At 43.3% G+C, this 72,089-nt stretch overlaps 1 protein-coding gene across 1 annotated transcript; it reads right to left on the reverse strand.

The window, feature by feature from the left end:
- Positions 1–5,192: 5,192 nt before the first annotated feature.
- Positions 5,193–32,859, reverse strand: LOC121543424 (decorin). Its single transcript, XM_041853282.2, has 8 exons — positions 32,430–32,859; positions 21,911–22,149; positions 16,133–16,245; positions 13,598–13,811; positions 12,363–12,476; positions 8,744–8,837; positions 7,531–7,669; positions 5,193–7,249 (listed from the first exon to the last, which is right to left on the reverse strand). The coding sequence occupies exons 2-8, from the start codon at positions 22,128–22,130 to the stop codon at positions 7,049–7,051; spliced, it is 1,095 nt and encodes a 364-aa protein (XP_041709216.1). The 5' UTR covers positions 22,131–22,149; positions 32,430–32,859; the 3' UTR covers positions 5,193–7,048.
- Positions 32,860–72,089: the final 39,230 nt, after the last annotated feature.

Genomic DNA, 72,089 nt, shown 5'->3' on the forward strand with positions numbered 1-72,089 from the left:
ATTCCTAGTCAGATGTACAACAATGCATTCAACCAATATGTGTCTTCTGCATTTAACCCAACCCCTCTGAATCAGAGAGGTGTGGGGAGGGTTAACTGCCTTGCTCAAGGGCAAAATGGCAACATTTTCCACTTTGCAGACTCGAGGATTCGAACCAGTGACCTTTCAGTTACTGACCCAACGCTCTTAACCACTAGGCTACCTGCCGCCCACAATAAAGAAACAATGAGGGCATTAACGGACATATCAAGAATATTTCAAGGACAGCTTTTTTCCATCTTCGTTACATTGCAAAAATCTTACTGTAGTCTCACTGACACACATACTGTAGTCTCACATACACACACTTACTGTAGTCTCACATACACACACTTACTGTAGTCTCACTGACACACATACTGTAGTCTCACTCACATACTGTAGTCTCATTGATACACATATTGTAGTCTCACTGAGTCACTTACTGTAGTCTCACTGACACACATACTGTAGTCTCACTGACTCACTTACTGTAGTCTCACTGACACACATACTGTAGTCTCACTCACACACATACTGTAGTCTCACTCACACACATACTGTAGTCTCACTCACATACTGTAGTCTCATTGATACACATATTGTAGTCTCACTGACACACATACTGTAGTCTCACTCACACACATACTGTAGTCTCACTCACACACATACTGTAGTCTCACTCACACACATACTGTAGTCTCACTCACATACTGTAGTCTCACTGACACACATACTGTAGTCTCACTCACACACATACTGTAGCCTCACTCACACACATATTGTAGTCTCACTCACATACTGTAGTCTCATTGATACACATACTGTAGTCTCACTGACACACTTACTGTAGTCTCACTGACACACATACTGTAGTCTCACTGACACACATACTGTAGTCTCACTGACACACATACTGTAGTCTCACTCACACACATACTGTAGCCTCACTCACACACATATTGTAGTCTCACTCACATATTGTAGTCTCATTGATACACATACTGTAGTCTCACTGACACACATACTGTAGTCTCACTGACACACATACTGTAGTCTCACTGACACACATACTGTAGTCTCACTCACACACATACTGTAGCCTCACTCACACACATATTGTAGTCTCACTCACATACTGTAGTCTCACTGACACACATACTGTAGTCTCACTGACACATTTACTGTAGTCTCACTGACACACATACTGTAGTCTCACTCACATATTGTAGTCTCACTCACATACTGTAGTCTCACTGACACACATACTGTAGTCTCACTGACACACATACTGTAGTCTCACTGTCACACATACTGTAGTCTCACTCACACACATACTGTAGCCTCACTCACACACATATTGTAGTCTCACTCACATACTGTAGTCTCATTGATACACATACTGTAGTCTCACTGACACACTTACTGTAGTCTCACTGACACACATACTGTAGTCTCACTGACACACATACTGTAGTCTCACTGACACACATACTGTAGTCTCACTAACATACTGTAGTCTCACTAACATACTGTAGTCTCACTGACACACGGTTTCACTCTGGCACATGGGCACATGGATAGAGACATTCACACTGGCATGCATGCACCTTCTCCTGTCTGTCTCTCCCTCACACACTCACATATGCACATGACGCAAGCCATAACATACACACATGCATGTACCCGCCAACCTGTGTGTGCATGTATGTATAGACACGCACGCACGCACACACACACACACACACACACACACACACACACACACACACACACACACACACACACACACACACACACACACACACACACACACACACACACACACACACACACACACACACACACACACACACACACACACACACACACACACACACACACCATCCCCTGGCACTGACTACTCCAGAGGATAGACTGTGTGTTTGTGTGTATGTGTGTGTGTGTATGTGTGTGTGTGTGCAGAGGGGGTCAACAGAGAGAGCGATTGAGAAGAGCTCTACCAATACGCACCACGTGGGGGCGACATAGGGGATGTGTGTGTGCCACTGCCAGAGGCTCCAACACTGATGCATTGCTGTCATGGATCTACATGCTCCACTTTCCTTATAACGTCCACCAATCACCTTACTGGTTGGGACTCCAGACCAGTCAAATAGGTCTCTGGTAATCCTTATGTTATGAGCAGTTATTTAAATGAAGACCTTGTTTGCTTATACAGTAAGCCATACAAAAATCTCTCTAGAAATGACAGTTTTTAGATGGACAGTAGATACAACTTTTGATACAGTGATCAATTAAAGTGCAATTTGTGTTCAGGTAGAATAGGCTTATTTATGCACCTACCTTTTCTTCTGTTACAGCTCCAGATATTGCTTTGGAAATCCACCTTTTGTAGAGCATTTAGTGTTACTGTGTATTACTCACTACATAACAGGCCCCATTGTGACAAGAAGTACATAACACCAGAATACTGTACCATTCACTCATTTGATATATTCCAGTACTAGAACACCAACCTGGTCTCAGGGCAATTTGTAGGATTTGGTACATAAATATATAATCTCCATTTGTATGATTATTGCGTTACGTTAGGTTACATTATGAATGGAATGGCGATCTTACAATATCATATGACTTAGAGGACGTATAGTATCACACATCTTATCTGGTCGTACAATGAAATACGAATTGGATGACTTCACTTATCATTCATCTTGACAAGGGGTACTGTATTATACGTCGTTCTCTGAGACCAGGTTGCTTGTTGCGTTTTAACAACAAAGGAGAATTACGGGGAGAATTTACGTTGGTGGTTAGGAGAACTGACGACAAAGGTTAGGATAATTTACGTAAAAGGTTAGGTGAATTGGGTTAAGGTTAGAATAAGGGTTAGGGGAAGGGTTAAATTAAAATGCAACATTTGGGAGTAACTGATTACGTATTCAGTTACATGTAATTTGATTACAAACAAACTGTAATCAGTTACGTTACCAGCAAAAATATTCTAATCAGTAATAGGATTTCAGATACTTTGAAAGTAAGAAACCACTATGGTGACAGAGACCACTATGATGACAGAGACCACTATGATGACACACCAAAAGCGTTTGATGGATCATTTTTGTCTTCTTCTAATGCTTCTTAAGGGGAAAGTAATCCAAAAGTAACTGAAATTAGTCTGATTATTTGACTGAGTTTGGGTAATCCAAAAGTTACATTACTGTTCACAATTTTGGACTGGTAACTAGTAACTTAACTGATTACATTTAGAAAGTAACCTACCCAATCCTGCTAAAATGCAACAGTTGTCCCCGACGTGACTTGAACGCGCAACCTTTTGCTAGATGGTCGCGGTTTAAGCCCACCTTTCCTCCCCGACCAACCTCCATACTTTCTGTATAAAGTAACTAGACCATTAGTACATATCATATGTCTTGGAGGTGCTCAGAAATAGACGGGTTGGCTGACAATGTCACGAAAATGCTGGGCGCACATCGATGTGGTCGGAAGCCGTGCTTTGTTATGATTCTGAACAATCAGAAAGCTAGCAACAATGACAAGAAGCTGTCATGTGGGGAATCGTAGGTGGCTCGTTTCACCTAGTTTAATCTTGTTCTTGATACCATGTCTTGTTTTGACGTGTTTTGACTGATTTCATGTCTATGCTAATATGGCTAAAATTCACTAGCTAGCTAAACCAACAACTGTAACAACGTATTTAAGAGACAACAAGTGCTCATTATGCAAATGTATTTGTTTTCAATAAACATTTGGAGACTAAATATAGTTGACATGTTGTCAACAATCTAACCCAACCCCGTCTGTTATGCCCCAAAGTTGCGCACGCATCGGTTTTGTTGCTAAACAACCAACTCGTCTATATGTATAGTATGTTTCGCATGGCTCTGAGGCCAGGCTGAGCACACTTGATTTTAATCTAGGTTTGAATATAAATTGACCAGTTGAACCAGTAATGGAATAGTAATGGAATAGGTCAAATAAGTGGAACAGCTGGGAGTACTCACAGAGAGGTTTGGGAAACACTGCTGTATAAATATCTCCCTGTCAATATGCGAGATGTGTATTATCTGGTATCTCAGTGTGTGTAGATGACCCAAATCTGCAAGGAATCATGGAGTCTTTACAGAAAAAGACTGAAGATGTCCCCTATAGAGCAGACATGTTTTTGGGGAGAAATCTTTTTTTTCCCACCACAGTTATCTGGGTGTCACTGGCCTTGTATCAAATCTGTCTGCTATTAGATGATATACCGTATTTATGATGTATCTTGATACCCAAGACTATTCAACCACAACCATAGACAATTGACATTTTACCTGATTGGTTGTAACTTTTAAATATTTAACATCAAATCCAGAAATGTAGCTCATATCCACTGAAGTGATGTGAGTTTTAACAAATCTATTGCCGTCAGCTGTTTGTTGATATAATATTATTCTGGAGCATCCACATTCCCTCTCTTACTGTTTACTTTGGATCTTGTTTTGTTTCAGACCACCATTCCTCTCCCTGAACTTCTCTGAAAACCCCACAACAGAGAGCCAGCACAACAATAGTTCTGGCAACTACAGAAAACATTGCCCCTTATAAATACACCATTCAATTCAGACCTGATAGCCCATTAATCCTCTATAGCCATTGCCTTGATCGTTTACCTTATGGATACAGCTGTTGTTTGCACAACAACACTGATGCTTACTTGTTATGAGTGCCTTTGAACTTTTAAGAGAGGTATAAGAGTCTCTCCAGCACTCATGGCGTTTGGTGTGTGAGTGTAGAATATTACAGTGTGAATACTTTCTCACCTGCTTTCTCCTCATGACCTTGTTCACCTGGAAACTCCGTCCATCACTGTGAAGTCTATACTGTACCATAGATATTACAGCGCCATCTAGTGACAGGGCAAGTAGCGCCCGCCACACACCTACCATAGAGTTGGTTAGAGGGCGCACTTGTCACAAAACCAATGCTATCACAGAAGCAATAATGGCAAAGATAGGGGGTGGGCCCTCTTTCCAACTCTATGACAATGACACACACAATGTGGACATACCAAGGGTTATGACCTCTGATGGTGACACCCCCAGAAAAATGCTGCTTTTTAATTGGTATTTTTATTTGGTTCAGGACACCTTAGGCGGAGCCCCTGCTCGGAAAAAAGAGAGGAACATCTTTATTGTTGATATATTAAGTCTGAACTACTGTAAGTGATTGTGCTTTTAAGCAATGATTTTTTTTATACAGCATTTATATACAGCGTCTATACATACAAACATTCACACTAACATGGGCACTGAAGGCATGACAGTCCGCCTGTATCCTCCAATACTCTTCAGACTTAAAAAAAAGAAAGAAAAAGAAAAAAAAGAAAAATAGAAGAGAAGCAAAACGGGCATTAGCATGGCATTAGCATGGCATTCCAGAAACCACAACCTCGCTTCAAGTCAAAAGAAGAAAAGCATGCGTATAGATCTTTGGGCATGGCTTCTGTTTCGGAATGTACATATTGTTTATTCTACATCTTTAAGAGCTATTTTCATCTTGGTTGTATGAGCTGACATTACATAACAGAGGGGGAATGGAATGTGATGAAGAAAAAAAATGCTTTAACGAAAATCTTAAATCTTAAAACTGTCATGACATTTAGTAAAAACAGCAACTTTAAACCATCACTGAAGCAAGCAGGCAATCGACTACAATGTGAAAGAAAGAAAATCAGAATTATTTCAAAGAGTACGACATATTGTAATGGTACACTTTGAACGCTAACTACTACACAGGTAATATACTCTAGTACGTTCTAGTATCCTAGCTGGTGTTAATGGTATTAAGACACACGTTAACCCTTCGCTGCCCGCTCCGCAGGTCAGCTTATCTACTGTAATTGTCACAGAGTTATGCACGTAAAGGTTTGTGGCCCAATTCAGATTTTTCGGATGTTTTTAAGGCCAATCTCAACAAGTTGACATGTGTGAGTTATTGAAGGGTTAATCGTGTACATATTTTCAAAGTGGTCATAGATCTTTTTTGTGTTGCACAAAATATTTTGTTGTCTTTCATAATGTTTCTTTCACACACAAAATAACATTCCAGTCATGTAATCTGAGGGTACACACTCCGAAACCATTGCACAGACTTCTGTTAAAGGACAATTCTGCCACTTTTCAACCCCATATTCATTATCTGCAGCACCATACCAGTATCTACATGTGTGGAAACGGCACGTTGTTTTGTCTATGATCTGTGGTTAAAAAGATAAGAAGAAAGGTCTTCAAAAATGCTTCTCTGTGACATCACAGGGTAAGATTAGAAGTAAAAACAAAAAAGTGATTTTCAAAACCAGCAACGAGTTTCTAGCCAGAGGGATGTTATTTTCTTGATGATGTCATTGGGCATAACTTTTTAACTTCATATATTTTTTTCTACAAAACGGAGAAATGTGCCGTTTTCACATATGTAGACAATGATATTGTGCTGGAGATAATGAACATGAGGTTGACAAGTGGTGGAGAGCCCCTTTAAGTTGAGCTTTTTGACAGATAACTACTGTACCATGATGTAGTGTAACATTATTTAATGAGTTGACAGTTTACTTTGTATGGGAGACCTGCTACAGGATAATGCCAGTGATTACTGTTTTAGAATATGAAATGTATGTACGGTACATGGACTATTATAAATCAAATGTTTGCATACAGAGCTGGTTTGAGTTATTACTAAGCCTTCTATGGAAGGTTTGGTGCTGAGTATTGTAACTGTTCTGTCTTTGCTCATGAAAACATTAAGTTAAAACTGTATTGGATGTTCGTTATGGTTTTTAGACAACGACTCCAAATGACTCGGTTTGGGTGAATTTTTGTATAAAATGGGGATAAAGTTGCCGATCAGTGTTGTGGGGTGGGTGGGGGGCTGCAGTTCACATACACACACACACACACACACACACACACACACTTACACTCTCTCTCTCTCTCTCTCTCTCTCTCTGGGGGGGGAGTACTTTTTTCTACTTCTTCCTGTAGTTGCCCAGCTGGATGGCGGAGCGGTCGAACACACAGCGGAAGGTGATGGGCTGCACCTCCCAGTAAGGGACGGGGTTGGAGAACAGACTGATACCAGAGTACATGGCCTTCTTGGTATTGTAGCCTGGTGGGCAGAAGTCCTCAGTGCCCACCACTCCTATCTTGTTGCTGTGGAGGTAGATCACCTGGGAAGATATCAATCACAATGGGTGGTTAGGGGGAGGGATGTGTGGGAATGAACATTGCATATAAAGAAATGTAATGTATAAAGCTAACACATTTCCTTTTGTTGAATGGATTCTGTGTTAATCAACTTATTTATATTTTATTTCATCATCATCAGATTGGTCTGGAATGGTGACACCCTCCTGAGAAAACCCTGTGTGAGGTGGAACATTCATGGACATGACGCCTCTACCCATTCTCCCAGGTGTGATGGGACACCTGTGTGTCTGGTGGAACACACCTGGATGTACTTGTGGTCAGGCAGGCCTGCGGGCACGGTGGTCAGGGCATTGTTGTCCAGGTGAAGCTCTCTGAGGTGAGGAACCATGGCCAGAGAACCGTTCTCCACCTGGCTGATCTCATTGTAGCTTAGACCCAGCCTAGGAGACAAATCAGCCAATGGGGAGAGACACAGAATGTGTCAGAGCTAATGGGAAAGAGACACGGTGTGTAAAAGAGCCAATGAGACAGAGGTACAGAAGAGGAGGGATAGAAGAGGGCACGAAGCCCTGAGCTGTCCCGACAAGTCCCAAAGTTTGTGCGGTACAGAATGTATAAAAACAAATGAGAGAAAAAGGAAAGAAAACATCCAATGGGAAAGACACAAACTGGTTTTCAGCCAATGAAAACCATGGGCAGAATGAGGCTTTACTTGTACCAAGGGACCACTGCCCAACTTCGTCGACAAAATGAAATACTCGCTAGTGAACGTGTTGCCGATCCAGCAAATGGAAAATAATATTATTAGTGAATCCTGTAGCTCTTCCAAAATAAACTGCCTTGTACTGCATGAAAGTATTTTTCTGTTGTTTAGTCTCCGTACTTTGGCATGAATCTTTTCCTACCCTCAAAGCGGTGATCTTATAAACCCAGTTGTTTCATTTTCAGAAACATTACTTTCATATGCATTTTGTTAAAACTCTCATCACGTAATGCCTTGATAAATCAACGTCCCCAACGTTTCAGAGAGAGAGAGAGAGAGAGAGAGAGAGAGAGAGAGAGAGAGAGAGAGAGAGAGAGAGAGAGAGAGAGAGAGAGAGAGAGAGAGAGAGAGAGAGAGAGAGAGAGAGAGAGAGAGAGAGAGAGAGAGAGAGAGAGAGAGAGAGAGAAGAGAGAGAGAGAGAGAGAGAGAGAGAGGAGAGAGAGAGAGAGAGAGAGAGAGAGAGAGAGAGAGAGAGAGAGAGAGAGAGAGAGAGAGAGAGAGAGAGAGAGAGAGAGAGAGAGAGAGAGAGAGAGAGAGAGAGAGACTAGGGGTTTGTTTGACACTGGCACTGTTGTCTAGAGATGACCCAATATCCCACTACAGGAGGATGTTAATCAGGTATTTTGACACACTCGTAACAAAGAGTGAAATATAATACTGTAAGCATGCTTTGTCCTCGTCAAGAGCACTTATGAAACTGTTTTTTAAAACGTTTTTGAAACATTGAGTAGAAGTATGGAAACATCATTACTTAGCCAGGTTCTTGAGGCCCTTCAGGTTGCCCGCCTGCACCTTGGTGATCTTGTTGCTGTCCAGGTGGAGCTCAGAGAGGGAGGGGGGAAGACCTGGAAACCCACAGGAGAGAGACAATGACGAGGGGACAAACAACATGGCAACCCACAGGAGAGAGACAATGACGAGGGGACAAACAACCTGGCAACCCACAGGAGAGAGACAATGACGAGGGGACAAACAACCTGGCAACCCACAGGAGAGAGACAATGACGAGAGGACAAACAACCTGGCAACCCACAGGAGAGAGACAATGACGAGAGGACAAACAACCTGGCAACCCACAGGAGAGAGACAATGACGAGAGGACAAACAACCTGGCAACCCACAGCAGTTATGGTGAGGGGAAGGTAAGGGGTTCATTTCTATATACAGTATGCCAGTAGGATTGAATCGATACTAATTCTAATGCATCTGAAATGGCACCCTAATCCCTATAGAGTGCACTACTTTTGACCATGTAGTAGTACACTATAGGGATTAGGGTGCCATCTCAGATGCAGCCTCTAACATCCAGAGGTCTATCCTTCCTCCCTTCTATTAGTATTAGAGCATTAGATTAGAGGATCTCTCTCTGAGGACTATTCCATCTAAACTGGTTGCCAGATTCCCACAATAGGACAGACAACATTAGTCTTACATACCTTTGAATTAATATGCTGTTTGAGTTTTCCTCTCTTTAAGCCTTTTTGTTCCACACTGTAACCATTGTTCAGTGGAGCCAATTAATCTAAATGTGTATTCTTGCAGTGCAAGATGATTGATGATTTTGTCTGGGGTAGATTGTTTACTTGAATTCCTTTGTTTTAGCTGAAGCTATTGAGCTGTGAAGTATTCAAACCAGTCCTGGTTGAAAATAGAGATTCAGGCCCTGCACCGTAAAAAAAAAGATGTTGATTCAACGTACAATTGTAAGGCATGAAGCTGCAATTGTGAGTTTGCTCAAAACAATGTTCACACACCAACTTGTTGTTGGTGTGCAGCTGGTTGCCTTACAATTATACAGTATGTTGAATATACATTGAGGGAAAAAAGTATTTGATCCCCTGCTGATTTTGTACGTTTGCCCACTGACAAAGAAATGATCAGTCTATAATTTGAATGGTAGGTTTATTTGAACAGTGAGAGACAGAATAACATACACTACCCACCACTGTGACCTGTACGCTCTTGTTGGCTGGTCCTCACTACATGTTCGTCGTCAAACCCACTGGCTCCAGGCCATCTATAAATCACTGCTAGGCAAATCCCCGCCTTATCTTAGCTCATTGGTCACCATAGCAGCACCCACCCGTAGTCTGCGCTCCAGCAGGTATATCTCACTGGTCATTCCCAAAGCCATAACCTCCTTTGGCCGCCATTCCTTCCAGTTCTCTGCTGCCAATGACTGGAACGAATTGCAAAAATCTCTGAAGCTGGAGACTCTTATCTCCCTCAATAACTTTAAGCATCAGTTGTCAGAGCACCTTACCGATCACTGCACCTGTACACAGCCCATCTGAAATTAGCCCACCCAACTACCTCATCCCTATATTGTTATTTATTTTGCTCTTTTGCACCCCAGTATCTCTATTTGCACATAATCTCTTGCACATCTAGCATACCAGTGTTAATACTATTGTAATTATTTTGCACTATAGCCTATTTATTGCCTTACCTCCATAACTTGCTACATTTGCACACACTGTATATATATTTTCTGTTGTATTTTTGACTTTATGTTTTTTACCCCGTATGTAACTCTGTGTTGTTTTTATTGCACTGCTTTGCTTTATCTTGGCCAGGTCGCAGTTGTAAATGAGAACCTGTTCTCAACTGGCTTACCTGGTTAAATAAAGGTGAAAAAAATAAAATAAAAAATAACAACAAAAAAATCCAGAAAAACGCATGTCAAAAATGTTAGAAATTGATTTGCATTTTAATGAGGGAAATAAGTATTTGACCCCCTCTCAATCAGAAAGATTTCTGGCTCCCAGGTGTCTTTTATACAGGTAACGAACTGAGATTAGGAGCACACTCTTAAAGGGAGTGCTCCTAATCTCAGCTTGTTACCTGTATAAAAGACACCTGTCCACAGACGCAATCAATCAATCAGATTCCAAACTCTCCACCATGGCCAAGACCAAAGAGCTCTCCAAGGATGTCAGGGACAAGATTGTAGACCTACACAAGGCTGGAATGGGCTACAAGACCATCGCCAAGCAGCTTGGTGAGAAGGTGACAACAGTTGGTGCGATTATTCGCAAATGGAAGAAACACAAAATAACTGTCAATCTCCCTCGGCCTGGGGCTCCATGCAAGATCTCACCTCGTGGAGTTGCAATGATCATGAGAACGGTGAGGAATCAGCCCAGAACTACACGGGAGGATCTTGTCAATGATCTCAAGGCAGCTGGGACCATAGTCACCAAGAAAACAATTGGTAACATACTACGCCGTGAAACTCTGAAATCCTGCAGTGCCCGCAAGGTCCCCCTGCGCAAGAAAGCACATATACAGGCCCGTCTGAAGTTTGCCAATGAACATCTGAATGATTCAGAGGAGAACTGGGTAAAAGTGTTGTGGTCAGATGAGACCAAAATCGAGCTCTTTGGCAACAACTCAACTCGCTGTGTTTGGAGGAGGAGGAATGCTGCCTATGACCCCAAGAACACCATCCCCACCGTCCAACATGGAGGTGGAAACATTATGCTTTGGGGGTGTTTTTCTGCTAAGGGGACAGGACAACTTCACCACATCAAAGGGACGATGGACGGGGCCATGTACCGTGAAATCTTGGGTGAGAACCTCCTTCCCTCAGCCAGTGCATTGAAAATGGGTCGTGGATGGGTATTCCAGCATGACAATGACCCAAAACACACAGCCAAGGCAACAAAGGAGTGGCTCAAGAAGAAGCACATTAAGGTCCTGGAGTGGCCTAGCGAGTCTCCAGACCTTAATCCCATAGAAAATCTGTGGAGGGAGCTGAAGGTTCGAGTTGCCAAACGTCAGCCTCAAAACCTTAATGACTTGGAGAAGATCTGCAAAGAGGAGTATGACAAAATCCCTCCTGAGATGTGTGCAAACCTGGTGGCCAACTACAAGAAACGTCTGACCTCTGTGATTGCCAACAAGGGTTTGCCACCAAGTACTATGTCATGTTTTGCAGAGGGGTCAAATACTTATTTCCCTCATTAAAATGCAAATCAATTTATAACATTTTTGACATGCGTTTTTCTGGATTTTTTTGTTGTTATTCTGTCTCTCACTGTTCAAATAAACCTACCATTCAAATTATAGACTGATCATTTCTTTGTCAGTGGGCAAACGTACAAAATCAGCAGGGGATCAAATACTTTTTTCCCTCACTGTATATATTTTTTTGCAGTGTGGTCAAAATACTTACAGCCTTCCTTGACTAAAATTACATTTTATTTTCCATATTCTTTAGTTGGATCCTTAAAGTGAAATGATCTGAAATGACGGGATAGGTGAAAGCTATGTTATGGATCCCTGCTTATACCTAGCCTTGTGTTAGATTTACTATGATCCCTTCAAGGGACTGGAAGGAAGGAAGGATGATTTATGATGGGCAGTACCTTTGGGGATCTCTGTCAGGTTGGTGTCTGCAATGCGGATGTAAGAGACCTTCTTCAGGGCCCCGAACGCCCCAGCCTCAATCCCTGCACTCTTCAGGGGGTTGGAGCCGAGCTCTGTAAAGAGAAGGAGGGAAAGAGAGACAGAGAGACAGAGACAGAAAGAGAGAGAATTAAGAGACATAGAAAATTAAGAGACAGAGGGAGCAGAAATAAAGAGAGAGAGCAAGAGAGAGATAAACAGAGACAGAGAGGAAGAGAAATAGAGAGGTAGACAATCAGAGAGAAAAACAATGATTGACCAGATCCATTAACCACATTCCAGTCCTGGTGTGTTACGGGAATCTCAACCTGAGTCATATATAAACATGGTCTGCAGCCGGCGTGGGATATTGTCCGTAAGCCCTGTCTCCCTCCTCCTTTAGCCTCGCTGGATTGGCCGATATGTCACATTGGGAATATAATCTGAGGATCAGTGTGTTTTAGGGCATACGGCTCCAGTCCTTTAGCTACGCTGTAATGAGATACTTTACATTCTGTGGAACTTGGGGTCCGGAGAGGGAGAAGTTTATTGAGCTGAGGGCCAAGGGAAGCAGAGAGATGGATAGGCGAAAAATTGCTGGAGGGGAACTCCAGCAATAAAAAAAATTAAATGGAGAAAGTATAAATGCACGCGTACACACACACACACACACACACACACACACACACACACACACACACACACACACACACACACACACACACACACACACACACACACACACACACACACACTCTCTCACTCTCTCTGCTGCTGGCACCCTAAAAAGTCCACTCGCCACTCTGTAAGCAATGAACCATCCCTTCCTCTCTGTAGGTGATTGCTGGCACACTCTAAACACTGAAAAGTTGTAATTCATGGTTACACAACACTTTACATCATCAGTTTCTGACTCCAACTCTGCACTGATTTAGTGTACTAGTTAGCTGTGAACTTGTAAACTTGCTCCTGTCCTATTGCTACTAAACAGTCAATGAAGGAAACATGTTCAAGTAACAGGGTGTACGTGTGTGTTAAGGAGGAGACCAGTTCTATCGTACGTAATTTGAGTACCGAACAGGGGATGGGTTGAGGTCATTATGCACCCAACAGAAGAAAACAGACTGGTCATTAAGGCAATCCACTCAAGCTAAAGCAAGCGCTCAAAGTATCTGAAAGATTTCAAATTGTATTTGAACCCATGTCTGGTCCATACCCATGACGATGACCTGGGCCATGCCCTCGAAGGAGGCCTTCTTGATCTTAGTGATCTCGTTCTCATGGATGCGAAGCTCCTGCAGGCTCTTGGGCATGTTGGCGGGCAGTTCCTTGAGGTGGTTCTTGGAGAGGTAGAGGCGCTGCAGCTTGCCCAGGGGAATGAAGGCCTTGGGATGGATTGTGGTGATCTGGTTGTTCACCAGGATCAGGGTCTGGGGAGATCAGAGAGAAAACAATCCCTGTTATATTTAAGATAGTGCTAATGTGAATGTTTTTATGATAATTTGTATGTTTATGCTAATTATAATGAGCATGTTTATGGTATTGCTAATTATTATGTATATATTTAAGCTAATGTGACATTGGCCAACTGCTTTTTATATTTGAGATTGCTTTTTCTATTTGATCATTGTTTATGTGTGTAAAATTTATTAATTGAAGACGTTTCATTATATCATAGTGAGGTTGCAAAAATTGCTTCACAACCAGACTGGACTATTTTAGACTATTTTGTACTAGTTGAGAGCATTTTAAACGCTTGACATCAACAAAATAAGATGCTCCCCAATGGGCACGGGAGGCAAAGGTTGAGTCATGCGTCCTCCGAAACATGACCCGCTAAACCACGCTTCTTAACAACCGCACGCTTAACCTGGAAGCCAGCCGCACCAATGTGTCGGAGTAAACACTGTTCAACTGACGACTGAGGTCAGCCTCAGTCGTAGCTAGAGTGCAATGAGCCAAGTAAAGCCCCCACGGCCAAACCCTCCCCTAAACCAGACAACGCTCGGCCAATTGTGCGCCGCCCAATGGGACTCCCGATCACTGCCGGTTGTGACACAGCCTGGGATCGAACCCAGGTCTGTAGTGACACCTCTAGCACGGTGATGCAGTGCCTTAGACCGCTGCACCACTCGGGAGGCCCCTGAGATTGTTTTTTTAACGTCTGTACAGTAATCACAACACACCCTTGGACCTCGTCTTAAAGAGTACAGGCGCCAGGGTTGTTGTGATTGGAGGCAATTTCGTAGAAAGTGGACCATTCTATTCTCATGGCTGCAGATGGGGGTGGAAGAATGGAGAATGCAGAGAATGCAGTACATTTCCCCCGGAGAGACCAACTAATGTACGGGGGTGGAAACAGTGTTGGCCGTTTGACAGAGGTAGGCTATTTATTACAGGTCAGAAAGCTATACACGTGTAGAGAGGTCAGGCGATGGCCCAGAGGAGAATAGTTTCCATTGCACCTGGGAACACTGGTACCTGGATTCCTGTGGTTAAAAACAAATGAGTGGAGGTGTATTACAGTGCTTTTCCCTTTGGTAGACTATTTTTAGGATCTTTGATCCGAGTTAAACATGTTAGTTAAACATGTTAGAGTTTTGGAATATAATCAAGAAATCAGCTCTCCAAAAAAAGTATACACGTGGGACACACACACACACACACACACACACACACACACACACACACACACACACACACACACACACACACACACACACACACCTAAGCTCCCTCTGGTCTCAAGAAAGTCCAGAGATAAATCTGATTTCCACTGCTTCGCTCCAGCCAATACTTTTGCGTGTATAATAAGCCTGTTAGGATGTCGTCCAAAAAAAAACGGCTTCAAGTTTAGCTTTAGTGTTTTCTCTTTAGCACTCTCCTACCCAAGAAATGCAAGTTTTTACACTCAATCTGGAGTATACTTTGAAGGGATGTCAACTTTGCACTACCTAGAAAAATTGTGCATGATTGATACAAAATGGCGAGTTGTGAATAAATGTTTTTTGGAAAATGCAATCGTGAGCTTTGAAAGTAAGGGGCCAATCATTAATAGGTGAAAAGCTGCAACAAAGTGGACATATTGAGTATTTAGTGGACATATTGAGTGTTTAGTTGACATAGAGTATTGAGTGTTTAGTGGAGGGGACATATTGAGTGTTTAGTGGACATATTGAGTGTTTAGTGGAGGGGACATATTGAGTGTTTAGTGGACATATTGAGTGTTTCGTGGAGGGGACATATTGAGTGTTTAGTGGAGGGGACATATTGAGTGTTTAGTGGACATATTGAGTGTTTAGTGGAGAGGACATATTGAGTGTTTAGTGGAGGGGACATATTGAGTGTTTAGTGGAGGGGACATATTGAGTGTTTAGGGGACATATTGAGTGTTTTGTGGAGGGGACATATTGAGTGTTTAGTGGACATATTAAGTGTTTAGTGGAGAGGACATATTGAGTGTTTAGGGGACATATTAAGTGTTTAGTGGAGGGGACATATTGAGTGTTTAGTGGACATATTGAGTGTTTAGTGGAGGGGACATGTTGAGTGTTTAGTGGAGAGGACATATTGAGTGTTTAGTGGAGGGGACATATTGAGTGTTTAGTGGAGGGGACATATTGAGTGTTTAGTGGAGTGGACATATTGAGTGTTTAGTGGAGGGGACATATTGAGTGTTTAGTGGAGGGGACATATTGAGTGTTTAGTGGAGGGGACATATTGAGTGTTTAGTGGAGTGTTAAACTCTTACTAGGAGTCCCTTCAGAGTCTTGAAGTCGTTCTCCTTGATCTCAGTGATCTTGTTGTTCTGCAGGTCCAGCAGGGTGCTGTCTGCAGGGATCTCATCTGGGATACTCTTCAGCCCTGCAGAGGAAGAGGAAGGAGAGGAGAAATACTCACAGACAGAGACAAAACAGGAAAGGAGAGGAGAGATACTTCTAGGCCAGCCCGTTGTAGCTAGTTTCATAGCTCCATGTGATTTTAATTAATTAATTAATTTAAAAAATGTATTCAATTTTATTTTACATTTTATTTCAGAGTTAATGATGTTGAATGAAATGAGGTTTGGCCCAACCCTGCCATGAGCATGTGTGTGTATGACGACGCATGACGAGGAGTGTGTGTGTGTGTGTGTGAGATGGTGTGCACGCTAGGGCATGTGCATGGTATGTTTGTCCAGGTGACAAGAAACTTCCTGAGCTGTGCTGCATCTGTGGCTGCTGGCTGATGGGAAATGGAGTTCGCAGTGGAGCGTGATGGCCCTGGCTCTGGTCGAAGGTTTATGCCGCATTCACGTGCTAGTCGGAACTCAGAAATGTCAGACTTGCTAACTGGTTGTAGTTATACACGTGCCGCGTTCAAACAGTTAGCAAGTCGGCAATGTCAGAGTTCCGACCAGCACGTGAACGCGGCATTATCCACATTGAGACCCCATGGGGAATGGTCACACCACGACCGCCTGCTCTCCAGCTGTCTGTATGTCTACTGACCATCTGACCAGGGCTGGGGTCAATGCCATCTAACCTCAGTTTAGGAATTACAATAAAGAAAAATCCACTAAGAAACGTTCAACTATCTTTTGGTGTTTTTTTCATTAGTCCACGGATGTTACAGTGCCAAAATGTTTTGCATGTCAGCAGTCAGGTTTTCAAGATATAGGATTTTCAAGAAGCAAAGTGTCACTTGCCACGTCGTCATGATGGTGTGTTTTGCATCAAATAAATTGACTTCTGCCCTGAAACTGACCACAGAAAGTGAGCACAACCACAGAACTCTGTCTCTGACCTCTGAACTCTAGGCCATCGTAGACCAACCATTATAACAAATAACCCTGAGGAACCAAAGTATGATGTGTTTCATGGTAACAGTCCAGACTTGAGTGGTACCAGATGTGCCATGAGTTAGCATTGAAACAATCTATGGCACACAGTGTGGAAATAGGCCTTGAAATTAATTTCTGCCAATTTCCAGTGTCCACATACCTGCACACTGACCTCATTGCATGCAGTTTGGGTTGGAGAGTACATTGCATTATTTGGCACTGAGACAGTAAATGGCACCTGACTATATGACTGGTAAACCAGAACCATATGTTCTGAGGGAGAAGTGTAAGGGAATTATGAGCTGGGGTGAGGTATACACTATGGATATGTATTGGGTACATTATGTATTGTTGTGTAATATGATTATGTTCTGTTCTGTTCTATTCTAACTTTTCTATTCTATTCTGTTCTGTTCTATTCTGTTCTATTCTATTATTTTATATTCTATTCTATTCCATTCTATTCTATTGTGTTCTATTCCATTCTATTCTATTGTGTTCTATTCCACTCTATTCTATTCTATTGTGTTCTATTCCACTCTATTCTATTATATTGTGTTCTATTCCACTCTATTCTATTCTATTGTGTTCTATTCTATTCTATTGTGTTCTATTCCACTCTATTCTATTCTATTGTGTTCTATTCCACTCTATTCTATTGTGTTCTATTCTATTATGTTGTCTTCTATTCCATTCCATTCTATTATATTCTTTTATATTCTACTCTATTCTATTCTATTCTGTTCTGTTCTGTTCTATTCTATGGGTATTGTTTTAAATAGAGGGTGAACACAGAGAGCTACCACAAGTCATCTAAACAACACAATGGCTAAGGGTCAAGGTTCACATGGCTGGTTTCCATTCTGGAGGCGGCGGTTGTCTCTAGAATAAACTGTTTAGTCATTCAGGGCTTAAATACTGTGTCTTATAAACTCCACATATGCAGACACACTTTGGCTTAAGAGCTTTGAGCACGCCCCACTTACACAAACATTCTCTTCAGCTCAGTTGGCTTTTCTATCAGTTTCTCCAATGCTACCCAAGCCCCACAATCCTCCACACAGCTGTCTGTGGTAGGCTCCCACTGTGCTCCCTCTCTCCGTCTCCCACTCCCACTTCATATCTTACATTCTCTCACTCCTCATCTCCTTCTCTCACACTCTATCCCTTCACCCTTCCTTCGTCTTTTTCTCATCTACTTGCTCCCTTTTCCATCCATCGCCTTGTCTCTCTCTCTCCTCTCTTTCCATCTCCATCTCCTCTCTCTCTCTCCTCTCTTTCATCTCCATCTCCTCTCTCTACCCCAACTCCATCCTTGTTATTATTCTCTTTCGCTCTCTCTATCTCTTTCTTTTCCTCTAGCAGCGTGAGGTGAACCACATGGCGTTCTGTCAGAGTCAGAGCTGACGTGGTTGGTACAGTAAACAGTTTGGAGAGAGCGTGTCTGTGTGTAGGAGATGGGGGCAGGGGTGAGAGGTCAGTTACTAAGAGTCAGGTGGCAGGAAAGTCTGGTTGAGATGTTTAGTTTCAGGGATTTTGTCCTATGGAAGGATTGGAAGCTGCTATGAGCCACCTGTGTGTAATGGATGTATTTATAAAGGCCTCTGGTCACACTCACTGGTCCCAACCTTTGATAACAAAGGGCTGAATGTTCAACATAAAAGGGCTGAATCTTCCATTAAAAGTAAGAACATCTCTAAAATAAATAAATAAGTGAATTAGTTTGTTCAAATTTGGGAGCATTTCCATAGCAACGTCATAGATAAAATGGCTGGTCAGATCGTCTCAGTGCTCTGCAGATTATGTTTTCATTTAAGGAAGTTGGCTTGGCTGATTCATAAGTAAGTGAGAGAAACCAGAGGCTGAGACAGTACGCTCTGTTCTTGTTGAGATATTGGCATGTTAAGATGACCTCTTGGCAAGTAGCAGACTAGAAAAATAGTAGCTGAATGCCAACGTAGTCCCTTTATTGTAGTCATAATTTCAATAAAAGCTGAATGAATGTGATATCAAGGGTATGATCGCCCTGGGTTCTCGCCCTCATGCTTTCAGCACATCCAAGCATTAATGGCAACGTTTATGCAATTTCCAGCACTGCAATCCTTTTTTTGAGGGGTGTACTGTAACTTTCGCCCCTTGTGAGGGGAACGTCTGTTCAGTCATTATGGGTCTGATTGTCCCTGAGTTGAGCGTGAGTTTTCTATTATGTTGTCCATTCACAGCAGACACAATGTAGCTACGCCTGTCAGCAATACTAGTAATAACCCAGTTCAATCAGGGCATTGGGAAAAGGAGTGCTTTTGTCACCCACAACACCTGTTGACACATAGGGACCCATTAAATCAAACAGACCTAGACGGGCTAGTCCAAGGTAACTGGGAACATTATATCCCTGTCAGATGAAGATCTTTGACGACTGTAACATCAACGTGTTTTTAATCTAAACCTTAATGAAACCGATCATTTTCAGTAAAGAGTCTTGTGCCCCATGTTCATAAAACCTCATTTCCAAACTCAGCAAAAAAGGAAGCTGTTTTGATAGTACACCACAATGCCTGCAGAGTAATTGCCAAACTTATTTTTAAAATAAATGTACTGTAACTACGTCTGGTGAATGTCTAGACTACTAGCCTCTGCACTACTTCCTGCTTCATCTCTGCTCTTACACATGTGATAACTGTAGCACGCAGCGCCAGCTGGAAGCCTACAGAAATAAGGCCTTACGGTAACTTTTCCTTTTTCTTCCAGTTTTCTAACTGTGAAAGGGGGTGACTTTGGATGGAGAGCAGACCAATCCACACCCCTCCCCTCCCCTCCCAGGCCTGTGTGTGTGCCAGCAGGCCTGGGGAACAGATGCAGGCTCCAGGCCAGAGGGGCTGGTGCCGGAGATGAGGATCCAGCTCTGGGGCTCTCTCTCCTGGGAGACGTTCAGCGCTAACAGGCCCCGGTGAGGTAATGGAACCAGCCCTTTCCTGATCATCAGTCTCTCCATCTGTCTGTCGTAGTTGGTCTGTCTGTCTGTCTGGCTGTGTGGGTCAGTCTGTCTTTCTCTTCCTCCACTGGAACTCACTGTTTTCTTGATCGCCCTGCTCTCTTTCTCTGTCCCTCTCCGTCCTCTCTTTCTCTGTCCCTCTCCCTCCTCTCTTTCTCTGTCCCTCTCCCTCCTCTCTTTCTCTGTCCCTCTCCCTCCTCTCTTTCTCTGTCCCTCTCCCTCCTCTCTTTCTCTGTCCCTCTCCCTCCTCTCTTTCTCTGTCCCTCTCCCTCCCTCTCTTTCTCCGGCTCTCTCCCTCCTCTCTTTCTCTGTCCCTCTCCCTCTCCCTCCTCTCTTTCTCTGTCCCTCTCCCTCCTTCTCTTTCTCTGTCCCTCTCCCTCCTCTCTTTCTCTGTCCCTCTCCCTCCTCTCTTTCTCTGTCCCTCTCCCTCCCTCTCTTTCTCTGCCCCTTTCTCTCCCTCTCTTTCTCTGTCCCTCTCCCTCCCTCTCTTTCTCTGTCCCTCTCCCTCCTCTCTTTCTCTGTCCCTCTCCCTCCCTCTTTTTCTCTGTCCCTCTCCCTCCTCTCTTTCTCTTTCTCTGTCCCTCTCCCTCTCCCTCCTCTCTTTCTCTGTCCCTCTCCCTCCTTCTCTTTCTCTGTCCCGCTCCCTCCTTCTCTTTCTCTGTCCCTCTCCCTCCTCTCTTTCTCTGTCCCTCTCCCTCCCTCTCTTTCTTTGTCCCTCTCCCTCCTCTCTTTCTCTGTCCCTCTCCCTCCTTCTCTTTCACATGTCTCTGTCTCTCTCTGTACAACGTTGTCTTTCTTTCTGTCTGTTTCTTTCTTTCTCTCTCCTCTCTGTGTATACATCCCAGTCCATCTGTATCTCTCACTCTGTCTTCGTCTGTCTCCAGTATTCCTCCCCTGCTCCTCCCTTTTAAAACAAGAGTAAAGCCAAAAAACAAACCAAACTCATAGGTGAAGAATTGCAAAGTTATACAAGCTATATAAGCTACAGCCAATCAACTGGGTCAGTGACTTCCCTTGGCAGAGCAGTAGGCCTAGAGATGAGTCATGCCAAAGCTAAAGGGTGGATGAAGCAAACAAACAGGATAATCTTGCAAACAATTAAGAGGATCAAGTAAATCATTTTAATTGTGTGGAAACAGAGCACTAGGCTAATTCGTGGCAGAGTTCATTTGCCTCCGGAGAGGATGGAGAATGGAGCGATCTGACTGAGAAAAAAACAAGCTTTAGAACATTGGGCTTGTTAAACCAGGGTTAGTTCGAGACTTTCCCAAATCCCGCTAACCTTTTATATCCCTGCGTCTGCGAAAACAATTAGGAAAATGAGTAAAAGGCCAAAGTCACGGCAAAACTATGTCATCGTCGCGGAAGAGCGTGAAGTTCGCAGCATCTGAGAGCGTTTAAAGTGGTCGGGCTGGGGCGATGTTCTTTTAGGCCAATTAACGAGCTGATGATGGGTATATCAAACACCAGACACTCTTTGAACATCCCTCTGAGGTCCCCAGATGGAGGGAACACATCTTTGGGAACGAGGAAGATGTATCTTGTAAACTAAGGACTGCCTCAGTTAGGCGAGAGAGGGAGAGAAGAGCTGATGCAACAGGTTGTCCGTATTACACTGACAAATTGACCTCAGCTCATGAAAACACACGAATCACAGAAGTAGAAATGCACTACATACGGTCATGATATTAAATATTATTTATTGAGTCTCTTACCTAAGTCGGAGCACTGCACCACGCGGAGGTGGCACTGGCAGCGGAAGGGGCACTTGGGTCCTTCGGGCATGGTGGGGATGTCCACCTTGGGCTCGATGGGCACCTCGGGCAGGCCAGAGCCCGCCTCATCCTCCATCATGAAGTCCAGGAAGCCCGACTGGCGGAAGGGCAGTGACCAGCACGCTGTGACCAGGAGCAGGGAGAGACAGGCCGACCTCATGGTGCCTCTGTCCGGGAGCCTAGGGGGAGGGAAAAGGTCAGGGCTTAGAGGTCAGAACTACTGTAGAGGGGTGCATGGGTATTGGTGGGTGGTAAAGGATGGGGGCAGAGGTGAGAGGTTGAGGTTCTACTTTTAGCAATAAAGAAGCTTTTTTATTGTATTCCTTTATCCTCCAAGCGTTGCTGACTCTACCCTCTCCTTCAGTTTGCTCCTCAATTCATGCACCTTGGTTCGAAAGCGAGATAGCGGCAGTGATCCCTTCCCTAAGATATAAATGATAGAAAGAGGCCAATCTAACCTTTCATGCAAGTAACGGGATGTGAGGTGTGTGTAGGGGTGAGAGGGAAAAGGAGAGAGAAAGGTCTGAGGTGGGAGGCTATAGGCTAGAAGGCCAAGCACCTGGAGTTGCTTTAGTTTGGAACAGGTCAGCAGGGGGAGAATGGCCTAGTTACCTTAAAGTGCAGCTGGGGGTCAAAGGTTAAAGAGGAGAGGTCAGGGCAAAGCCGAGAACATTGGGAAATGTATCAATCTGTAAAATGGAGGACCACCAAGGCTGTACCAAGTGTATGTGCAAATAGAATAGGTCAAAATAACTTCCTTTCACAGGGCAGAAACAGTAAATACATATTCACAATATATGGTAACCATTTGTGAAAAACATATTGTCAAACCAATGACTGATTACGGTGTAATTGTACAGGAAAGTAATTTGTATGTATAGTGTTTTCCTTGTTTATCTCTCTCCATTTCAAGGCCCACTAAGATTATAGGAAACCAGCCATCTACTCTACCGACAAATCATGACCGCAATGGTCATCCATTCCATTCAACTTTGACCCGCTCAAGCCTTCTGGCCAGTCCAGTCACACAGAACACACTCTGTCCAGTCAAACTGACCCAGTACTCCAAGCCCAGACAGTACTCCAAGCCCTATTATTGTACTGTACTTTCAGTTCTCTCCAACTGGTTCAGGGTCAGTGTTATTATTCGGCTCATGATGTTTGTGGTCAAAGTACCACTGGTGAAAGCAAACAGAGCCCCAGACACACACCACCCCTTCAATTACTTTGGGACCAAAGAGAGAGGCGGGTCTGCTGGACCTTTGCATGACAGGCAGATTGCTGGGTAGGTGACTGTGTGTGTGTGTGTGTGTGTGTGTGTGTGTGTGTGTGTGTGTGTCCGGTTCTTAGGGTGGCGTCAGGTCAATGGAAACAGGATCAGGTCTTACGGCAGCTCTCTCTGAACATAAAGGGTAATTATAGGTCTAACCCACACTACAGCCATCACACAGACAGACAGAGCTACAGTACAGCACTCAATGGGAACAGAGTTCTCCAAGCATACTGTATCACGGTTGGGATCAATTCCATTAAAATTGTTGACATTTTTGATGGAAAAATTGGTGGGTGGATTGAAATGGATTCCAACTGTGTGGAATATGCCTCTGCCCATTGTAATATGGGTGGACAAAGACAATAATGATTTGACTTCTATTTTCCATGTAGGACTGAGCCTTAGCCTACGGAAACATGTAAGTAAGTAGCCTTGCACAAGCCGGACCTGCTCATAGGGCAGGAGCCTACCTCTTGTTTCTGTAACGTGAGGCAGCTTGATGTAGAAGTACACCCCCAGGACAGGACACTAGTCTATCACAGAGCCTTACCCCCAATCTATCTCCTTAATGCCAAGCGAGATGCATCAGGTCCCATTTTTACAGTCTTTGGTATGACTCGTCCAGGGATTGAACTCACGACCTTCCAATCTCAAGGCAGACAGTCTAACCACAAGGCCACTGAGTTGTGCTATGTGGAAATGTGTTGAAGCACAGAGATAAAACAGATCCAATCTTAGCTTAACAGTCGAGCACAAGAACATGTTGGTCCAATCTTTTCGAACAGGGCAAATCTTGGCTCTAGGTTTAACTTATCTATAAGTCAATATGTAGGGGAATCCATAATGAATACCCTGTCAGTTATCTTGCCAAGATAGTTAGTCTTTTTTAACCTCCATTGGTCTGAGACCTGGAAACCAAATAGAGATAGCAGGAAGGAATGCTGTACTGATTTGCATAAGGGTCAACCCATGAAAAGAGTGCTTTTTGCATCCCTGTGCCTGTTGTATTAAATAAAGTGCCCTTTACCAGTGGCGGCTCCTGAAAAAATTCTCAGGAGGGGCAATTTTTCTGATGATTTAGGTGACCTACACACATTTTAAAAAAGATATGTCCAGCAACAACATGAAGACAGGGGCAGCATATAAGTCAATACCAGAAGCATTTATTGACTGATCTATGGAGATGGATTCCAGTTTCTGTGACAGATTATAAATAATCTCTGATGCCTTTGTTATATTAGCTTTTGGTTGAATGTACTGTCGTAGTAAATATATAATGTTATAGCTTGGTCTGACTAAAATCTTGTGCATGACCCATTTTGTGTTGGGCGTTTGTTTTCAATCAATGCTGTTCCTATCCTATAACAATGGACAAAAGAGTCCTATCTTGTCAGCCTTGTCAGCAGGTGGCCAAGGACAACACCCACGCCATAGGTCTCTCAGTTCTTCCAACTCACGAGTTCTTGCTCTGAGGACACACACACACACACACACACACACACACACACACACACATCATCACTGATAACACACACACACATCATCACTGTTAAACACACACACACACACACAAATCCCCTCTCTTTAGGCTGAACATTTGAAGACAGAGAACCCGACTCAGAGCCAATGCAACAGTGGAGGGGACCTCGCCCAACTCATCAGGACCAATCAGAAGATCAGAACTACTAGATTCAACCTACATCATTTATTGTATAAAATGTCTGTACACAATGTTTTCGGGGCTCTCTTCTCCCTAAGAGTTTGACGAACGAGTCCGTGCACGCGATTCCAGATATCTTTACCTCTGAATAAACTGCCTTTATTATACCATATCCACCCTGTCCAAAGTCTCTACTTGGTCTCAGTTCTCCAGTAAACTTGTGATTATCAACAGTACACAACGGTAACAAACAATTGGGGGAACTCACGGGGCAGATAGTAAGGTCGCAATGACACAGAAAGCAGTTCAATGTCGGGGTACAGAGTCGCTCTCTTACCAGGATCGCGGTCCGCTCTGACCAGGGTGAAGCCGGCCGGCTCCACTTCTCTGTCCGGGACTCTGTCATCCAGCCAAGTCTCCCAGCTGTATTGGGATTCCGCTGCCAGCAGCGTTTTCATTATTTAGTCCGTTCGTAGCGGGTATGTACACGATCAACAAGATCAGTCCAAAACCAACCACTGGAAATCCATGGTTGGCAGAATGTTTGTAAACTAAGTCTACAAATTAAAAACATAAAATAACGCCACACTGCAGGTCGCAACAGAGACGCTGCTAGCCGCTATTGTCTTAGTTACGTTCATGGTTACGTCACGTATGACGAAAGCGCGTAAGTGCAAGCCCACAGACACCCATAGAGAATGTATTGAAAGCTTTGAAATTTGAAAAAAATAGATTTTACATGACAGGCTATGAGAGACTTCTGGGCGATTTTCAACTTGACTGAAATCGCCCCAAAAACGGGCGGGGCCATTTGAAGCACGACTTTAGCCTGATTTGACATTTAGTGGCTGGCAGATCAGACGTGAACACTGATAACTACTGTTGCCGTGATATAATTAGAAAAAAAATCCCTTCCTTTTCCCGTTTGGCAGTGCGTCGCCCATATCGCCCTATTGAACAGGCCGTCCCTGCCCTTTACTATATACCACATGGAGAATTCAATAAACCAGATATTTTATATGAATAAAGACTTGCAAACGTGCCGAAATTCAGCATTTTCTTCCGTACACATAACATGTCAACCCTGTTACCCATAAATAGACAGGCTAGAAATGTTGTAACAATTGCATTTTTTTTATGAAGCTTGCATTCAATTGCCACTTCCTGTTAGACACAACACGCTTCCATTCCCCCTGTCATGGCTGATTTAAGATGAACTCACACGTTTGTTTTGGACCAAGTTACAAAAGCCACTGAATTTGTGGAACGACCCATATAATCCTTGACCCCTAAATATTGATCCTGATATCCTCAGTGTTTGGACGTTAGTCACTACTGGAGGTACATGCAGGCAGGCACACGCACGCACACACACACACGCATGCACGCACGCATACACACACACACACACACACACACACACACACACACACACACACACACACACACACACACACACACACACACACAGACACACACACACACAGAGGAATTCATATTAAAAGCAGCCTCCTGTGTGTTCTACGATTTATAAGTGACAATAAACATTCCTGAGACGTGTTAAAACAAAGCAGAGCAGGCTGGAGAGATACTAATCTCCTTGAAGAGGGAGATCTGTCGGTCATGTTTTTATTAAACACTAAAACTATAAGACCGCTAATGAACTCCTATACTGGCACATTAGTAAGAACTGTATAATACTACCTGCTGATTGGTTGGTTATATGGTAACCCAACAACGACACATCCAATGTGGTGCTAGTAATGATCCAAACTGATATACATGTCTAGGTTAGCTTATTTCTTGTGTACAGGCATAGAATGATAAGGATTTGACACAATTCTGAGATAAATGTGAATAAGCAAACGTTTGAAGCTTGCAAACCATGCAACATTGCCAATCAACATCTTGATTAAAGTTCATTTAATAATAAGGTGTAGTAGCCTAACTGTAATAAATGCATTTCCTTTCTCTAACACATCTGTGTTCTAGAGAGGCTGAGCGATGCCACGAGACCCAGTAATGCAGAAGGGAGCTCGTCATAGTTTGGTTGAACCTGTGCAGGCAGACACATCCCATTAGACATCCCACTGAGCCCCAGGCATTGGCTCTTTATCAGTCTCTTCAAAGATATCCAGGAGGGAGGAGAGGAGAGGAGAGAGGGTGGAGGTACAGCTTCACAAGCATAAAGGAGGGATCTGGCGAGGCACCCCTGGTGCACCTGGAGCATCCATTGGTTAGATCAAAGACGGCCCTATAAAACAACGTGCTTCGAAGTGCAAGTCTGTGTGTGAACCTAGAGGGCTGGCACTCTCTCTCGCTCTCTCTCTCTCTCTCTCTCTCTCTCTCTCTCTCTCTCTCTCTCTCTCTCTCTCTCTCTCTCTCTCTCTCTCTCTCTCTCTCTCTCTCTCTCTCTCTCTCTCTAATTGATGTTTTGTTTAGGTGGATCCTTGAATGAGTTCTCAGTGCACTTCTAATGACTCATTTCAAAGGGCCTACACTGTTTGTTGACAGCTGTATATGAAATACTTTGAGAGGGCTGAGGTGCACAATGCAAAGTGTTCAATGTGTGAGGGAATGCTCTACATGGGTTCTGTTAGTGTCTAGGTATCTAGACCACACAGTGTTGTAGTTGACCCTGCTGTAGGGTAAAGTATCCGGGAAGCAGTTGTTAGAGAACTAAGGACCATTGGATATAGTTAGTTAAATAGTTAACCAAATAGCTACCCGTACTATCTGCATTGACCCTTTTTGCACTAACCTTTTTGTCTCATCACATACGCTGCTGCTACTGTTTATTATCTGTCACTTTATTCCTAGTTATATGTACATATCTACCTCAATTACCTCGTACCCCTGCACATTAACTCAGTACTGGTACCCCGTGTACAGAGCCAAGTTATCGTTACTCACTGTGTATTTATTATTACTTTTACATATTACTACTTTTCTATTATTTCTCTATTTTCTTTCTCTCTGCATTGCTGGGAAGGGCCCGTAACTAAGCATTTCACTGTTAGTCTACACCTGTTGTTTACAAAGCATGTGACGAATAACATTTGATTTGATTTGAATGATCATGGTTATTTTACTAGTGTATACTGCAAAGTAAAACATGTATTTGACATCGATAATAATTATTGTTGTGGATATTGTTTGATGGTTTAGGGAGCTTGAATGGGCAGTATAGCGTGGTACATTACAGTTTACCACTCAAGTTGAGTTAGTCTCATTGACGTACCGTGCAATGCCCACCAAGATGCTTTCGCACATTGGCATATGTTTCTTGAACTCTCTCACCATTTGTGCTGTTCCACTGATGCCCCCATTCACTGAATATGCCCCCAATCATGACAGAGCCAACTTTTTGTCTGCTTGTTACAGTAGCAAAGGTAACGGGGCCAGATACTGTTCATAGGCACTCAAGTGGACCTAACCTATCAATTATTTGTCTATTTAATGAGGTGAGAATTAGCGTACATTAGTCAACTTGTGTCATCTTGTCAACAAAACCGTGATTACTAGAACGAGATTGATTAGTGACACCATTGACAACAGACACGTAAATAGCGACACAATGACGTCTATCCGGAGCAGATTTGATGGTCAACTATAAACTGGCACATATTACAGTGTCCTTATTTGGACAGCCTCAGTCTCAGCAGGACACCGTACAGGAAATGGGCTGTAACTAGGTGTAGTGCTAGCTGTGAGCGAAGTCTTTAATGTTGCGGATGGCGTAATGTGAGACATGTTATTTAGTTCCCGGATCAGTAGGGAACCCGCTGCAATGAATTTTAACAGTTCTGGTTATTTTCCAGCCTTCAAAGTTTGTGTGCTCCATAAAATGTGTAAAAGGAGGTGTGTCTTCATGCTGTGTATGTGTGTGTGTGTGTGTGTGTGTGTGTGTGTGTGTGTGTGTGTATCTGACTGCCTGTGGTGTGTTCAATAATCGAAATGTGGAAAGGTAGGAGCAGTCAAAAGACTCCCTCTCCTCTCCTCTCCTCTCCTCTCCTCTCCTCTCCTCTCCTCTCCTCTCCTCTCCTCTCCTCTCCTCTCCTCTCCTCTCCTCTCCTCTCCTCTCCTCTCCTCTCCTCTCCTCTCCTCTCCTCTCCTCTCCTCTCCTCTCCTCCTCCTCCTCCTCCTCTCATTCTCTGTAAGGCCTGAGGCCTGTGTTTTGTCAGAGCAAGTCTGATCTTTCTCTCAGAGCGGAGGGGCGGAGGTTGACACTTCCTTTTGTTGCAGCAGCCTTGTCAACCCCCCTCCCTCCCTCCCTCTCATCCCCCTCTCCTTCCCTCCCTAACCACTTTCTCAGAAAATCTAGACACACTTCTGACAAGTCTCAGGCAGGAAGCAGATTACAGTAGAGACACCATGTAACATCTCTGACTCATTATTCCCTCCAACCCTCTCGCTCTCTCTCTCTCCCCCTCTGTCTGTCTCTCCCCCTCTGTCTCTCTGTCGCTCTCTCTCCATCTCTCTCTCTCTCACTTGGACACCATTCAGCTGTAGTCCATCCATGCCACATGTACAGTATGTAGGCCATCATCAACCCATGCTCATACTTTTCCACCATACCTTTCCAAACTTGTGCAGCATTTGAGAGAGGATGACATAGACGGTATGTTGTACTTGTTTTGTGTCTGAGTGAGTGATAGGAGACAGATCTCAAGGCAACCGTTCCAACCCTCCTAGCCTCCTACCCCCTACCACTACCTCTACCCTCCATGACTCCATTCTACTCCAACTCCCCTTGACCGGGGTCTCCATCTTCTGTCTCCAGAGGGCCTGTCAGTAACGAATCAAGGGGAGGTATTTACAAGGCTACGGGATGTCTGAAACATGTGTGCCCCCTTTTAAACGCATCAGCAACTCAACGTGTCAACCCCTCCCCAACCAGACCCAGATACCCAGACAGTTTTAACCATTTACAGTCCTCAAGACCCAGTATGTCTGTCTGCGTGATTCATCTGCCTTTCCATATTGAAATCCTACTAACGGGTCTCCATTTGGCATTGTTCTTGCCCTAAAGACATTTCCAAAGACATCTGAGTTCAAGAGAGTTTATATATACGGGGAGAAAACCAGAAATCCATCCAATAAACAACTTTTATGTCAAATGATGGGCAGATTGGGCACGACAGATAATGTACCAGAGCTTTGTCAACAGGAAATGCCTGCACCACTAACCCCTTCAGTGGTCACAGTGCTTCCCTAACAGAGTGATTTCCCCACGTCAAACCAAGAAACTCTCTCTGGACCCGTTACAAGACCAACGTCTGCGAGCATTGCATTTCTTTTGGGGGAACTCCAAAGAAGTTCCGAAATTGGGTCATAAAACCACATATATTGTTGACAGACCGCAGAGACCGCAGAAAGCCCTGAAGTGTCTGTGCTGTTTTGGACCGTTGTATGAGAAAGCCAGTGAATGGTTAAACCGCGTTTGAACCGTTCCATGAGAAGTATTGTATGGCTGCCATTTATTAACCACACTTGTATTATCTACAGCCTGTATTGAACAGATGCCTACTCTGCTGACCATCCTACTCTTCTCTTTCTCCCTTGTTCTGTCTTTTTCCCTCTCCCTCCATCTCCCATAGGGTAAGACATTATTTATTTGACCCTTTGGTAATAAAATAGCTTTTTGGACAGAGCACTACTGGAGAATGGAACATTCTATTATTCCAACGAGGAAAAAAATCGTTTGTGGCTGACGTACATTTTTCAGTTTATTGTTCTCTCTCGGCCCGGACAGTTATAGTGAGTCCAGACGGGAAAATGTGGCCCCTGGACTCAAACCTGGGACTTGCCTCTAAAGACATTTCTCTCTTTTCTCACACAGAGCTAACCAAACTACACTGACTTAAAATCAACGACTCTATCAACATGTCACAACATGTTTAGGTTGAGGTTGTCAAGAGCACTGGGGGGTGGACTAGGAAAACACGTCCATCCTCCACCTCATATCCCCTTCCTCTCCACTCTGTAACTCCAGTTCAACCCTGTAAAAAAAAGTCCCTCTGTGTTGGAGGATGTTAGGAGTTAGCTGGGAGTTTTGCGGTGGCTTGCAGGGAAGTCAAACCTCTCTGTTATAGAGGAAGCTGTACTGTTACTAGATTAATAAGGCTTTGGGTTGCCAGGTACTGTTTTTTCTTTTCCCCTTTAATTTTGGTTGCCCTGGGCGATTTGGGTCTGCAGCGCTTCCATCAAAACAGAGTGCTCACGAGGCGGGCTGAAACGGTGCGTTAACGTTGATGTGAAACAGAACAGCAGTACAACAAGTTAAATAAACCATTTCAGATCGATTTGTTTTAGTCTAAAATGCCCTGGATGGGTTTATTCTGGCATGAACTGCTGCAAGTGAACTGCAATGGCTTGAGGCAATACAAAGAAATCCTTGTTGTTGTTCATGTGTTTTTATTTCGCTTGTAGGATCTCCAAGAGCCAGAGGGAGTACAAAAGAGAAAAAGCAATGAATTAAAAGTGCTACAACTGAAGAAAAGGACACTGGTAAACTTAATGGGTTTTCCACCAGGGCCAGTAACTGAGAAGAGAGGAGAAAAGCCCTCCAGGGACTTCACATCAAAGAAACACCTCTTTCTCTCTATCCCTCTGCCCTGCTCACACAGAGACACAACACATCTGAATGCATGTCAAACCATAAACTAACACCACTGGACAGTTTGATGTAAGGGAAAACCACATGTACAACCACAAACCAAATAACTGACAAAACAGCTCTCTTGCCCAAGTGCCTTGACCGCTAGCCAAGGGATAAACCAATAAAGCACAAGAAAGATAACATGGTATCCTCTTGTGGATAAATAGGGTAGGGTTTTTTAATACATTGGCATGGGAGTGAAGTGCTAGCATCAAAAGTATCACCACACCCCCTCCCTATAGCTGGTGCTGTCTTCATCATACTGTAGGCTATCACATGGTCTGGTATGGGAATGATTAGCTATGGTCTCTCATCCCTGAGACAATCCTGTTGTGCCTAAGACCTGGCAACGCATCTAGCTTAGAGGGAGCGCGCACACACAAACATACACATACACACGAACACTCATTAACCCTACGCACACACAAAACAAGTGCGCAATATCATGCACAAACACATCACTTTCATGATATGCCTGGGATGACTAATGTCGTACATTCTAATTGTCTGTATGTGCAAAAGCATCGAAATGAACAACCGTTCATGACCAGTTCAACCACAAAATCACTGCACACAGAGTCTGGCGATAGAGTTAAGGAATGAAGGAACATCAAAAGAGCATCCACTTCACAGACCCTACCAAGCCATTAGAAAACCTCAAACCACAAGCACAGCATCACCACTTTACTAACCAAGTCTGCACGTTTGAGACCCCCGAAACTCAATAACCCCAATTCCCAATCCCTCTCAACAATTCCCCTCACAATCCGCCTCTCTTCCCACACTCCCCAGAGCCTATAATCCAGTCTTTTCTGGGTTTCCCCCCCAAGATCCATCCCCTCCATCCATCAGTGGGTTATCCTACCTGTGCTCTTTAGAAGCGTGTGAGAAAGAGTGAGAGAGTTAGAGTGCGCCGAGGTCAGATGTTCTTCCAAATATCCAGTTGGGGCTATAGGCTGAAGCAATGTGAGCCTTCTGCACTGTGCTGCGAGGGCCGAGCGATAATTGCACTGAGAGCGCGTGCAGCCAAGACCAAGCAGGTGTGCTCTGTCACGACCGAAGGGGAGGAGGAAGGGGCTGAGAGAGGAAGAGAGAGAGGGAGGGAGCTCCTGTTAAATTTAGACACTTGGTGGAGAGAACATCCCCCAGCAAAAGAGAGAGAGAGAGCATGCTCCAAAAACAGCTGGAAATAGAGGGAGAGAAAAGGGAGGAAGATTTAAAAATGAACAGTCACAGAGCGAGGGAGAAAGGAAGAGGAGAGTGGAGGAAAGAAAGGAGGGAGAGAGAGGCAGGGTTAAGGCAATAAGCAGTGACTAGGCTGGCATTCTCCCATTCAGTGCCATCTGGTAATGATAGGTCCTCCAGAGCTCAGTCCAAAAACGCTAGCTACTCTCTCTCTCTCACTAACTTGCCTTCTCTCTCTCTCTCTCTCTCTCTCTCTCTCTCTCTCTCTCTCTCTCTCTCTCTCTCTCTCTCTCTCTCTCTCTCTCTCTCTCTCTCTCTCTCTCTCTCTCTCTCTCTCTCTCTCTCTCTCTCTCTCTCTCTCTCTCTCTCCCCCCCTCTCTCTCTCCCTCTCCCTCTCTCTTTACATTGGGGAAATTCTAACTAATTTAACACAACCCCTCTGCCTTTGTTTAATCCTGCACAAGCATTCAGTCCACCCTCCGCCTTCACCCCTGTCCCCAACTCTTGATTGGGTCGGTTTATTTTTTTACACTTAGCCAAAAAGGGACAGGGGGACCGTTCCAATTAGGAGGAAGAGGAGGGGGATCTTAGTTCTCCCCATCCCCTGGTTTACCCTCCATGTGTCACATCTACTTTAGGTCAATAATTTCCCCCTCTGTCTGGGCTCAGCGTTGGTATGTCTGACTAACATGTCTAACCACCCTGGTGTGTGTGTTATTTTAGTCCAAAGGCTAATGTGAAGGATTTAATACTCTTTAAATAGTTCAGATCACTGCCCCAGACCTGTGAAGTGCAGTCAGAACTGAGCGCTTTAGAGCTCTGTGGAGCTTGGACTGGCTCTGCTTAGTTACACTTGGGTTACACTTACAATGAAGAGAGAGAGAGAGAGAGAGAGAGCGCAAGAGAGAGGGAGAGCTTTCAAGAATACTTTCTACAGTACAGAGATGAGTACAGAGAGAAATATGACTAATACATTATGAATGCATTTGAAGACATGTAGGTTGTTATAAACAGCTAAAAGCTGTTATGAATGCATTATGGGTGTGATAGATAAGGCACTACGCATTCATAATGCTTTATACAACTTTGGTCCATAGAAAGTTTTAGCGAGCATTATTACAGAAATGATGGAACTGGATAAGTTAAAGCTAATTGGAGGAAACCTTGCTTCCACCCATCCAGTTCTTTCATTGATCACTGTGTGACAGTGAAAAGCTAGAAGGATGTATTGAAGGAAGCATACTGTACATTTAACAAGGACTTAGAAATTAATGATATGTACCTAATGATATGTACCGCTCGGGCTCCCGAGTGGCGCAGCGGTCTAAGGCACTGTATCTCAGTGCCTGAGGCGTCACTACAGACCCCCTGGTTCGATTCCAGGCTGTATCACAACCGGCCGTGATTGGGAGTCCCATATGGCAGCGCACAATTGGCCCAGCGTCGTCCGGGTTTGGCCGGTATAGGCCGTCATTGTAAATAAGAATTTGTTCTTAACTGACTTGCCTGGTAAAATAATAAATAAATAAATACAATTGATTCTTGAGGAATATAACATAGAAATGTCTCACGACCTTAGTTCAACTGGCGTACCTCGTCAGAACCCAAAATATAAGCTTGTTTTACTGAAATGTTTGTAAACAAAGTAAATGTAAAAAAACACTATATAGCCTTATTTTTGGATTTCCCCTTTATGGCCTGGGGACAGGCAAAGCATTGCAAAGTTCATGCTAGCTACTGACCTAAAGCCATAGTGTTAATGGTACATAGACCAATGATGACCAGAGTCAATTTATTCTACTAGCTCCATAAAGCATGCATGAATGATGATGTATCCAGACTCCCACTCTAAGAACTACACTGTAACAATAGCCATGAATTATTTCAACAACATTGTATTTCAACATCTCATGCTGCAGAGATCTCAGAGTTGGGGCTTATGGTCATTGATGAGTGACTGTATAGAGGGAACGTGTGGTAGAAACAAAGAGCAGGTCAAATGAATGACAGAACAAGGAACGTCTACAAAGGACTGCTGTATCCTTCTTGAATTCAGCCTCCACCCAATGTATGCTAGCATCAGATGCTCTCTCTCTCTCTCTCTCTCTCTCTCTCTCTCTCTCTCTCTCTCTCTCTCTCTCTAACTCACTTTCTTTCTCTCCCTCTCTCCCTCCCTCTCAGCCTCTCATGCAAGGATCAGATCAAAGGGATCTGATCAAATGGCTGAACTTTAGCTAGTAAGACTTCCTCTCTAAAGGGAAGTACAGCATTCCAGCCGTATCCCATCTCAATTATCCTTCTCCTTCCCAAGCTAAGGAAAGAAGGACCACCCACATGGACATTGGTCATGACTAAGGTATCAGTATGACTGTCTTAAACACACAATCACTCAGAAACCAACCCAACAAACTGAACCCTAAAAACACCCATTCTCAAAATACAAAGCAGGTAACATTGAAAAGGTATTTTTACTTGTTGAGTTAAACGACTTGTTAAATGGTCGTCATTGTACTGTCTTGGATTCAGATTTTGGTTGAGTTTCTTACTTTTTTGTAGGGTCAGGTAAGGTTCAACTGAACTACAGAGCCAGTTTTTCAAAAGTTATTTATCTGGATTTCGCCTTTCGGATAGGATTAAATGCATTGAAATATACTGAATAGAACAGTTGAATCATTGACTTGAATGGGGACTCCCATTCTATTCATTCTCTTTCTATGCATTTAATCCCATCCAAAAGGCAAAATCCAGATAGATAACATTTGAAAAACTTGGCCCAGGAATCTAGGGGGAGGAGGGGGCAAGAGAGTCAGACAGAGAAAAAGGAAGGGTGGATCATGGTCTTTGCCATTGTGTGGAGGTCTTGGACAAGGCCTCTGGGTAGAGAGGGCCACGAATATAAACACCGAGATCATACCTTCTGTGAAAAGGGGCTCGGAGGGGAGAGGGATGGAGGGGAAGAGAGTGAGTGGAAAGGAGAGGGGAGTGGGGATGGAAAGGAAAGGTGGACGGGAAAGAGGAGTGGTGGATGGTGAGAGAGGGAGGAGGGGCAGAGGGATATAGGGAGAAAAATGAGAAGTGGAGGAAAGAAGAGGAGAGAACTGTAAGCAGGTCATTATTTTTGACCTTCAGTGAAACAGCTCCAGATGGTTTAAGGATAGGCCTTTAAAAATGACTGAGTGGCTCAAGGAAGGTTCTATACCTGTAATCACTGATATAGGGGTTGTACTGGGATCATCAGGGGTTGTCACAAAAGTCTCTGTTTTTTTGTCAACCTACAGCTTCTCACTATCAAACCCCAGGGATAACGTTTGGTTGGACAGTAGAGACCCCTAATCCTCTGAGGAGTCAACTCCAATGTTCCATTGTCTACTTTTTTTTCTGTGTGCGTGTGTGTGTTTACGTGTGTGTGTGTGTGTGCGTGTGTGTGACCAGGCAGGTAAGGTTTTGGCTGAGGTCGGCTCGTCCTCGCTCCACAGCAGACAGATAGGCCTAAACAGAGCTCTAAATGATTTGGAAGAGAACTCGGGGCTAAACGAACACACTGTCTCCACCTCTCTTTCCATTACTCAACATTCTCCCTCCCTCCCCCTCCCTCCATCTCTCACATTTCTCCCTCCCCTTTTATCTTTCTGTCTCTCATTCTCTCCCTTCAGTCTTCTCTTTCTTTCTCCCTCCCTCCCTCTTCTCTCCCCCGCTTCTTCCCTTCTTGTCCCTGTCCCTCCCTTTTCCCTTATAAAATCACACTCTTTCCACGCCAGCTTGCCATGACACTGCGAGGCTGTTGCCTCCGTCAAGCCCAGACTCCCTTCAGCCTCAATCCTCGTCTCATTCCTCTTGATTAGAACAGAGCAGGGTTGGAAACTGACTCACTACAACATGGTTACCCTCTCTGGGTCAAATCATTTACCACAGCAGAAATATGACAAGATACTATTAAAATAATATCTATTAAAGACGATTGTGATGTTAGTCTCTTGAGAGGCTACTGTCTGATGTTGGGAAATAAACTTAGGCAAGAAGGAAGTGGAGTTCAAAATGGAGGCTTGATTGGGTATCAAAACAGGGTTGGAATATTGGCTTTGTGAAGACTACCTGTCGAAACAGGTTCATATACCCTTTTCTCTGTAGCTATTTGTTTTATTCATTGCTTTGATCTTCAAGTGAATCCTTTTAACTAATATTTGTCAATGACACCCACCCACCATCACTCCCAACTTGACAGTAGTCTGGATCTTTGTGATTACATCTACTTTAATAAAAATAAAAAATTAATGTATGCACTCACTATTGTAAGTCACTCTGCATAACAGCGTCTGCTAAATGACTAAAATGTCAAATGTAAATGTGTCACCCAAATGCAGTCATTCAAAGACCACCACTACTGGCAGTGGAAACCTAGCCCTTAAGCCATCGATAAGCTTGACAGTGCCAAGATTGGTGTTTGCGTACATTAGTCCTGGATGGCATGCTTCCTGAGTCTGGCGTGTCTTCAAATCAAGTTATTAATTAATTCAGGTATGTGAAGAAATTGGTGAAGCATACCAACCCAGCCTCTTTTGGGCGTCAATTAGGTAATTTAGACCCAGTTAGCTTGATATCCTGACACCTGCGTGCCCTGAAGGATCTGCTGTGAAAAACAGGCCCATATCACGCCTCAATAATCACTAAATGGGTGTGATATAACTGTGATAAGTGGTAAATATCACACAGGAAGTAAGAGATGTATGTCCTCCTTCAGCAGAACTTTATAGGGTGTTTGGGGTATGATGAATGTGGATGCTCTGTTTTGCAGATGGTATGGTTACACTACTGACAGTGCAATGATGATTAATTGACATTACGCTAATCTGTTGCACGTCTTTACAGAACAAGGGCCTTTCCAGGGATTGGCTGAGGCACAAAATCTTGGTGGGATCATTGTGTCCCTATGAAGGTGGTTTATTGACCTCTGACATTTCGTGGTCAACTACGTAACCGCTCTCAGTCACTAACAGGAATGACATGACGTTTCACTCAGCGCGAATAAAAGAAACGTCTGATGCGGCTAGGTTTCCACTGCCAGTAGTGGTGGTCTTTGAATGACTGCATTTGGGTGACACATTTACATTTGACATTTTAGTCATTTAGCAGACGCTGTTATGCAGAGTGACTTACAATAGTGAGTGCATACATGATTTATTTTTTATTTTTTATACAAAGACAAAATATTTCTAATGGACTCCACAGGGCAAGGGCTTCAAACTGGTTTCCAGTTTCTCATCATCTCAAGGTGACTGGGAAATTTTTGGTTGAAAAACTCAACAGTTGATTGATTTAGGTCTTTATACATCTCTATTCATGTAAATAATCGCTATAGACACCAAAAATCTACTACGTTATAATTCTGGAATGGGGTGTTTGCAATACACATACTACAGTACTAATTGACTAACAATGGGACCCAAGCAGAGTTTTCAGAATTGCAACAGAAGCTTCTTTCAGAAATCCCATCTTTGACTTCTTAAGCATTATAACAGGAGCAATGCAGAGAAGCTCTGTCAGACTCATCTCTAGACCCGGAGAAAGTCTACTGTGATGGGCTAAACAGACGTCAGAAACTCACCAGGGAAGAGAGGGACAAAAAACAGACTCTGCAAACCAATGGTAGGAGCTGTAGTAGCAATGACAGTCCATCGCCGTGGCAATAAAAAAAGAGAACAATCAAGTTCCGAGCCAAAAGTACTGTGGGAAGTGACCTTTTTTGGGCCAATCGGAGTGGCGCTGTGCGGCACAGCATTCGTATGCTAATCACTCCGGAGGAATCCCGTCCCGTTGGGTTCATAACTAGAGTAAACCTCCTGAGTCGTGCACACACACACACAAGCACACACACACAAACACACACACTGTCCCTGGCATTGTACTAACTGCTGGCATCGATGGCTACTTTTCACGGACGAGGAGGCGAGAGTGCCGAATTCACAGTCTGATAAACCATTATGGTGAAATAAAACGCACCAGCTACAGTATGTCATTAGTGGCCTAGTGAAAGCTGCTCACTGGAATGTCTAGGTTTTGAAGGCCATGCCGTTCCCATTGTCTTGTATGTTCATACACACATAAATACAGGCCGGTGAACTTGACCCAGAGAAAGTTTCATTGATGAATATCCTTGTAAAATGGATGGTGTTGTTACCTTGGCTAGAGTTGAATTGTATTGACAACTTAACAATAATGGAACGTGATAGACATGCTGACGTCATCTACAGTATGTCTTCAACAAACATAATATAAATGTTCTTGTATGTTCACATACATGAATATAGAATAATGGACTTGACCCCAAGAAAGTTTCAATAATGAATATCACTGTGAAATGGAGGCCACTGTTAACTTGACTTACTTGACTTCTCAAGTGTAGATTCGCTATCTGTATTCATTAGCAAGGTAAGCGTTTGTCAGCTGTGCGTTAGGTTTTTACACAAAGGGCCTTTCAGAGAGACCGGCCTGGCATTCTGCCTCTCCTCTCTCGCCCCACACAGCGTTGAAACACACAGGACACAGAAACACTCGCTTCGAGCGAGTGCTGTTGTGGTATAAACTTGCCCATTCAATGTACGACGGAACTTCTCCTCGCCATGGCAACAGGCTTTCGAAGTGAAAGGGGGGAGGGGGGGCACCACTTCTCGATTGGCAAAGCTTACCTCACACCCTCTATTAACGAGGAGGACAATGAGGAGCTGAACACAGCTGCTTGGCTGGAGAGGTGCTAGCTGAGGCATTGATTGTGAGGGAATGAGTTTGGAGGAGTATTACTTTAAATGCACCTCTCCTTGAGCTAGCTTACAAGTAGCTCATCATGCTTCAATTAAAGTTGTTACACCTAGGATTTGTTTGAATTTTTGCATTGTAATTTCAGAAAATGTCCATAATACATCTGGCGCTAACAGTGGAATGATAGTTTCACAGTATGAATTACCCACCAGTGTTGTGATTGGCTGTGATATTCGCCTATTGATTCCTCCCACCGAAGCAGCGTCTGTTGTCAAATTGGGAAAGCTGTTCTGACTTTGTGGCTGTGTTGTCTAGTGGAACTTCCTGGTTGCTAGAATTCTACAGTGTTCGGTCAATTTGAGTAGTGTAGGGAATCATTGTGGACCACCAACTTCAAACAGCAGTTTTGGTAGACCACAGTGGGCACTAAGACATTTCACAGCGATTTAGATGGTACAATGATTCCCTACACTAGTCAGTGATTATTTTTTTTTAACTGAGCGAACAGTGTAGAATTTTAGCAACCAGGAAATTAGTGTTTTCCACTATATACCACATCCACAAAGTCGGAACAGCTTTCCCAGTTTGACAACAGATGCTGCTCCGGCGGGAGAAATCAGTAGGCGAATATCACAGCCAATCACAACACAGGCGGGTAAGTAATACTGTGTAACACTATCATACCACAAAAAATCCTGTGTGTAGCACCTTAAAGTTGAGGGTTCTTAACTTCACCATAAAGGTTTTCATTGCAAAATCCATAAAAGCACCTCGAGGTAGCTTATAACGTCCAATCAGCCTGTTACCAACCCTTAGTAAACTTTTGGAAAAAATGGTGTTTGACCAGATACAATGCTATTTTACAGTAAACAAATTGACAACATACTTTCAGCATGCTTATCGGGAAGGACAATCAACAAGCACAGCACTTACACAAATGACTGATGATTGGCTCCAAGAAATTGATGATAAAAAGATTGTAGGGGCTGTTTTGTTAGACTTCAGTGTGGCTTTTGACATTATCGATCATAGTCTGCTGCTGGAAAAACACATGTGTTATGGCTTTACACCCTGTGCTATATTGTGGATAAAGAGTTACCTGTCTAACAGAACACAGAGGGTGTTCTTTAATGGAAGCCTCCCCAACATAATCCAGGTAGAATCAGGAATTCCCCAGGCCAGCTGTTTAGGCCCCTTACTTTTTTAAATCTTTACTAACAACATGCCACTGGCTTTAAGTAAAGCCAGTGTGTCTATGTATGCGGATGACTCAACACTATAAAAATCAGCTACCACAGCGACTGAAATGACTGCAACACTTAAAAAAGAGCTGCAGTTAGTTTCAGAATGGGTGGCAAGGAATATGCTAGTTCTAAATATTTCAAAAACTAAAAGCATTGTATTTGGGACAAATCATTCACTAAACCTTAAACCTCAACTAAATCTTGTAATTAATAATGTGGAAATTGAGCAAGTTGAGGTGACTAAACTGCTAGGAGTAACCCTGGATTGTCATGGTCAAAACATATTGATTCAACAGTTGCTAAGATGTGGAGAAGTCTGTCTATAATAAAGCGCTGCTCTGCATTCTTAACAACACTATCAACAAGGCAGGTCCTACAGGCTCTACTGTTCAGTAGTGTGGTCAGGTGCCACAAAAATGGATTTAGGAATATTACAATTGGCTCAGAACAGTGCACCATGGCTGGCCCTTAAAAGTACATGGGGAGCTAACATTAATAATATGCATGTCAAGCTCTCATGGCTCAAAGTGGAAGAGAGATTGACTTCCTCACTACTTGTTTTTGTAAGAAGTGTTGACAAGCTGAATGTACCGAGCTGTCTGTTTAAACTACTAGCACACAGCTCAGATACCCATGCATACCCCACAAGACATGCCACCAGAGGTCTCTTCACAATCCCCAAGTCCAGAACAGACTATGGGAGGCGCACAGTACTACATAGAGCCATGACTACACAGAATTCTATTCCACATCAGGTAACTGATGCAAGCAGTAGAATCAGATAAAAAAAACAGGTAAAAATACACCTTATGATACAGCGGGGAGTGTAAAGAGACACACACAAAGGTACAGACACATGCATATGCACACAAGCGCTATCACATGCACTCTACACACACATACATTGTATTGTAGATATGTAGTGGTGTAATAATGTTTTATGATGCACAGTTTTATCTTTTGTTTTGTAATGTAAGTGCCATAATGTGTTTGGACCCCAGGAAGAGTAGCTGCTGCCATGCCTCAATAAAGTCCAAGGCTCCTGACTTCAACATGAACTGTCTTGACTTATTGGCAAAGGTTGTACACTTCTACTCATACATTTATATTACATCTGCTCCGTTTCAATGGTAGGAGTTTACTGTATGATGTAGGGACAGAACACCCAATAAAACTCACAATGGATCTGATTAAAGCACTCGCTCAAAGAAACATCTCAGACGAAAGCAATCAATCAATTACCGGATCTCTCAGCTCCTCACAAACCTCTTTATTCCCAGTCCAAGACACAGGACATACTACTGGCAACTTCCGACCACTGTAAACATGTGCGTTTTTCTAATCAGCCTTTCTTTTACAGTCAATCTGTCCTCAGCATGTGGATCACTAAAAGGGGTCCGGGCTGGGAGTTGTCCCTCGCATTGCCTTCTGCTGCTTTGTAGTCTGGCAAGGAGTGTAAAGAGCTAATACAGACCAGGTCAATAGCTATGCTCAGTGTTTTCCCTATATTCTTTCAGCAGGGGCAATACAGTGGCTTGCGAATGTATTCACCCCCCTTTGCATTTTTCCTATTTTGTTGCCTTACAACCTGGAATTATAATGGATTTTTGGGGGTTTGTGATTTACACAACATGCCTACCACTTTGAAGATGCAAAATAATGTTTTTTGTGAAACAAAAACTTGAGCGTACATAACTATTCACCCCCCCCCCCAAAGTCAATACTTTGTAGAGCCACCTTTTGCAGCAATTACAGCTGCAAGTCTCTTGGGGTATGTCTCTATAAGCTTGGCACATCTAGCCACCGGGATTTTTGCCCATTCTTCAAGGCAAAACTGCTCCAGCTCCTTCAAGTTGGATGGGTTCTGCTGGTGTATAGCAATCTTTAAGTCATACCACAGATTCTAAATTGGATTGAGGTCTGGGCTTTGACTAGGCCATTCCAAGACATTTCAATGTTTCCCCTTAAACCACTCAAGTGTTGCTTTAGCAGTATGCTTAGGTCTGAAACAGGTTTCCCTCAAGAATTTCCCTGTATTTAGCGCCATCCAGCATTCCTTCAATTCTGACCAGTTTCCCAGTCCCTGCCGATGAAAAACATCCCCACAGCTCCCACCACCATGCTTCACTGTGGGGATGGTGATCTCAGGGTGATGAAAGCTCAATTTTAGTACCTTCTTCCATATGTTTGGGGAGTCTCCCACATGCCTTTTGGCGAACACCAAACGTGTTTGCTAATTTTTTTCTTTAAGCAATGGCTTTTTTCTGGCCACTCTTCCATAAAGCCCAGCTCTGTGTAGTGTACAGCTTAAAGTGGTCCTATGGACAGATACTCCGATCTCCGCTGTGGAGCTTTGCAGCTCCTGCAGGGTTATCTTTGGTCTCTTTGTTGCCCCTCTGATTAATGCCCTCCTTGCCTGGTCCGTGAGTTTTAGTGGGTGGCCCTCTCTTGGCAGGTTTGTTGTGGTGCCATAATCTTTCCATTTTTTAAATAATGGATTTAATGGTACTCCGTGGGATGTTCAACGTTTTGGATATTTTTAGAAGGCTTTTAGAAGGCTTTCCATTAGAAGTTGGAACATTTCTGCGGGGACTTGTTTCCATTCAGCCACAAGAGCATTAGTGAGGTCGTGCACGGCTGTTGGGTGATTAGGCCTAGCTTACAGTCGACGTTCCAATTTATCCCAAAGATGTTCGATGGGGTTGAGGTCAGGGCTCTGTGCAGGCCATTCAAGTTCTTCCACACCGATCTTGACAAACCGTTTCTGTATGGACCTTGCTTTATGCGCGGGGGCATTGTCATGCTGAAACAGGAAAGGGCCTTCCCCAAACTGTTGCCACAAAGTTGGAAGCACAGAATCGTCTAAAATGTAATTGTATGCTGTAGCGTTAAGATTTACCTTCACTGGAACTAAGGGGCGTAGGCCAAACCATGAAAAACAGCACCAGACCATTATTTCTCCTCCACCAAACTTTCAAGTTGGCACTCTGCATTCAGGCAGCTAGCATTCTCCTGGCATCTGCCAAACCCAAATTTGTCCGTCGGACTGCCAGAGGGTGGACAGACAATTTTTACGCACTATGCGCTTCAGCACTCGGTGGTCACGTTCTGTGAGCTTGTGTGGCCTACCACTTCGCGGCTGAGCAGTTGTTGCTCCTGGACGTTTCCACTTCACAATAACAGCACTTCCTTTTGACCGGGGCAGCTCTGACTTGTTGGCATCCTATGACGGTGCCACGTTGACAGTCACTGAGCTCTTCAGTAAGGCCATTCTACTGCCAATGTTTGTCTATGGAGATTGCATGGCTGTGTACTATTTTATAAACATGTCAGCAACGGGTGTGGCTGAAAGAGCCGAATCCACACATTTTATGGACGGTAAAATGTTTTCAGTGGACACTTAAATGAGTAAAAACAGATTTAAGCCATCCCGTGTAGCTCAGTTAGTAGAGCATGGTGCTTGCAACGCCAGGGTTGTAGGTTCAATTCCCACGGGGGGCCAGTATGAAAAAATCTAAAATGTCTGCACTCACTAACTGTAAGTTACTCTGGATAAGAGTGTCTGCTAAATGACTAAAATGTAAATGTAAAGCATGTAGAAAAGATAATGGACCTATATATATTTTTAATAAGATCATCATTGAGAACTAACAATCACCAAAATAAAAACTAGACAGTCAGGGAAAATAAAAATTTCCAAAAATATCATGGTATTTTCCTCTGTGCCACATGGCAACATTTGTAGAATTGTAGGAAATTTGCTTTGAAACAGCTAAATGTTGTCTCTGCGGCCAAGAGGAGGGCCTTGAACAATGTTGGTTGGAGACGAAGCCGTTGGCCATGCCCACTAGTATGTTTGAGTCACTCAGATAGCATAAAAACACTGCATGAGCAACATGGCATGGCAAAATGTGTAGAATTGCAGGAAATTAGCTTTAAAACTGCAATTTTTTTCTCCGCCTCAAGGCAAAATGTGTAGTTTTTTCTCTCATCCGTCAGCCCAATGACAAAATGTGTTTTATTGCAGGAAAATGGCTTTGAAACTGTAAAAAGTTATCTCCGCCCCATGGCAAAATGTGTAGAACTGCAGGAAATTAGCTTTAAAACAGCAGCATTTTGTCTCTGCGGCCAATAGGAAGGCCTCTAAAAATGTTGGTCGGAGACGGCGCCGTTGGCCACGCCCACTACCAATGGCCCCTCACGCTAACTTTGCCACCGCTTCCTAGGGGAAACACTGCTAAGCGCCCAGTCTTGCAGATATTACACAGGCCTTGTACCTCTCTAACTGTAGTGGAATAACATATGTAATAACAGATTAATAAGACAGTAAGTAAATACAGTTCTGCTGTAGCTTTTTAGGATATCTTGTTGCTTTATGCTTGGAAAGCAGCATTAACACTGGTTAGTACTGTAACTGTGTATATGTGTGCTTGATACAATGTTATTCCATCATTCTATGGACACTTCAATTTGTCTCGAAACACGCTACTCTATATTTCAAATAAAGATTTGCTTTCTCCTCATCTTAAGTAGTCATTACTCTGTAACACTCCTTTACTATAGTATGAGTATAAATGTGTTGGGTGCACAATCTGCTCTCCAGTCGAGTCTGTTTTTGATTTGCTGGGTCGAAACAGAACCAGTAGCCAGACAGCAGTCTCTCTGCCAAAGAGGCAGACTCAACACGCCCAGAACCATTTGGAATTATAAAATGAGTTTATAATATCGGCAGAGCTTCAGAGTGCCAAACTCTTAAACAAAAGAGCTTTCAGACATATCGATATTTTCCCTGTGTCTCATAATGAGATGTCATGGTTACCAAAATGAAATCGTAAGTTCACACAATGGGCGAGGTACAAAAAGAAAGATGACCTGCATCAATGTTTGCTCAACCTATCGCCTACAGCATGTGATCATGACCTTATACTGTAGATCTACTGATTAACACATTTCTGCCTGTTATTGAGTTACAGTAGTCTTTACTGGTCCTCATCACATTTATCCAATAATAGGCTAAGAAACAGATAGGAGACTGGAATGAATGGAAGACCTTGCCTCCCAGACCGTGCTCGACAGTAACAAGCATCACTGTGGTCGACGGTCCAACAACAGAACATTAATCATTGGCCTATTTCCTCTTCAGTAGGGATAGGAAGAGGAATGGGGGGTGTTTTGAGGGATTCACGACATCTGGGTAGGAGAGGTTTATCCATGGGAGGACGGATTCGGTGAACCAGAGAGACAAGAGAGTGCTTTGGCGCTGTACGGCGAAGCGTCCTGTGGGCTTTTGGGAACTCGGGCCATATTAGTTTGTGCTCCTACTACAGAACATCGGTTGGCCATGTTTTATGCATTCCTCCTGGCAAGTACTCCAGAGGCCGTTGCTCTGCAAGGACAGCACACTGTTTGATTACATTGAACCACGTTCAAGGAATGCCTGTGTTTTTATTAAACGCAAGTTGTATTCTATCTAATCATGTTGTTTAAAAGAGAATCTGAATTTTAAGTCAATCGTTTAGTTTTTTTGCGTTTTCTAACATACATTTTGTTTTAAACCTAGCTAATACATTTTGTATCATGAAGACAGCAGAGACATATTCCACAGTTGAACTGATTTGTTACCTCTACATTCCTTCTGCCTATTGAACCAGTGATTTCCCCAAAGTCAGCAGAAACCAGACTCGGAACAGACTCCAGTGCTAATGACGCTAGCTAAATCAACGGCATCATTCATATGTGAGTTGCATTAATCCCTTATGAGGCCGTACGTGCTGTGAGATGCTGTGACCTGTAGTCAGCACTTTCTGGGGGGGAATCCGCCTGGGCTACTCTAATCATGACCAGGCATGAAGAGCTAGCCAGGAGGAAGGCAGTGAGCCGTGTCAGTCAAAATGTGTTTAAATGGAATGCTATGCACAAGCTAGCCCACAACCCCATGCATTGAGCTAAAGGAGTATCTGTTTTGATGGACGGAACTATCATACATCTGCTCATTGATGATATTAGGTGATTAGCCTATATCATCAATCTGGTATCTGATATTAAATGCTCGTAGATAAGTGGTCCAATATGGTACAACACTGGCTTGGTGTCATTTGAGATGTATGCTTGGTTGGGGATTGGATTACCATTTCCAGAGGCTGCTAAATACAACATGCTACTTCAGACTGGGTTAGGGGGAAAGGGTTTGGCAAATGTATTCCCAGGTGTGTCTTCAGAACTAGTGTTCCTACCTTCAGCTACGAGAAAGAGGCAGGAGGGGGCGAGGTGAAGTTTCAGGGGTGTGGATAGGGAACGGTTCTTTGGACCAGTCTTCAAACACCCAGCCATCAGAACACACTGGATGGGTAAAAAAACGAGCAGGTTACATCTATGCAGTGGATTCAATAGTTGTAATGTAAGTCATGTAGTAGTAAAGTATACTGTACATAATGGACAAGGAGCTCAAACTACTGGAGTCACTGTTAATTCCACATCATGGCCATTGAGTTTATTCCCGTCAGAGTATTTCCAAGCAGTGCTCTAAGTTAGCCTTCAACAAGTGGCAAGCCAGGTGACATTGTCATTTCCTGAATGGTGGTCAATCCTATGTAAGAAGCAAAGTGTCACTTGCCACATCATCATGAAGTGACACTTTGCTTCTTGAAAGTCCAATATCTTGAAAACTAAACTGCTGACATGCAAAACATTTTGGGACTGTATTAACAGTGGACACATATATCTTTTTTTTTTTATTGTTAAACAAATCAAAATATATTTTATATTTGAGACCCTTTGCCTTGATGACAGCTTTGCATACTCTTGGCATTCTCTCAACCAGCTTCACCTGGAATGCTTTTCCAACAGTCTTGAAGGAGTTCCCACATATGCTGAGCACTTGTTGGCTGTTTTTCCTTCACTCTGCCGTCCGACTCATCCCAAACCATCTCAATTGGGTTGAGGTCGGGGGATTGTGGAGGCCTGGTCATCTGATGCAGCACTCCATCACTCTCCTTCTTGGTAAAATAGCCCTTACACTGCCTGGAGGTGTGTTGGGTCCTTGTCCTGTTGAAAAACAAATGATAGTCCCACTAAGCCCAAACCAAATGGGATGGTGTATCGCTGCAGAATGCTCTGGTAGCCATGCTGGTTAAGTGTGCCTTGAATTCTAAATAAATCACAGACAGTGTCACCAGCAAAGCACCCCCACACCATAACACCTCCTCCTCCATGCTTTACGGTGGAAAATACACATGCGGAGACCATCCATTCACCCACACCGCGTCTCACAAAGAGATGGCGGTTGGAACCAAAAATCTCCAACTTGGACTCCAGACCAAAGGACACATTTCCACCGGTCTAATGTCCATTGCTTGTGTTTCTTGGCCCAAGTAGGTCTCTTCTTATTATTGGTGTCCTTTAGTAGTGGTTTCTTTGCAGCAATTCGACCATCAAGGCCTGATTCACACAGACCCTCTGAACAGTTGATGTTGTTGAGATGTGTCTGTTACTTGAACTCTGTGAAGCATTTATTTGGGCTGCAATTTCTGAGGCTGGTAACTCTAATGAACTTATCGTCTGCTTCCATTCCTGTGGCGGTCCTCATGAGAGCCAGTTTCATCATAGCGCTTGATGGTTTTTGCGACTGCACTTGAAGAAACTTTAAAAGTTTTTGATTGACTGACCTTCATTTCTTAAACTAATGATGGACTGTCGTTTCTTTTTGCTTATTTGAGCTGTTCTTGCCATAATATGGACTTGGTATTTTACCAAATAGGGCTATCTTCTGTATACCACCCCTACCATGTCACAACACAACTGATTGGCTCAAACGCATTAAGAAGGAAAGAAATTCCATAAATTAACTTTTAAGAAGGCACACCTGTTAATTGAAATGCATTTCAGGTGACTACCTCATGAAGAGAATGCCAAGAGTGTGCAAAGCTGTCATCAAGGCAAAGGGTGGCTATTTGAAGAATCTCAAATATAAAATATATTTAGATTTGTTTAACACTTTTTGGGTTACTAAATTATTCCATATGTGTTATTTCATAGTTTTGATGTCTTCACTATTATACTACAATGTAGAAAATAGTAAAAATAAAGAAAACCCTTGAATGAGTAGGTGTGTCCAAACTTTTGACTGGTAGTATATATATATATATATATATATATATATATATATATATATATATATATAGTTTGAGTGGATTTTTCCTTTAAGTGTTAGCAAAAACTCCCAGGTCTCTCCAAGGAGAGATGGGGTAATTCTACAAAAATAACCCAGTCTCTGCTCACCTTGGCTCCCTAATCAACCACAGCTGTGCTTTGTTAGTTTCACTAATAACACCAGGTGCTCAACTCCCACCACAACACAAAATGGCCACCCACCCTCCTCCATGGAGAATCCCTCACAGGAAGTCGGGGGAGCAGTCAGGGAGGGTGAAAATGGGACAATAACACACAGTGATTAATAGCGGTAGGGTTGAGGTCAATTACCAATCTAAGGTATTTGTTTCTCCCAGTCACAGTATTTCCTCTTGATCTGATCGGAGTCTTGGATTTAAATAAAGGAATGTCTTTGTCATGGAACTTCATGATATTCTCACCCAAGAGAGTTGATGAAGTATGGAAAGAAAAGGGATACAAAGATATAATATAATCTGAGGATTTGGATTATACTATCCGCTAAACTAAACAACTGTGAAATATATTTCAATATACTGATTCCACAAAAAATGACAGAGAATAACATTACTTGGAGAGCGCTACTAAATTCCGGACAGTGCCAGAAGTCTTCAGGAAGAGTATAAATTCTAGCAAATCACCATGGAAAGGCTCATGTTACAATTTCAGCTAACCGTGTTAAAAAAAGTATATACATATTTATTTCACCATTTAACTACAGTGAGTGCAGATTTATCTTAATGGCAATAGGAGGGAAAGAGAATAGTTTTTTGGTGGAAAAAAACAGGCAGACTGTTAAAGTGTGATGTCTGTAGCAGGCCATCCAGGCTCTCGGGTGTCTTTTGGTACGTCTGGGGCGGAATGTGTGTGAAAGACATTAATGGTGGAGAGCCCCACCATGCCATCAGCAATAGTCCTGGAGAGGAGGCTGCCCTGGCAAGGTGACTCATCACTAACAAGAAGTGGTGTGAGTGAGTGAGTGAGAGAGATGAAAAGAGAGAGAGAGAGAGAGAGAGAGAGAGAGAGAGAGAGAGAGAGAGAGAGAGAGAGAGAGAGAGAGAGAGAGAGAGAGAGAGAGATACAAATTCCATCTAGACACCGTTGCCCTAGAGCACACAAAAAACTATACATACCTCGGCCTAAACATCAGCGCCACAGGTAACTTCCACAAAGCTGTGAAAGTTTTGACATACCAATTAGGATCTGGCTAAAAATACTTGAATCAGTTATAGAACCCATTGCCCTTTATGGTTGTGAGTTCTGGGGTCCGCTCACCAACCAATAATTCACAAAATGGGACAAACACCAAATTCAGACTCTGCATGCAGAATTCTGCAAAAATATCCTCAGTGTACAACGAAAAACACAAAATAATGCATGCATAGCAGAATTAGGCCGATACCCGCTAATTATCAAAATCCAGAAAAGAGCCATTAAATTTACATCATTTAGCAGACGCTCTTATCCAGAGCAATTAGGGTTACATGCTTTGCTCAAGGGCACATCGACAGATTTTTCACTTAGTTGGCTCGGGGATTAGAACCAGTAACCATTTGGTTACCTGCACAACGCTCTTAACCACTAAGCTGCCTGCCGCCACTTAAAAGGAAGCGATTCCCAAACCTTCCATAACAAAGCCATCACCTACAGAGAGATTAACTTGGAGAAGAGTCCCCTCAGTAAGCTGGTCCTGGGGCTCTGTTCACAAACACAAACAGACCCCACAGAGCCCCAGGACAACAACAACAACAACACAATTAAACCCAACCAAATCATGAGAAAACAAAAAGAGAATTACTTGACACATTGGAAAGAATTAACAAAAAAACAGAGCAAACTAGAATGCTATTTGGCCCTAAACAGAGAGTACACAGTGGCAGAATACCTGACCACTGTGGCTGACCCAAACTTAAGGAAAGCTTTGACTATGCACAGACTCAGTGAGCATAGCCTTGCTATTGAGAAAGGCCGCCGTAGGCAGACCTGGCTCTCAAGAGAAGACAGGCTATGTGCACACTGCCCACAAAATGAGGTGAAAACTGAGCTGCACTTCCTAACCTCCTGCCAAATGTATGACCATATTAGACACACATATTTCCTTCAGACTACTGAGATCCACAAAGAATTAGATAACAAAACCAATTTTGATAAAGTCCCTTATCTACTGGGTGAAAAACCACAGTGTGCCATCACAGCAGCAAGATTTGTGACCTGTTGCCACAAGAAAAGGGCAACCAGTGAAGAACAAACAGCATTGTTAATACAACCCATATTTATATTTATTTATTTTCCCATTTGTACTTTAACTATTTGCACATTGTTACAACAATGGAATGTCTGAGTGTAATGTTTACTGTTAATATTTATTGTTAATTTCCCTTTTGTTTACTATCTACTTCACTTGCTTTGCCAATGTTAACATACGTTTCCCATGCCAATAAAGCCCTTAAATTGAAAATTGAATTGAAATAGAAAGAGAGAAAGAGAGAGAGAGAGAGTAAGTAAGTGTACATATTTGTGTTTACAATGTGTCTGAGTCAGTGTCAGTGTTTGGAGACATTCAGGGCCCCACAGGGAATTGTTTCATATGTTTCTGAATGAGAAAGAGAATAACAGAAGCATACTAGAGGAAGACCCCATTGCCCCGTAATGGCAGTGCGTCAAAGTGAGCCAGCTCTGTTTATTTACACGAAAGACTAACCTAAATAACAAGACAAGCAGATGTCCCCCCTACACACACATATCCCAATACAGAACAGTCCAGTATTGTAAACTTATCCACACAAACACAAATCACACACACCATCAATCACCCCCCCACCACCACACACACACACACACACACACACACACACACACACACACACACACACACACACACACACACACACACACACACACACACACACACACACACACACACACACACACACACACACACACACACACACACGTCTCAGGCCCACCCCCACCACCACACACATACACATGGCAAAAATCCCAATCTCTCCCGCAAGACACACCACCCAGATGAGGAAACGCATTAGGCAACGTCTGAGGAATGTACTAATCCAGAGGAGAGATAAACTCTGGTCATTTGAGGGACAGAGAGGGGGAGACAACAGCACTAAGAAACGCTATGGGACTTTGGGTCTTAGTTATTTCTTGTCATTTATCATAGCGCAGAGATCTCACATAAATTATCCAAGCTTGTTAGAGAGGCGAGGACAGTGTGTACACAGGAAGTCACGAGTGCCAGAGCAAATGTTCTTAATACAACAGCACATCCTCTCCTCTTGGAGAAGGATTTCTGTGTAATGAAGCCTAGCATGACAGGGATCAGACTAGAGTTGAGTCTAAAGCCTTTATTCTACATGTTTGACATTCAAAGTAATCCATTTTTGTAGTAGAAATCTCTAGTCCTATATACATTTTTGTTCAGGCCCCATTGTGTCCATGGCGATAGCATTTCCCGTTTGCCGAGGTCCTCGGCCTCGGCTATCTTCCGTTTGTGCCACGTATCAGCATTCCGGTCTGCTTATTGCTACCAGAACACTGCGACGCTATCGATTTGATCACTGACTTGGCCGGGCTCCTGCCTCTTAGGTCTGAAATCCCGGCAATGAATCAGGTTGGAGCACTTTAGCCAACATCTTGGACCGTTAGGCTATGATGCGCAAACCCAACCTGATTGTGCTTTATTCAAATTTATGTCTTATCGTTTAGTTAAAGTTCAAGTTATCTTTATTGTCCCAATTGTGAAATTTGTTGTGCAGTCAGGGTTCATCAATAAAAACAACATTAAAAACAGTGACAACCATACAACAGATATACACATAAGATAAATAATAAATAATGTGGCTTTGCTACAATTCTCTATGAAACTGTACTAGTCAGCTGTTGCAATGATATCCATCTATGTTACTGTACCTAAAGTAGCTTTCATTTATAATTTTTTGGGTTGTTTAGGGAGAATCCTTTTTTGGTTGTTTATGGAGAACCAATTTTTGGTTGTTTAGGGAGAATCACCTGTCTCTCTCTTTCCTCTGTACTCTCTGACTGGATCCCATTGTCTCTTAAACAGACTGCTTTACTTAACACTTCTCCTCGATGACTACTGATCTGCAATGACTTGGGGGATAAAAACAACCAATCCCTTTCAGATTGAAGGGCACTGAGTGAAGGAGTCAAGTAAACCAAGTAAGATTATTATTACGTAGCCTCTGTCTCTTGTTGAGGAATGTCCATTTTGTGAGTTGAAGGGACGAGGGGAAGCTGCTGATCATTCCATCAGTAACCTAATGTAGCAGGCGTAAAAAGACGCCTGAGCAGAGTCCCCACATCCATTTTTCAGGGGAAATTGAATTTAGGTTGAAAAAACTGTATCCCTGAAAACCGGAAACACGCTTTCTTCCGACCCCGCGGACAGTGTTCCATCAGTGGACGAGATATAGCTTAGGTGTCAGTGGCTGTAATGAATAGAAGGTCAGCCATCTTTCTTTACCTCGCGTTGAGACAAGCCCAGTCTCGAGCTCCAATGGGTGCCGTGATTGAGCCCAGAGCGCCTGGTAATTCGCAGAGCCAGACAAAACACTTCCCTTTGTGTATGTTAGGGCCAGGCGCCAGACAGACAGCGATGGGGACTGTTTTTGTCTTCTTCCTCTGAGAGGTTTATTAGTCTCCTGTTCCGTCCACATCCATCATTGTGTCTGCCAATGGGAGCGCTCCAACTTCCCTTTTTAGCCCTAGACTTGGTGTGTTTCTTTAAAGAGTTAGTGCGGTACAGTAGGGTGCAAATCAAATCAAATCAAATCAAATTTTATTGGCCACATGCGCCGAATACAACAGGTGCAGACATTACAGTGAAATGCTTACTTACAGCCCTTAACCAACAGTGCATTTATTTTTAACAAAAAAGTAAAAATAAAACAACAACAAAAAAAGTGTTGAGAAAAAAAGAGCAGAAGTTAAATAAAATAACAGTAGGGAGGCTATATATACAGGGGGGTACCGGTGCAGAGTCAATGTGCGGGGGCACCGGCTAGTTGAGGTAGTTGAAGTAATATGTACATGTGGGCAGAGTTAAAGTGACTATGCATAAATAATTAACAGAGTAGCAGCAGCGTAAAAGGATGGGGTGGGGGGCAGTGCAAATAGTCTGGGTAGCCATGATTAGCTGTTCAGGAGTCTTATGGCTTGGGGGTAGAAGCTGTTGAGAAGTCTTTTGGACCTAGACTTGGCACTCCGGTACTGCTTGCCGTGCGGTAGCAGAGAGAACAGTCTATGACTAGGGTGGCTGGAGTCTTTGACAATTTTGAGGGCTTTCCTCTGACACCGCCTGGTATAGAGGTCCTGGATGGCAGGAAGCTTGGCCCTAGTGATGTACTGGGCCGTACGCACTACCCTCTGTAGTGCCTTGCGGTCGGAGGCCAAGCAGTTGCCATACCAGGCGGTGATGCAACCAGTCAGGATGCTCTCGATGGTGCAGCTGTAGAATTTTTTGAGGATCTGAGGACCCATGCCAAATTTTTTCAGTCTCCTGAGGGGGAATAGGCTTTGTCGTGCCCTCTTCACGACTGTCTTGGTGTGTTTGGACCATGATAGTTCGTTGGTGATGTGGACACCAAGGAACTTGAAGCTCTCAACCTGTTCCACTACAGCCCCGTCGATGAGAATGGGGGCGTGCTCAGTCCTCTTTTTTTTCCTGTAGTCCACAATCATCTCCTTTGTCTTGGTCACGTTGAGGGAGAGGTTGTTGTCCTGGCACCACACGGCCAGGTCTCTGACCTCCTCCCTATAGGCTGTCTCATCGTTGTCGGTGATCAGGCCTACCACTGTTGTGTCGTCGGCAAACTTAATGATGGTGTTGGAGTCGTGCCTGGCCATGCAGTCATGGGTGAACAGGGAGTACAGGAGGGGACTGAGCACGCACCCCTGAGGGGCCCCCGTGTTGAGGATCAGTGTGGCAGATGTGTTGTTACCTACCCTTACCACTTGGGGGCGGCCCGTCAGGAAGTCCAGGATCCAGTTGCAGAGGGAGGTGTTTAGTCCCAGGATCCTTAGCTTAGTGATGAGCTTTGAGGGCACTATGGTGTTGAATGCTGAGCTGTAGTCAACGAATAGCATTCTCACGTAGGTGTTCCTCTTGTCCAGGTGGGAAAGGGCAGTGTGGAGTGCAATATAGATTGCATCATCTGTGGATCTGTTGGGGCGGTATGCAAATTGGAGTGGGTCTAGGGTTTCTGGGATAATGCTGTTGATGTGAGCCATGACCAGCCTTTCAAAGCACTTCATGGCTACAGACGTCAGTGCTACGGGTCGGTAGTCATTTAGGCAGGTTATCTTAGAGTCCTTGGGCACGGGGACTATGGTGGTCTGCTTGAAACATGTTGGTATTACAGACTCAGTCAGGGACACGTTGAAAATGTCAGTGATGACACTTGCCAGTTGGTCAGCACATGCTCGGAGTACACGTCCTGGCAATCCGTCTGGCCCTGCGGCCTTGTGAATGTTGACCTGCTTAAAAGTCTTACTCACATCGGCTACGGAGAGCGTGATCACATAGTCATCCGGAACAGCTGGTGCTCTCATGCATGCTTCAGTGTTGCTTGCCTCGAAGCGAGCATAGAAGTGGTTTAGCTCGTCTGGAAGTCTTGTGTCACTGGGCAGCTCGCGGCTGTGCTTCCCTTTGTAGTCTGTAATCGTTTTCAAGCCCTGCCACATCCGACGAGCGTCAGAGCCAGTGTAGTACATTTCAATCTTAGTCCTGTATTGACTCTTTGCCTGTTTGATGGTTCATTGGAGGGCATAGCGGGATTTCTTATAAGCGTCCGGGTTAGAGTCCCGCTCCTTGAAAGCGGCAGCTCTACCCTTTAGCTCAGTGTGGATGTTTCCTGTAATCCATGGCTTCTGGTTGGGATATGTACGTACGGTCACTGTGGGGACGACATCATCGATGCACTTATGGACGCTTATAACAGAATGTTGTGTGAATGACCAGTACTGGAACCGGAACCAAATCAAAACAAACACGAGGGGACTCCATTTAGTTGCCGTTCCTCCCCGTCTTCGCCATATCGCAGATTAAACAAAGAGTAGAAATGTTCATGCTGCACGTCTCATCCCATCTCGTTCCACAGAGAGTTTAAGATAATGTTTGTGTGTTTTGATTTAAGCCCATGGATTTGTCATTTCCCATGTTATTATCTAATGTGTCATGCTAATTTTTAATGCCTGTTTAATTCCTCAATGACATCAGCCATAACTATTGTAACATATCGGATCTCCCCCCTGTGCTTGGAGTGCAGCCATGTGGTAGGAATTCCAGAACACAATGGGGAAAAGACCTGGGGATGGAAATGGGATTAGAACCACTGGCAGTAGGAACACTTTGTGCAAGACCATAATAAGTAGAGCGGTCAAAAGAGAGAACACTTCTCGGCTCGTGAATACCTGTGACGCACAGAGGTGCATGTTGGAAAAACCAGACTACAGGGACAAAACCATCTAACAACAACTTGAAAATCTACCACACTGTTCCCTTTTGCATACTGGAGAGAGAGAGAAACAGTTATTAATGGTAGGAGAGAGGGAGCGAGAGAGGGAGCGAGCGAGAGAGAGAGAGAGAGGTTGCTTTGGGCCAGAGAGTAGGCGTTGTTCACATCTGTTCAATCTTTATAATGGATCTGTGGTTAATGGCAACCCTGGAACGATTCAAAAATTGTTTATTAACCGTTCACTGGCTTTCTTATATAACAGTCCAAAACGCCACAAATGTTTCAGGGCTCTCTGCGGTCTTTCCAATGAAATCTAAGTCTTGGTGAAAATAAGTGATTTTTTTTCAGTGATGAACTGTAAAGAATAGCATTGGTCACAGAGAGACCAAGTCTTTCTCAAAGCACAAAGAGACCAACCCGAACCTCTAGGGCACTCCTAACCCAAAGTTCTGTTGTCCTGCTGACCTGTCTCTCCATGCTAGATACCTGTCTTCACAAGATAGACTGGCGGGCCAGGGAAACCAGTCTGTTTCTTTTGGAGCCGTCTCAGTTTACCCAAGAGTCACCTCTAATTCTTTCCACATATTTCACATTTTCATAACCAGGATCCCGTGGAGTCATGGGAACTGCCTTTCCTCTATGAACAAACAGAGGGTGGGAAAGATGACCAGACATAACTGGACGGTCAGTGTGTTTCCATCACCTCTGTTGTGGCCATCAAAATCCCCATATTACTTACAGAAACTGACCAACACCTCATAGACTGACCACTACATTTACATTTTAGTCATTTAGCAGACACTCTTATCCAGAGCGACTTACAGTTAGTGAGTGCATACATCGTTTTTTTTTCATACTGGCCCCCCGTGGGAATCGAACCCAAAACACCATGCTCTACCAACTGAGCTACACGGGACATTAGGCAAACACTGCTTGAATCAACATTGTTTCCACATCATTTAAATGAAATTATGTTGAACCAACGTGGAATAGAAGTTGAATTGACGTCAGACATTTGCCGTACAGGTGAAAACCTCAACTGTTTGACCATGTCAAACTCATCTATGAAGAAGACAAAAATAATCCTAATTCTTTGGCATAACATTCAGATGGTTGTGTTGATACATGAATATACCTACTGGCAAGGTTGTGGACTTGTGGCTCCTCATCCAATTCACTTCCATAGTGATGTTATACTGAAGCTTTACAGCCTCATACTAGCAAAGAGTAGGTCCCCTCACAGCAGTAGCCTAGTTAGAACTTGTTAGCGGTAGTGCTAACTCCTCTGAAGTTAGCCCCAGCTCAGGGACTGTACAGTTTTAAAGGCCCTTGACCACAGAGGGAACTGGAGGGCTAATGAGCAGTAATAGAGGCCAGGGCTAGCATAGCGCTGACTCAGAGAACATCTTGGTTTCATTGGAGCTCAAAGAACACAGGAAGGAAACAGTGAGTGGTTACACAAAGAGACACGCACAGAGGAGGAGGGGAGGACAGGACAGTAAAAAAAAAAGAGAGTGAGAATGTAAAGAAAGTTTAAAGAGGAGGGAGACGCAACAGAACAGAAAAGAGAGCAGAAAACCCCCACAAAAAGAAGCCAAGTAAGACTGGCAAGTAAGACTGATGGATTGGAGTGAACAAGGAGAGAGGGTTTACATCTTCAACCCTCTCCTAATTTTCAACCCTCTCCTAATCTAAGTCAGAGTTTCCAGAGAAAAGGGAGCAAGCAGGCAGAGGCACAGAGGCTGATACAGCAACGGGGAGACCTAGCCTCACAGCAGCTACACTGCTGACCTGCTTCTCATGGTACTGTGACAGGGCTACTCCATTGAAGAGAGGCCAGTAAGCCTTAGCACAGGATTAGGTTATGTGTCCTACATTCAATCAATGTTCCTGGAGTTAGACTACAAACCATTCTGCTTGTGCTGTGAGAATGTACTGTACATTTGGTTATTTAGTTGATTAATTCATGATAACTGAGCGGGGGGAAAAGCAAATTAACTTCTCTCAGGGCAAGAGTCTGTAAGATATTTTGACTGGATGGTGTCCAAAAGTACAGAATGCCTATCAAACACACTCCAACTCACACACACTGACCCATGTGAGGCCTACTGCAGGGGAGACTTAGAGAGAACCCAGCTGATTCAGAGTGGAACATAGGCCACTATCCACTGGCACAAAAGACAAGTTGTCCAGGACACCCACAACTAATTTCCCCAGAATCCCCTTCTCTTTAATCCCCACTGTGGGTGACTAAGACAAGACGGGAAGACGCTAGTTTTGGCCTCAGATTTCCGGCTCACAATAGGGATGAGATGGCTGATTAAAATCACATTTGAGAGCTGAGAGATTCCTTGATTCCCCTCACTCCTGTAAGATATTAGTCAAGGTTTTCTCCTTAGCCAGCTTTTAAAGTCATAACCTGGCAACAGAGAACATCGCACTGTATCTCAGTTCACGAGCGAAGCGGTTCAGCAATTTGGTAGTCTGCTAACTAGCCGTTTGGCTGTTAGCCTTGAATGCTAATACTAAGTGATTTACTTTAATGCTACAATAGTATGTTGGCTGTGAGGTGCTGTGTAGATAGGGGAGAGGTGGAAGGTGAGGAACATGTTCACTCATTGCTGTGGTGACGGAGAGATGCTTATCTAAACAGCATGGCTCCCTGCCCTCTAGAACTTCTCTCCAGCTTGGCAGAGAATCTAAGCAAGAGGCTTTATAAATATTTCTTTACTATGCATCACACATCTGACATCTGCTGTCAGTCTGCATTTTTGGTGATCTTCAACTATTGAAGACAGACAAGTCGTTGCACAACATAAGTGAATGTGCTGATGTCAGCCACAGGCTGTGATTGGTGGAGAAGGGTGAGCTAGGGCATTGTGACGGGTTGGACTGTGGTTGATTCATGGTGCTGTCAGAGTTTGGCGTTACTGGTTCAACCCAACATGGATTCAGAGTCAAAAACAGAGCAGTCTGGGAGAGTGCAGAGTGGTAGCCTACAAATGCACAAATGCTTGCACAGCCAGGGTTGTGGGTTTGATTCCCGGACCACAATACATAAAATGTATGCACACGACTGTAAGTCGCTCTGGATAAAAGTGTCTGCTAAATGGCATATATTGTAATATTATATATATATATTTTATATTTGACAATCTTCACAGTAGCCACCCTTTGCCTTGATGACAGCTTTGCACACTCTTGGCATTCGCTCAACCAGCTTCATGAGGTAGTCACCTGGAATGTATTTTAATTAAAAGGTGTGCCTTGTTAAAAGTTAATTTGTGAAATGAATTTCCTTCTTCATGCGTTTGAGCCAATCAGTTGTGTTGTGACAAGGTAGGGGTGGTATACAGAAGATAGATCTATTTGGTAAAAGACCAAGTCCATATTATGGCAAATAAGCAAAGAGAAACGACAGTCCATCATTACTTTAAGACATGAAGGTCAGTCAATCCGGAACATTTCAAGAACTTTGAAAGTTTCTTCAAGTGCAGTCGCAAAAACCATCAAGCGCTATGATGAAACTGGCTCTCACTAGGACCGCCACAGGAAAGGAAGACCCAGAGTTACCTCTGCTGCAGAGGATAAGTTCATTAGAGTTACCAGCCTCAGAAATTGCAACCCAAATAAATGCTTCACAGAGTTCAAGTAACAGACACATCTCAACATCAACTGTTCTGAGGAGACTGCGTGAATCAGGTCTTCATGGTCGAATTGCTGCAAAGAAACCACTACTAAAGGACACCAATAATAAGAAGAGACTTGCTTGGGCCAAGAAACATTAGCAATGGACATTAGACAGGTGGAAATCTGTCCTTTGGTCTAATGAGTCCAATTTTGAGAATTTTGGTTCCAACCACTGTGTCTTTGTGTGGTTCCCACCGTGAAGCATGGAGGAGGAGGTATGATGGTGTGGGGGTGCTTTGCTGGTAACACTGTCGGTGATTTATTTAGAATTCAAGGCACACTTAACCAGCATGGCTACCACAGCATTCTGCAGCGATACGCCAACCCATCTGGTTTGCGCTTAGTGGGACTATCATTTGTTTTTCAACATGACAATGACCCAACACACCTCCAGGCTGTGTAAGGGCTACATGATCAAGAAGGAGAGTGATGGAGTGCTGCATCAGATGACCTGGCCTCCACATTCACCCGACCTCAACCCAATTGAAGGAAAAGCATCCAACAAGTGCTCAGCATATGTGGGAACTCCTTCAAGACTGTTGGAAAAGCATTCCACTTGAAGTTGGTTGAGAGAATGCCAAGCGTGTGCAAAGCTGTCATCAAGGCAAAGGGTGGCTACTTTGAAGAATCTAAAATCTAAAATATTTTTGGTTACTACATGATTCCATATGTGTTATTTCATAGTTTTGATGTCTTCACTATTATTCTACAATGTAGAAAATAGTAAAAATTAAGAAAAACCCTTGAATGAGTACGTGTGTACAAACTTTTGACTGGTACTGTATATTCGATGATAAATCATACCAGGGGAGTACAAGTAGGTCATTAGAGTATCTCCATAGATGGTAAAAGAGTGCATTGGCATACCCAATAGTAGAGTGATGCCATTCTGTCTGTCCACTGTACTAATGTAATAGAGAAACACTGATACTTTGGTGGATGGGGGTAATGATGTAGTAATGTTATTCCTGCTCTGCATCAGCATTCTAAATGACAGATTATCCACTAGAGACCAGAGGACACGCCCCACACTGGACAGTTTTTTTACTCACACATCATAAACTAGCCTACCTCCTCACTTTGTGCACGAACACACATACATATACACACACACGTCCATGTGGGTTCTCTCTGTCTAGACTTGCCCTCCTCTTTCTCAACACACCCACCTTCTTAATCCCCCCATCCTCCTCGGTGTTAAGCACTACTCACATTAAGGATTAAACACCTTTAATTTACCCCCCTTCATCGCTATAGCTACTGATCCCACACTAATGTTTATGGGAATCGAATTATAGAGACAAAGCAGGAAGTGGAGCTGCAGCTGCTGACTCATGATGTTAGATGCTGTGCTCCGTTTTGGCACAACATCAATACCTGGGTTCTATTCACTAGGCAGGTAGGGAGGGACTACATGAACTTGTCCAATGAGAAGTGTTAGTTTTTGTTTTGCGTTGCAAAACGTTTCCCTGGGTTCACATGTGATGCAAACAGAGAGTTAAATGTCTTTCTTACGTGTAATACGAATGATTGCAGTGACGGAAGGGAACATCTTAGAGGCCTCAATGTAACTCAATAAAATAATATTATTGCTCTTAATGACTCATTTGGCTCGTCGAGTTTCTGTTCATTGACATTCAAAGCAGACACCAGTAAAAGTGAAAGCGGGGATGACTGCCTAGTGCTTAGGTAACGTCTGCTCTGAGTGGAAAACCCCATGTTCTAGACCAGTACTACCAATCCCCTGGAGACACGCACGAGTGACCAGCGTTTTAATTATCCATCTTTCTCTCTCCAGCTCTCCCTCGCTCTCTTCATCCTTCCGGACCCAAACAGACACGCGCTGGTTCGGATCTGAGAGACACGTTCAGGTCTGAGAGTAGAAAGAGAGAAAGAAACCTCAGGACGGCCGCTGCCAGCTCCATCAATAAACAAGTGATATTCACCAAAGGATCCACAGTTACTTACAGTGTCCTTAAAAACTGCCTGTAGCAAATGACAAAAAAACTATGTTTTGTTTCGATGTGTAGCATATTCAAAACATTATAGCCTATTGTTTTATTGGTTTTTACTTTCCTACTTTCCTAAAATAATAATTGTCCAAGTCACGGTTCAGCTGTCAGAGATTTGAACGTTAAATGCATCAGGTCATTGCATGCGTATAGGCTTAAGCATCCACTGTATGATATGAACATTTAAAAAATAAATATAAAGGAAGAGAAGCTTAGGCCTAGTCCTAGAGAGACTGAGGAAAAGATAGAGATATGCCGGTGCCATGTTCCTGACACCAACATGCATTCTTTATCCTTGTCAGATAGGCTACTATTATACAGATAGGCGTACAACAGGAAGCTAATTCGTACATTTTCGGTCAGAATATTTTTTATAAAGCATTATATTGTTAGATTAAAGGAGTAACTCTGGTTGGCCTAAAACATTCTTCCTTACCTGAAGTTCAACTGTCGGAGAGAGTTGGAGCGCCGGTGCGCACTGCCTTCATATGCCTGCAGTAGTTAAACCTAATAATAACCATACCACACCAAACCTTCAAAAAGTTTTCTTAACTTTATTAGAATAATATCAAAAGTAAGCCAAGTCATTGTTTATAGGGAAAATATGAACAGGTTATTATATTGCGGCATTAAATTACAATTTGTATCTCGCCCTCTTTGGTTTTTCCTTTTCATGGTCTGAGTGTGAGTACCCTGTATCGGCCTACCAGTAATTATATTATATTGCGGCAAACACAACATTACAGTTAGAACTTAATTTGGCCAAAGAAAATGGCTCAACAGAATGAAACAAAACACTTGTTGAATATTTAAACTGAACTGCTTTAAACCGTCACAAAAGTTTACGTTTTGAAAAGGCCTATATTGCAGCAATTACCAACAAAGGCTACCGTAGGCCTACCCAACAAATGATAGCAATAGGCTAATTATATTTATTTTAAAACAGGCCTATTTTTCTTTACTTATCTTAAACTAATATGGAGCACAAAATTTAAAAGACAGTTCAAACTTAGTTTAGCCAATGAAAATGTCTCAACAAAATGAAACAAAACACTTTTTGCATATTTAAAGAACTGGTTTAGATTCTTAAATAGGCCTACAATAATAATAATGATATACAATAATAACGATAAAACGAATTATAATAAATACGAAAATAACTAAATAAAAGTTTGAAAGTTGCATCAAACCTGAATAGTGAGTTGAACACAGTCCATTTGGCCGTGCCAATGTTCTTCTCATCTTTGTCCACCCACAGAGGACATTCCCCTTGTAGGCCTCACTATACACTTTGTCCTCTAACGCTTGTTTTACTTAATTGATAAAGGCCTCAATTTTCGCAATCAACAGTAGCCTAGGCAGAGGCTCCTTTCACTTGCTCTCATGCTCTCTCCTCAGCAGCAGCAGCAACCAGTTTCAGCTGGACATAAGCTATAGGTTTTATTGAGTTGTAATTGGCTAACACAGATAACAAGCTTGCACAGTTCTCATCACCTCACACATAAAATTTACAGAGGACGGGTCCAATCGGGTCCAGTCGGTAAATCGATTTTAATTGCACTTACCCGAGACCCGTGACAATGATATCAGACCCACCCAGATCCGAGACAAAAGTCACAATTTAGGGTCCTGCTCGGGTCCCGGGTCGGATCTCGAAATTTCAGGTCTGTTGGACCCGTGAAGACCTCTAATACACAGTTTATGTTACAGGACAAACAACAATTTGCAAAGCTACTTAAGACCACTTACCCTAATTGGCAACAGTAGCGTTCCGCTAGGTTGAAGATACCCAGGTTAGGACAAGAGGATTCTAATATCCCATAACTCGTTGCATAAATGAGGAAGATTTCTAAACAATGGGACCAGCGCCGGAATGAAAATGACTGGAAGTGAATGTTAGCATTCCAGAAAGTTTGATTATCTGCAGCCACGTTATTACTTGATTTCCCATTCGCTGGTCACGTTTTCAAGCCTCATCCTGTCAAATCCAGCAACGGCACTGGTCCCATGAATTTGTTTATTGTAACGCTTCCACATGGAATTATTACGTTGTCCTAACCTTAATATCTTCAACCAAAGCATTGCGGGGTTAGACATTGTCATAGTAACAGATGTCCTTTATTCTAAATATCTTCATAAATAGGACCCTGAGGTTTTCCTGGTCAGGTTACACAACTCCTGGCCCTATTCCTAGCTGATAATATTTAGGGTATAGTTGCAAAAAATTTAGATTGTTTTGGCCTCTTTTGTGAGGTAATATTAAGCAATAAATTAATAATGCATGGAAAGTTAATGCTCCTCTCCACTATTAGTAGTAAACGGCAAAAGGTTTTCCTATCCATAGATAATTCTACACCTTATAAAATGTCTGAAAAGCGAGAGATAGAATGCCTGTGAAGTCTGTCTGAGGTTTCAACTTGTTTTCATTCATATTACGGTGGCCACCTGATGGCTTAAGGAGGTTTCAGGCCCTTTTTCACTAGTGAGGACACCGAGGCAGGAATTTACAGGAAGTCAAACAGGATAATTGACCTATGACCCCTTTGTTTTATCAGGGGAACCAATCAGATGACCTCTTTCCTCAGACTGCAACAAAGAAACAGAATGTGTAAAATATACAACAACGTTCCGGAATTGTGAAATCAACATTCTCTGCAAATCTCCGACTGACTTCAATGCATAATTTACATCACTAAGTTAAGTTGGGATTGCAGAGAATGTTGATTTCACAATTCGGAATGTTGTTGTATATTTTACACATTCTGTTTCTTCGTTGCAGTCTGAGGAATGAGGTCATCTGATTGGTGATTGCCATTCTATGCCTTCTATTCCCATGCCCTTAGACCAGGGTTGTCAAACTCATTCCATTAAGGGCCTAATGTCTGCTGGTTTTAGTTTTTTCCTTTCAATAATGACCTACACAACCAGGTGAGGGGAGTTCCTTACTTATCAGTGACCTTAATTCATCAATCAAGTACAAGGGAGGAGCCAAAACCTGCAGACACTCGGCCCTCAAGTTTGACACATGTGCCTTAGACACTGTGTTGAGCGATAAGCCTAGTGTCTGTGTGTGGGGATTCAGTACACTCTCTCACTCTCTCTCTCTCTCTCTCTGTTATTGCTGGCTTTTCTTTGACAAGGCCAACCACATGTAGACAAGCCCACACACCGATGTGGTAATAAAGGGTGCAATGTGGACTCTTCTTCTCTGACTGGCAGGTATTTTTATTGCAGTTTACCCCGTTGACGGTGTAACCACCACGAAATTACCTCGGCTTTAATGATTAAAGACTATTAACCTAACTTAGCAGGAGTTCCCACTTCCATTTTTCAGGGGAAATGGAAGTTAGATTGAAAATACCGTATCCCTGAAAACTGGATGTTAGCGTTTTCAGGCGACTCCGCATAGGCTAAAGACCATAGACAGAGACCATAGGCTAAAGACCATAGACAGAGACCATAGGCTAAATACCATAGACAGAGACCATAGGCTAAAGACCATAGACAGAGACCATAGGCTAAATACCATAGACAGAGACCATAGGCTAAATACCATAGACAGAGACCATAGGCTAAAGACCATAGACAGAGACCATAGGCTAAAGACCATAGACAGAGACCATAGGCTAAATACCATAGACAGAGAGACACTGGTTGGAGAGGTAAAGGAAAATACACCCTTTTATATCTATCTTTCAGTCTTTCTCTCTTTATTTATCTCACTCACTCTGTCCCTCTCTCTCTCTCTCTCTCTCTCTCTCTCTCTCTCTCTCTCTCTCTCTCTCTCTCTCTCTGTCTCTCGCTTTCTGTCTCTCGCTCTCTCTCACTCCTCTAGTTTGCAGTGCTGCTCTACAAACTGCTGCAGTTCATTCATGTCCCTCTCTCTATAACTAGATCTGAGACAAGTTGAAGCATACCACCTCCATTTTCTCCATGTCTCCATGGAATAGTTTGTGTGTGTATCTGAAGGTGTGTATTGATGTTTATCTACTGTACTAGGGATCATGTGTGCTGCTACGCCTGTTGCACTGCTAGGCTACTTTGTAACTGGGAGGTAGAGAGATCCCCTGCCTCTCCAAAAAAGAAAACACGCTGGCCCCCTTGTGGAGCCCCTGCAGAAAAATGTGTGTTTGTGTGTGTGGTGTGAGTGTGTGTACACGCATGTGTGTGAGTTGTCAGTACAGCACACAGCCGTATGGGTTGTGATGGCCAGGAACAGAAAGTGTGTGTAGAGGTCCGTCTGGCTCCCATGGTCTCTCTCTTTTTCCCCTCCTCTCTCTCTCTCTCTCTCTCTCTCTCTCTCTCTCTCTCTCTCTCTCTCTCTCTCTCTCTCTCTCTCTCTCTCTCTCTCTCTTTGCTTTCTCTCTGCTGACTCAAGCGCCATCTCCCTCTCGCTCATGCAATAGCAGTATCTGTTACTGAAGATATATACCAAAGTCTGTGTGTGTGTGTGTGTGTAGGAGGGAGATGTACCGCTTTGACCACCACTTCCAATTATCCAATTACTGTCTATGAGAGAGGCGAGACATTAAACACACCCAGTGTCAATCAAAACCATCAACGTGAGCTTCAAACTAACATCCTTTTTAATTCTTAATACTTTAAACCACATGTCAAACTCATTCCACGGAGGGCTGAGTGTCTGAGGGTTTTCAGTCCTCCCTTGTACTTGATTAATGAATTAAGGTCACTAATTAGTAAGGAACTCCCCTAACCTGGTTGTCTAGGTCAATAGGTCTCAAGGAAAAAACAAAAACCTGCAAACAGGAAGATAGGAATAAGTTTGACACCCCTGCTTTAAGGCATTGGGTATCAGTGTTCAGTGAACACATTGCTATAATAAGTGTTAATGTTGTTTATTGGTCATTAAAGAGATATTCAGTAAATCAAACTTTTCAACGCCTTGTAAGGATGAACACTCATTCCTCCTAACACAGCGAGCCGCCAAGCATCACATTGACAGAGGAAGTATAGCGTCTCTCTCTCTCTCTCTCTCTTTTTTTCTCTCTCTCTCTCTCTCTGTTGTCTGTCTGTCTGTGTCTCTGTCTGTCTGACTGACTTATCTCCAAGGGTGTGGTTTAATATCCTCTCTCTCTCTCTCTCTCTCTCTCTCTCTCTCTCTCTCTCTCTCTCTCTCTCTCTCTCTCTCTCTCTCTCTCTCTCTCTCTGTCTCTCTCTGTCTGTCTCTGTCTCAGTCTCTCTCTCTCTCTCTCTCTCTCTCTCTCTCTCTCTCTCTCTCTCTCTCTCTCTCTCTCTCTCTCTCTCTCTCTCTCTCTCTCTCTCTCTCTCTCTCTCTCTCTCTCTCTCTCTCTCTCTCTGTTCAGCTGGATCCCTGTTCAGCCTATTTGTGGTCAGTGAGTATCTGTATTGACATCATTGTCACTTTATTCTCTACAAGTTAAACTTCATTTCAACATCCTCTATAGATGATATAGATATTTACTAGCAACCCACTGGGCACACACCGGTTGAATCAACGTTGTTTCCACTTAATTTCAATGAAATTACGTTGAACAAACGTGGAATAGAGGTTGAATTGACGTCTGTGCCCAGTGGGAAACAACAAACTGTTACATTTTGTCCAGGGTCAAATATGTACGTTCTACTGCTAGAGTGGCTGAATAACTATGTTGTTGCATGTCAATAGAGTTGCAGTCTGCACCAAATACATCTATACTAGGCTATGAGTTTGTTGATAGAGTATCAGAAAACAGAGTATTGCCTTATTCGTTACGCTACTACATCATGTCCAGTGGTTAGTGGAATGTTCTTGGCCTTGTTGTACTGCACTGTACTGTAATGATTCATCACATGATCTAGGATCAGCCGTATTGAGTGATTTAAACAATCAAGCCTTATATTGTCCAGTTGTCACTCCAGCTGAATTTATCTTTATCATGGATTTTTGTCATCCAAATCTGTCACCAAATCTCTTATTGCAACATGTACCATTCTGTCAACGCCTATTCATGCTGAGCCTTAGTGCAGGAAAGGGTGGGTAAAACAGGGATGAATGATAAACTTGTATGGCAAAGAAAAAAATCTAACATCTTTGAACCTCTCTAAACCAAGGCAATTTATCTAAATCAACCAAATGAATATTAAATCCAAGATTAAATCAAGACATTAAAGAATATAATGGCCCAAGACTTCACACATTGGGTTCATATTCAAACACACTCTAAAGCCCTCTCTAGCTCCTTCCAGCTCAGGTGCAGTCAGAGATTGATGGTGTTATGGTTTAGGCTGGGACAACAGAGACAAAGACCCACCACAGCTCTCTTTGTTCTGTCTAACAGAAAGAAAATGTCTGACAGACAGGCAAGTTTATGATCAAACAGATGGACAGATAGATATACGGACGGAGAGACAAATAGCCAATGTGGATGGATGGACAGTTGGACTGACCAACAGACATACATACAGGTAGACTGGCTGACAAAAACACCCAGACAGAAGGACATATGGGAAGACAGATGGACAGACGGATATAAATAGACTGGAAAAATGAACAGATGGATAGGTATAGAGAGGTGGAACATACAGACAGGTGGACAGATGGAAAGACAGACAGTCAGAAATAGACTGACACACAAATGGATGACTGACCAGATGGATAGATCAGAAGAGATTTGACCAACAGTAGGAAATACAGAAAGACAGACAGACAGACAGACAGATAGGGCAGCCAGCCAGTCAGCCAGACAGAGAGGGCAGACAGACAGGGCAGACAGAGAGGACAGACAGACAGACAGACAGACAGATATGGCAGACAGACAGACAGACAGACAGACAGACAGACAGACAGAGAGGACAGACAGACAGGGCAGACAGAGAGGACAGACAGACAGACAGACAGATATGGCAGACAGACAGACAGACAGACAGACAGACAGACAGACAGACAGACAGAGAGGACAGACAGACAGACAGACAGATAGGGCAGCCAGACAAACAAATAGTTATTTTGAGATGCCAGCCTGCACCTTTCACTACTAATCTCACGTGGTGATAAGCCTGGCAGTCAGAGTCCAACAGAGAACCACAGAGAGGTACACAAATAAGCAGCCCTTCAGAAAGCAACCTTTTAGCGCTGTGCTCATGTCACAACAAGTCATGACTGAAGCTAGAGGCTGCTGACATTATGGGTCAGACTCCAGCTTGAGACCAACTCACATGCCTCAGGTGTGCTATGCTGTTAATAACCGAGATAGATAAAAACATACATGTGTAAATACATGCTCATACACATACACACGCATGCACACACACAAATCACACACACACACAAACACACCTGCAAGCCTGACACATGTCATCTAAGATCTGTGATCTAAGAGGGAGGCAGAGAGGGAAAGACAGAGAGGGAAAGACAGAGAGGGAAAGACAGAGAGGGAAAGACAGAGAGGGATGGGGAAAGAAGGGAGAGGGAAATGGGAGGAGTCAAACAGGGAGGGTTAGAGATTCAGAGAGAGAAAGGGAAAGGGAGAAAGAGAGAGACCAAGAGATACAGAGAGAGAGAAAGGGGGAAGAGGGAAGGGGGTAGTGGCGTCAGGTAGACATGTAGTGTTGTGAGAGCGGGGTGGGGGGTGGAGGTCCTGCTGGACCGTAGGGAGGTGCTGGTGAACCCCAGGCTTGCCAAAAGCGGCTCTCCTCCGGGCCCGGTAGGAGAAAATGAAGTCTGGAACCTGGCCTGGTCCTGGCCTCCCTCTGCCTTTCATTCTCCTTCCCTCCCTCGCTCATCCCCCTCCCCCTCCTCCGTCTCCTCCTCCTCCTCTTTCACAGGCCTTATGGGTGCACTGCCACGTAGCTGAGCAATGTTACTAGGGAGAGAGAGAGAGAGAGAGAGAGAGAGAGAGAGAGAGCACCAAACACCTCACTCCCCTCTCTCGATTATATTCTGTGTATCATAATTTCTCTCTACTATTCAGCCCTTCTTTTTACCCCTCCATTATCTATTGTGGTGTAAATAGTAAATACTCTCACTTTATTGAAAAGGAGGATCACAAGCTGTCACTACTCTGTGAAAGGCCTTCATGTCCCATGTAGCTCATTTGGTAGTGCATGGCGCTTGCAACGCCAGGGTTGTGGGTTTGATTCCCAAGGGGGACCAGTATGAAAATGTAAGGACTCAATATTGTAAGTCGCTCTAGATAAGAGCATCTGCTAAATGACTAAAATGTAAAATGGTAGCTGACTTAGTGTGTGTATATACATATGTATGAGAGAGGGAGAGAGACCAAGCATTAATAATAAATAATAATAATAATATGCCATTTAGCAGACGCTTTTATCCAAAGCGACTTACAGTCGTGCGTGCATACATTTTTGATTACAGAGTAGGTGTTTGCCTAAGTTACTTTCTTCAGCCAAAAATAAACTTCCTTGAATTTTAATTGCAGCAATTTTATATTTGGCTACTTCAGCAGGGCCAAATCTGCCTCTGAATGTTCTGTTTATGTAAGTTGATCATAAACGTATTCATTGCATACAGTTAGGGTGTTACCTGTTACTTCATTCTCTTTCCCTTTATATGTTACTGACATCTAGTGGCCATACATCCAAGCACATTTCAATAGAAAATATTACAAGTACTCAGGAGTTATATGGAGAGTACTGTGCCTATTCAATGTAAAAATAATCATAAAAACAACACAGCAACATTAACTAATGTACTCCGGGATCCAAATTCATAACATACGGTACGAATTGAATTTGTAACATGTCACACATATTGCAAAATTAGTTTGATATTGTACAAATTGCAAAATGTGTAAAATATCACACAAAATGTATGACATAGTACAGAATTGGATGACGTAGTACACAAAAAACAGGGACCACTTTTGGCTCGTGAGCACCCCTTTCAAAACTACTGCCTGAAATGATACAAAAGTTAGAGAATGCATCTTTAAGGCTGAGTGAACTAACCAGTCACATGAGGAGTATTGCCATGGCTTAATGCAAATAGAGAACAATGGGTCTGATACAAGAAATCCACCAATTGATAACATCAAATTGTTTTCTGAATCCAAATGCATCTCTATTCAACAATATTGACTTGTTAATGTCACATATCAACATCCAGTCATGGATACATTTGCAATGTACAAAACAGTTATCCACCATTGCTACAGGGTAAAGCATATTCTCTAATCAAGAAACTCACATTTGAATGTGGTATTCACCCAGGAAGTTTGATCATTTTGGTGCACAGTTCATCACCAGAGACATGGCTGCATACACATTTTATATAAAAAACAAATCTCTGATTAACTTGTTTACAGGAAGTGGAGAGAACTTGGACTGGAGAGGCCATTATGAGGTGTGAAAAAAACAAGTGGTGCCCTCTGAAAAACATCTCTATCCAACAATAACTAGCAGCCAAGCCAAGGATTTGGCGTACAGCACGGCCAAGCTCTTACCCAGAAAATTAACTTGCTTTCAGATAAACACATTTCCAGCTTAAATAACGATAGGCAGTGCAGTCATATATTATCACAGCCCTCTTATGAAAAGTATCTGGAGGTGGTTTTGTTTAGGAAATTAATAAAGGGCTTTTGGAGAAAACGATTTTGCACAGGCAGAAATGTTTCCTAGACTGTGCCATTGTTTCTTGGCCGAATTAGGCCGACTTGAGTTGAAATCGAGTTGTTTTACCATTTACTTGCCAATTCACACTCTTCCAGAAGAGAGACTCTTCCAGACCACTAACAGGCTAGAAAACAATGGCACTTTTACTGAAATCACTTAATAATATTAAATAGAAACACATTTAGCTAACAAGTGATCCAATGATAAGATTGCTAAGATAGAGCTGACAGAATATACAGTGCCGTGAAAAGGTATTTGCCCCCTTTCTGATTTTCTCTATTTTTGCATATTTTTGATACTGAATGTTATCAGATCTTCAACCAAAACCTCATATGTACAGTGAGGATGTCCAGAACTTAATCCCATAGAAAATCTGTGGAGGGAG

This window comes from Coregonus clupeaformis, chromosome 11, assembly GCF_020615455.1.
Source record: "Coregonus clupeaformis isolate EN_2021a chromosome 11, ASM2061545v1, whole genome shotgun sequence".
Taxonomy (NCBI): domain Eukaryota; kingdom Metazoa; phylum Chordata; class Actinopteri; order Salmoniformes; family Salmonidae; genus Coregonus; species Coregonus clupeaformis.

Excerpts from the sequence above, each read along its gene's own strand:
- LOC121543424 (XM_041853282.2), bottom strand. The coding sequence starts at position 22,130 with ATGAGGTCGGCCTGTCTCTCCCTGCTCCTGGTCACAGCGTGCTGGTCA. Across the intron at positions 13,812-16,132 it reads AGACTCTGAAGGGACTCCTA|ACCCTGATCCTGGTGAACAA; the intron begins GTAAGAGTTTAA and ends TGATCTCCCCAG. Across the intron at positions 7,670-8,743 it reads GGCCTCAAGAACCTGGCTAA|GCTGGGTCTAAGCTACAATG; the intron begins GTAATGATGTTT and ends TTTGTCTCCTAG.